Raw genomic sequence first — 68,512 nt, forward strand, 5'->3', positions numbered from 1 at the left:
TTAATCATTAATAATTACAGATTTTTCATACAATGATGTGTTTCCTTTTACTTTTTAAAATCACAGACAAAAAATAACACACTTTTCACCTTTTTCTTATTATAAATCTTCGTTGAGAAAGTTTTTTTTCTTACGTCCAGCTTATATGACCAGTAGCGAACGACTGAAGCCTTAATTGATGTTGATGGTGAGCGTCAGAATCGGAATAATGTAAAGACATCGAAGAGGAACTTGGCTCTTCATAAATCTGTTGTCTTTCTCGCGTAATCGTAGATTCAGCATCTTTAGCGTCGTGAACAATGACCGGATGTTGGGCGCTTCCGGTCGCATTTTGACACTATGTAACCATCGGTCTTAATTCGGTGTGTTGAGTTTCTTTGTGTCTTCGAAGATCAACTTTTCGTTGGAAAGCTCGTCCACATAAATCGCAAGCGAATGGTTTAAACCCGGTATGTTTTCTTGAGTGGGTTATTAAATTTGATGATTGACTGAAAGCTTTTCCACATACTGTACATTTATGTGGCTTTTCACCTATAACAAAAAAAAATTAATTATAATAATTTATTAATAATATTTGTTATTTAAATTCTGTGACGATGAAATAAGGGTACCGATTTGAAATTTATAAGGAAAAGTTTATTGCAGGTCGTAATCAGAAAATCTGTAAGAAACGAATAGCGAGGGGGTAGTTTATTTCGGGACGAGATGCTGTGCTTAATTTGTGCTCTATCTCTTTCCCTCGCAGATAGAGCTTTTCAGTATGGAGCTTTCGCGTGGTGTAACGTTTTTTATCTTTGTCTGAAACGCGCAGCTGTTCCTATAGCAACGTAAGGTGCGGGCGGAGCTAGAATACCTCTGACTGAACGAATCACAGTTTGCCTCAAACTGATAGCAATCGATAACACTTTGCCCCGTTACTACTACTACCACCTCCACCGCCGCCGCCGCCGCCACCGAACCGTGAAAAGGTTTAGGATGCTGAAAACTGAAATACGTGATGTGTATTCCCATATAGAAAGATTTTTTTATTGATCATTTTTCAAAAAGATCAAAAACAAAATTCGAATCGATTAAAGATTAAAAATTGCTAGGTTCAAAAATTGATGTGTGTCGGGTTAATATATATTAATATAATTAATCTATTTAGTAAGTATATATATTATATATATAAGTATATTTATACATACAGGGTGCCCATTATGTATGGAATATAGTATATATCTTTGTAGGTATCAACTTTATAGAAAAACATTTGTTTAATATTTTATTTGCCATAATAAGACTGCAGTCAATTGTTTTTAATTCAGAAAAAAAATGAGTAAAGAATAATACTTAATTTTTTTTAAATAGCAATGTATTCTTTCTTTAGGCTCATTTGATAGAGATTATTTTTCTCTTTACGATGGCGTAAAATTTTTGTATCCTTACATCAGAAAATTTTTGAGAAAAATGGAAAAATTGTTTATTAATAAAAATTAATCAATAACATTAATCTAGATATCCGAGATCGTCAAGTACCTCGAATTATTACTGTAAATTAAATTTACATACAAAATAAAACAAATAAACGAAAAATTAGTGTACAGGGTGGTTCAAATTCGATGTCCGAATAGGCTAACTCGAAAACTATAAGAGTTAGAAGAAAAGTAGCTGACATGTCATGATCTCGTTTTTCGAGAAACTGCTAATGCCGAAAACCTCATAGCGCTATCGTCTTTTGTTTTTCCGCTAGAGGCCAAAATTGAAAATATCGTAAAACCCGCAAATGTAATTATCTCGGTTATTATTATAGGTGGAGTATTATAACTAAGACATTATATGGACACTTTTTTACAGAGAATTTGATGACGTAGTCAAAAAAAAATTTTCTGGTTTAAATTTTGAGATATTATCACAATTTTCGTTTTTTTAAATGGAAACAACCACTGATTATTCGCTTAATAAATTCGTTATTTTTTTCTGATTACAAAAATATAAGGTTTGACAGGTCTATTTCTTATTGTTTTAGAATAAAACTAAAAATAAACTTTTCTTAGTGTCGTCCAAGAAATTAAATTTACAGTTTCCTGTAAATTACTGTTCTATAACTAAAAAAACATATTTCTGATATTTGAAACAAATATATTTGTTGAACTGTTTAATTTATCTATGTTTTACACAAAAGTTGGAATAGATTTCATTATTTCACATTTTTTATTTTATTTTATTTTGATTTAATATTATTTTTAAATGACTTAATAAATTATCGATAGATGGCATGTTTTTTTTTTAATTCAAATAAACATAGCAATATTTGTTTGTATTAAAAAATTTTCTGAAGTGTCACTTTAAAAATCCTGTTTTTAAGATCAATTACGAAAATTTTGAAAAGTTTGACATGTTAGAATGTTACATATTAAAAAATTATTTGTTTTTAAATACCAGAAGTTATCTTCGTATTTAATTGTTAACTTTTTAGATTTTACCTACCGCCCCGTAACTTACAGGAAACTGTAAATTTAATTTCCTCGACGACACTAGATGAAAATTTTATAAAAAAAGTTTATTTTTAGCTTTATTCTAAAACAATAACAAATAGACCTGTCGAACCCTATATTTTTGTAATCAGAAAAAAATAACGAATTTAATAAGCGAATAATCAGTGGTTGTTACCATTTAAAAAAACGAAAATTCTCATGATATCTCAAAATCTAAAACCGAAATTTTTTTTTTGACTACGTCATGAAATTCTCTGTAAAAAAGTGTCCATATAAGGTCGTAGTTATAATACTCCACCTATAATAATAACCAAGTTAATTGCACTTATTGGTTTTACTACATTTTCAATTTTGGCCTCTAGGGGAAAAACAAAAGATGATAGCGCTATGAGGTTTTCGGCATTAGCAGTTTCTCGAAAAACGAGATCATGACATGTAAGCTACTTTTTTCTAACTCTTATAGTTTCCGAGTTAGCCTATTTGGACATCAAATTTGAACCACCCTGTACATCTCCAATAATTCGAGGTACTTGACGACTCGGCTATCTAGATTAATGTTATTAGTTAAATTTTCTTAATAAACAATTATTACATTTGTTTCAAAAATTTTCTGATATAAGGGTACTAAAATTTTACTTCATCGTAAAGAGAAAAAAAATCTCTATCACATGAGCCTAACGAAAGGGTACATTGCCATTTAAAAAACTTCAAGTGTTATTCGTTGCTCATTTGTTTTCTGAAATAAAAACAATTGAATGCTGTCTTATTATGGCAAATAAAATATTAAACAACTTTTGTATAAAATGTTTTTTTATAAAGTTGATACCTACCAAGATATATACTATATTCCATACATAATGGGCACCCTGTATATAAAAATATATATTTATATCTACAAAAGTTGTTTGACTCACCACTTTGGAACACCCTGTATATTTTATCATATAATGAATAGCATTAAATTTCTTTATACAGCCGTATATGTTACTAACTCATAGCATTCAGTTTTTAAGATACTCAATTGTTTTTCCAAAATGTGTCCATTGCAGCATCTTTTTAAAAACGATGTAAAAACGACATTTTTTCCAATTTTGTCTTGAAACTGTGTCAGATAATAGTCAAAGCCAGTAGGTACAGCGTGTTCATAAAGCTTAGTTACTTTTGATCAAATGGCTTTTTCATAAATTTTTTAAATGGAACATCTTGTATATTGTGAGCTGGTTAAATTAGCCATCAAGTTACCTTTAATTAATGATAAGTATGTCATATATTTAACTTTAGTAGATTTCCTGATATTTAGAATTTAAAGAATAATATGTAATAAAATATGCGTTATTGTACTTAATATTATATTCTGTCTATGTTTATCAGTTTTTTTTGTTTATTATTTGATTAATATTTTATAATGTAAAATAATTTTGCTGTCATATACCAAATTTTAATGCGACTTGGTACTTTATGAGATTTTAAAAAGATGTAAGTAATAATTCTGCCATATAATTTACAACTTTAGAGAAAATAAGATGCACATGTTAAGAGATATCTCAAGATCTTTTATATAGCGCATTAATGAAGAAGAGAAAATGGGCGGCATTTTGAACAATTTCTAAATATTAATTAAATTAATAACTACTTGTTGAGCAACGTTTAGTAATTGTTTGTAGTTTGTTGTTGCATTTACTTGAAATAATTTAGTAATTAAAAAAGGGATTTATTGTTCTGTCATTTAATTGCATTTTTTGTATTTTTATCACGTTCTGAAAAGTTTTTTTAATTGTATTTTAATATAATATTACTGATTTAGAAATGACAGACAAACAAAAAAAAAGTGACAAAAAAAGGACAGAATATATTACATTCTGTCACTTTTTTAAGTACAATGACATCTTATTACACATTTTTCTTTAAATTCTAAATATCAGGAAAACTTTTAAAGTTAGATATATGACATACCTATCATTAATTAAAGGGAACTTGATGAGAAATTCAACTAGCACACAATATACAGGTTGTTCCATTTAAAAAACTTAAGAAAAAGCCGTTTGAAAAACATCAAAAGTAGCTAAGCTTTATAAACACCCTGTATGGTGTATCTAATATCTTTCAATATGTTAGTGTAAAACTAGAACTAACACTAGACCTAGAACTAAAAAGTTTTGGGTTTAGCCGTGCGTCTTAAGACGCTGTTGTTATGCAGCGTCTTAAGACGCAAGAAGACCAAGAAATAGAATCATTCGGATTTAGCAGTCTTAAGAGGAGTGCGGCTAAACCCGAATGCTTCTAGTTCTAGGTCTAGTGTTAGTTTTAGTTCAATAAAAATATGCAACATAGTGATATTTTATACTAACTAGCACTATCTGGCACCTACCAGCCGTCTTAAGAGAGGTACGGCAAACGGAATGTTACTAGTTCTATAGTTCGTTTTTTTTCTATAATACTTGTCAATGTCAATTATTTAGGGTTTCTGTTGGTATTATCTAGGACGCTTATAAAATTTATGTTGTTTTCATGATTTTTAGTAACATTTTCAGTAACTAATTAGTTGAGGTTAAAATACTAATAAATTTTTAGATAAATACGAAGTACATATTTGTTGTAAAAACGTGCTACAAAGTAATTAATAGAATAAAATACCTTTTCTAGGTAAATAAATGGCAAATAAACACCCCACAACGCTCAAACCATGGTGTGCAATCTTACTACTATAAAAATGTAGACCCAGGTTTTAGTACCCTCACAATCCACTGGATGACGTTGTAGACTGAATTTGTAGCAATCTGCATTATCTACACAAACAAAGCGCTTGTAGCCATAGAAAAATTTATATGTAACGTCAAACTCAAAGGTGAAAGCAAACGTCACATTTTTGTTTTGTCGTTTGGTGTGATAACTGGTGATAACCCCGTTGTATAAGCAAATATTCTTCTTTACTTTCCTTTGGCTAAGTGTTTTATATCCTTTAGTTAACTGTTAAATAAACTAGGGCCACTTTTATCACCTCTTCATAACTTTATCCGATAGATAAATTGGCGCTCATAGCCAATGAGAGCAATATATTTATATTATATTTAAAATTATGAATTTTGTCTTGGAAAAACCTTAAATTCATATTTTTTTGCATTTATTTGTAAAATGTACTTAACCTCTTCAACATAAATTATTGGTATAAACCGGTATAGAAATACCTATATTTAAATTTCGCGCTTTAACCTAATTAGTTCCCTCACAATCCCCTTGGGAGCGCTGAATGTACCAAAAAATAGTGGGGAGATGACCTTCTATATACATAATATATATAAATTTTTCTATGGCTCAAACGTCAATGTGACATATTTACTTCAAAACATGATAAAACAAAACTCCCGGTTAATTTTGCCAACTTTACAACAAATTGATAGGTATTATAGAAAAAAAATGAACTATAGGTCTAGTTTTATTGTAATGTCAAATATACAAAGTACAAAGTAAGTAGATATGTCCTGGTTTCTATGGAAATATATTTTTGTATATTGCATTTTAAGTGAAATCCACTGTATTTATTTAGATCGATTTTCGTCATATTAAAATAGGTTAACACATGGTGTTATTTTTTGATTACAAAATAGCTGTGTACCATATTTACAACGTGTGATGATTACGAATGTAATATGTAGAACACCTAAATGGTGTTCTTTTGTCAATACACACAACATTCCCAAACATAATAAAGAGCGATGATCTGTATAACTAATCACCAAAGTGACAATACGCTAATCCCAATACTGATTAATTGATCGAAACGGGAAAACGGATAATGACGATGATCGGTCTTGCCACTACCGAAACGGCGACGTTAATTTGTTAATTTTTGGGCGCTGGTATTAATAAATGTGGTAACCGTTCCGTTAATCCCGCGCAATATATACGGTAATAATAATAAAAAAAAACCACGTCCCCGACCAACTGTTATATTAGCATTACGTGTCCCTAACGAATATTTTTTTTATCTGTCTGGCGCGTTCGTGATCGCTATATTAGTTTTTGGGTTGACAGGTTCAAGTGGTGCCACCGTAATAAAATTAGCCTGTACATGTGTAAATTATTATCACGATTTAAGAGGCGAAACGAACAAAAACAGCGATTTCAGTAAACAATCCGACGCATTGTTTGATTTGCTGTACTAAACGTTCGCTCTGATGAACGTAGGTTTTGATGCTTTATTAGTCTGTCAATCAAAAAAAAGAAAAAAATAATAATAATAACACGAACAGAAAAAAAAAGAAAATTAAAAAAGAATAGTACAGAGGAAAGATGAAAAATCTAGATTCACAATCCCAATTTATCACATCGGCAATCCTGACGTGTACAGGGTGCGAAACTTCGACGTAAATTCTGATTATGAGAGCAGATGGCTCTGGCTCGTATTGAGGGTTACCTCCTCAATTATTTACCACTTTTCGTAGTGCTTTTTACGGATTTCAATCCCTTTTACCGTTCTGCTTCCACCAGCAATTACAACCATAAAATTTATTGAAAATTAAAACAGAAAAATTTTCTTTTGGGTTTTCTTCGACACCTAATAAATCAATACATTTCCCGTCTGCGGTATACTGGTTTGAGCGTTCTGTAAACTTTAATCCCACCGGGTTAGTAAAGAAAATATTTAGCCTGGGGCCAATCTAAATTTGCCGGCTCAAGTGGTTGGCCTGATTGGACCGTATCGAGAGCGCGGCTGGTCGAGTGTTTTCCTTGCAGGATTGCTCGTCGGCGGGATACGCGATGTGGATTTTTCATCAGACCCTTTTTCCTAACCCCTCATTTCCCCGTTCACCACCCCTGAACTGTACCCATCCTCGATTAACCAATCCACCATTTGATCGTTAAATTCGATAAACGACATCTGAAAGCTACAAATTTCGGACAAAAAGATTTATTTGATAATTTATCAACAAAATATAAATCATATTGTGTCATGTTTAAGTAGTTAAACTAACGGGTAGATTTGAAGACTTAAAACTTTCTTGGGGAGGTAATGGTGGTACGGATTAACAGCAACAGAAAGGCTTACAAGACCCTAGGAGGTCATAAACCAACGACGGGAATCATTTCCTTAAGTGCAAACCAAGTATCCACTTAAACGGAGCTAAAATCTGCCCAACCGGGGGCCGCATCCACACCAGAAGAGCGTAACGTACCCTCTCTCGGTACGCGCAATAATCGTAAATTCTATTAAAACATAACCACGGCGCGAAATCTGCCGCCATTACGACGATGCAGACCGCCCTCCCTGCCGCCCCTTTCGTCTGCTTTCTGTCGTCGAATGAGAGAGAAAGATAGAAAGGGCAGAAGGGTGAGGAGCACCCCCGAGTTTCGCCGCGACGCAGTCGTCGCGGGGGCGGCACAAACCCCTCATTCCCCCCGCGAGGCCCGCTCAATCTCTCTGAAAGCCTTCCCAAAAGCCATAACGCTCAATTATTAAGCTCTATTGCTCATATAAGTCGTTTTAAGGAATGATTGCGAAGCCGCAACCCCGAAGTGTATTTTTGATTTTTTTTCTTTTTTTCGACCATTTGAGGTTTTGTTTTCAGATTTATTGGATCGATTTGTTCGGAACAAGAAGTTGGGGGATAAATTATTGAGTGATTTACTTCGTTGTTTTTATATGATACGAAATAAATATGTTATGGTAAAATTTTCAAGAAAAAAAAAATATTGTATGGTATGCGGGGGTAAAAGTGTGGCACGCTTAGGGCGCGCGGCAATCTGAATTTATAGCCTCCTCGAGTACGCCAGGGACGTGCCCGGGCATTATTAACGGGCAGATATTGAAGCCGGGCCTCTGGAATTCCAATTTGCCTCCGAAATCCCGTACCCGGTCTCTTCTTAATGATTACTTTTGATTTATCGCGACGCCTCTAGGGTGGCTTTATTATATTCCATTGTTCAGTCTCTCTTTGGACTTTGGTCCAATTCCATATTGAAGATCCACTTCATGTATAGATATAAGCGATTATTATCTAGTTAATATCCTATCATTTCAATATATTACCCAATAAAATCTTATTGTCATTTGAATGAATCATACCGGGAATTTCATATAACTCGCAATATATGGATGCAGTAACGATAGTTACGAAACTACTATGCACTTGCACTGTCCAACATAAAATGCAACATATCTTAATAGTACAAAGAAAAAGGAAAAGGTTTGTTTGGAAAGAAGTGACGTCCTTATCATAATTCTGAGTTTCCATCTTAAGAGACGCACAATAAAAATGTCGTTCAATAAAAATATACCACAATTTAAGGCTAAATAACTAGGTCTAGGTTAGTTCTTATGACATTGCTGGGTAGCGCTAGTTAGCACTAGATATCACTATGTTGCATATTTTTGTTGAACTAAAACTAGAACTATCACTAGAACTAACACTATACCTAGATCTAGAATGTAGTTGTAGGTCTAGTGTTAGTTCTAGTTTTATACTAACACTGTCATAAGAACTAACACTATACCTAGAACTAGAATCATTCGGGTTTAGCAGTGTTGAAAGACGTGCGGCTAAACCCGAATGTTTCTAGTTCTAGGTGTAGTATTAGTTCTAATTCTACACTAGCATTGTTAATAGAACTAACACTATACCTAGAACTAGAATCATTCGGATTTAGCCGTCTTGAGAGACGTTCGGCTAAACCCGAATGTTTCTAATTGTAGGTCTAGTGTTAGTTCTAGTTTTATACTAACACTGTCATAAGAACTAACACTATACCTAGAACTAGAATCATTCGGGTTTAGCAGTCTTGAGAGACGTGCGGCTAAACCCGAATGTTTCTCGTTCTAGGTATAGTATTAGTTCTAGTTCACACTAGCACTGTTAATAGAACTAACACTATACCTAGAACTAGAATCATTCGGGTTTAGCCGTCTTGACAGACGTTCGGCTAAACCCGAATGTTTCTAGTTCTAGGTATAGTATTAGTTCTAATTCTACACTAGCATTGTTAATAGAACTAACACTATACCTAGAACTAGAATCATTCGGGTTTAGCCGTCTTGACAGACGTTCGGCTAAACCCGAATGTTTCTAGTTGTAGGTCTAGTGTTAGTTCTAGTTTTATACTAACACTGTCATAAGAACTAACACTATACCTAGAACTAGAATCATTCGGGTTTAGCCGTCTTGAGAGACGTGCGGCTAAACCCGAATGTTTCTCGTTCTAGGTATAGTATTAGTTCTAGTTCACACTAGCACTGTTAATAGAACTAACACTATACCTAGAACTAGAATCATTCGGGTTTAGCCGTCTTGACAGACGTTCGGCTAAACCCGAATGTTTCTAGTTCTAGGTATAGTATTAGTTCTAATTCTACACTAGCATTGTTAATAGAACTAACACTATACCTAGAACTAGAATCATTCGGATTTAGCCGTCTTGAGAGACGTTCGGCTAAACCCGAATGTTTCTAGTTGTAGGTCTAGTATTAGTTCTAGTTTTATACTAACACTGTCATAAGAACTAACACTATACCTAGAACTAGAATCATTCGGGTTTAGCAGTCTTGAGAGACGTGCGGCTAAACCCGAATGTTTCTCGTTCTAGGTATAGTATTAGTTCTAGTTCACACTAGCACTGTTAATAGAACTAACACTATACCTAGAACTAGAATCATTCGGGTTTAGCAGTGTTAAGAGACGTGCGGCTACACCCGACTGTTTCTAGTTCTAGGTATAGTATTAGTTCTAATTCTACACTAGCATTGTTAATAGAACTAACACTATACCTAGAACTAGAATCATTCGGATTTAGCCGCACGTCTCTCAAGACGGCTAAATCCGAATGTTTCTAGATCTAGGTCTAGTGTTAGTTTCAGTTTTAATTGTTATTTAGCCTTAAATTGTGATATATTTTTGTTGAACGACATTTTTATTGTGGGTCTCTTAAGATAAAAACTCAGAGTTATCATAAGGACGTCGCCTTTTTCCAAGCAAAACTTTTTCATTGCAAAACTACCCAAATATACAGGGTGTCTCACGTAACTGGTTCGTTAGAACTTTTTCATCTTCCACTATTCGTAGAGATTTGAAATTTTGGTAACATGGGTTGTTCATTCGGAACTTTCGATCTAAAATATTTTCAAGATGGCCGCCACTTCCGGTCTACCGGAAGTAGACCATAACTTCGCTATTTTAAATGGAATGCTATAGTTTTTATTACACACTTTAAATGTACGTAAAAAAATAGGTTGACTTTCATAAAAGTTATTGGTACCTAGCGTTTTTTGTTTTCGAGTTATTTTGGTTTTAAACTTTTTTTGATAAATTTCAACAAGCTCTTTAAAACTCTATATCTCAGCCAAAGTTCATTCAAAAAAGATCTACTTTGGCACGATTACTCTTCAGATGTTGTCAAATAGATTGCCATTTGTTGTATCGGAGTATCTTATACAGGATGGTCAAAAATTGAATTACTGTTTCTCCATATTCAATGGCAAGAAAGTCGAATATTTTAAATGGAACGCCCCATATTTTTTTAGGCTATCAGGAAGAGAATTTAATTCTCTACAAATTACCTATACACATTCCCATACCTATTTATTGTAGTTTGCCTTATATTGCGATATTTATTAAAACATGCAGAAATGCAGGTTTTTTTATTAGAAAGCTATGGAATGTTGACAGTTTTTGGTCATGTTTGTATTATTGTTGCCATTAGTTAAAAGTTAGGTAAACCAAACCAACCCAACCTAACGACCATCACGAGGAAAAATTTCAAAAAATTGATAATGAATCTATTAGTTCTGGATATATCGAGACCAAAAGAAATCGCACATTTCCGGTCACCAGTGATGAAGACAACGAAATAAATAATTTAACGTATTTTATTGCATTTCCAAATTTAATTTAATAACAAATTTATATTATGAATTTATATTTTTATTCAAATCTAATTTTTGTCATTAACTTTTTGTTTTAATAGTTTCATTTATTTGATCTTCTGTTTGTTATTTTTGATAAGTAAAAGCTAGTAAACTGAAAGATTATCAATCGTAGTTAATAGTACAAATAATAATAGAAATAAATTAAACAAAAAACTGTCAAAATGTTATGGCCTTCTAATAAAAATACAAACGGTTTCCTGCATTTTCTGCATGTTTTGATAAATTTACGAATATGAGAGAAACTACAATAAATAAGTATAGGAATGTTTATAGATAAATTGTAGAGAATTATATTCCCTTTCGTGTAGGCTAATAAAATATAGGGCGTTCCATTTAAAATTTTCGACTTTCTCCCCATTGAATATGGAGAAACGGTAATTCAATTTTTGACCACCCTGTATAAAATATTCTGACACAATATATGACAATCTATTTGAGAGTATCTGACGGGTACGTGCTAATTTAGAGCTTTTTTGAATGAACGTTGGCTGGGATATAGGATTTTAAAGTGCATGGTGAAATTTGCCAAAAAAACCTTAAAATCAAAATAACTCCAAAACGAAAAACGCTAGGTACCAATAACTTTTATGAAAGTCAACATATTTTTTTACGTACAATTAAAAGGTGCAATAAAAACTATAGCATTCCATTAAAAAAGTTCTAACGAAGCAGTTACGTGAGACACCCTGTATAGCATAGTAGTTTCGTAACTATATTTACTGCATTTATATATTGCGAGTTATATGAAATTCTTGGTATATTAAGGTATTGTTACTATTGCTTAGATAAAAACTTCAAAAGTCAACATCCGATCTTATTCGAATTTAATTAACACATATTTCGTTATTATCTCTTGACGTTTACAATAGCTGATAAGCATACACACTTAAGTCACCTTTGTCGGCGAAATTTTATAAAAAATTGCAACAATAAATTTAGAAATTCATAAGTATACACTTAAATCATAACAAACTGCTATTTCTACTTCTACTTTAGAGATGAATCTTTTAATGGACAAAAATGAAGGGCGCATGCGAAAAAATCCAACCCCCATGTGATTATTATATACGTGATACCGGAGAACGCCCAGGTCTCTTGGGGGTGACCAACAATCAGCGTGCGCTTGATTTGGGGCCCAGAGGGTTTCCGTACAGAACAGAGGGCAGCAGCTTTCATAAGTTAATTATTTTTTTCCCGCGCCCCCTTATTTTGTTATAGGACAAAACACTTTGAGCAAGTGCACAAACACCCTGTATGAGGATGTCATATGAACAAGTGCTCTAAAAATGTGTGTATCATTTAATTAATAATTTATTTTAACTCATATTTTTAAATTTAATTTAGCATTGAACGAAAAAAAATTGTAAAAAGAATACACTTACTACCATATCAATTTACTCTGACTCCAAGTAGAGTTCTTTCAGTGGGGTGCTAATAAAATTAAGGGCAGCAAATGGCCCTCTATGTTAACGCCGAACCACATGGGTCTACGATCACGGAAGGTCCCAAAAAGATTATATCATGGAGGGATGTTAGTTCGTTATACTAACTAAAATAGGCTTGTGGAAATACGATGTTTTTCGATTCGATTCGAAAAATAATACAATTACGTTAAAACGAAAGATCGGGTTTAGAATAAGGAATGTTTAAAGTGAACCATCAAGTCTTAATGGAGAGTTCGCCTTCCGGTTCTGCGCAAGTTCAATTTCTTTTTGGTAATTTGTAGCCGGTTCGCGAGAAGAATTCTAAATCGGCCGTTTCCGACGACGAGGACGGTTCGGAGCCTCAGATTTTCCGGAAATCACCGCGTAGGTTGCTCGGCGGGCTTCTTTTCGCGTGTGAGAAAGGCAACCCCGGAACTGGTTCTCTCAAAGTTTACCGTTCCTTTGCGCCAATAAACACTGTCCGTTCTTGAACGTGCACACTTTGTCTGAACTCTACCTATCCGAAAAGAACAGAAACGTACTTATCCCCAGGGAATGTGAAAAATTAATGATCAACGTACTTCCCTTCGTTTTCAGTTCGCAATTTACAACGTTTATCTCCGGAAAATTCTACATTAAGTTCTTTTCATACAATAAGTTTACTTTTTATATTGTTAGTTCTCCCAAAAGATAATCAATTCTGCCTCTATCATCAAAAGACTGATATGAGAAAAAATGACTGATAAACTCATTGAATTATAGATTGAATTATCTATAATTTGCTATTTGGTGTAATGAGGAATCAGCTGAAATAATGGCAAAACGTGGCAGAATATAGCAGAAAAGGATCAAGATCTACAAATTAGATGATATCTTTCATTTTATATACGGATTATTTCTTTATCATAATAAATAATGATTAGATAAATAAGTTTAAGTTAAGCTAAGAAATTTCAAAAAAACTGTTGTTTCTTAGACAAAATTAAAATCATAAATAATGAGGTTCGTTGGTAAAATAGAATGAAAAAAAAAAAAAAACTTGTCGGGGGGATGTGAAAGAAAAGAAAAATAATTACGACACGAATTCTTCCTTCCCGTTTTCGAATCAATTAACGTCTCTTCGTCTCACCCCTTAATTACAGTTTTTTGCAATTACGCCAAACGTCGTGACATTGCCAGAAGGAAAGGCGGGGTTGGTCCATTTTTAAAATTGCCACTCGCCGTTTCCGCTCTTCCACCCCACTTTTCTCAAGCCAAAAAGAAGATTGCATGGAGAGTGTTAGACTCTTTCTTACCGTATCCTCCCCTTTCCGTTTCAATTAGATGACTTTCATTCCAAGGTTTTTATTCGTTTCTAAGGCGGATTTTTATGTTACTAATTACTTTTCCGGTCACGTTTTTCTAATTTTCACTATTAAAAAATCGAATTAACATAAAATTATCGGAATCGAAAAGATTTTAATTGTATTAAATTTGAGAATGTTTCTGCATCCCTTAATTTGAACTGTGAACGAGTAAATATATTGGGGTGGGTTTGAAGCAACTGCTCAGTTAGCCGCAGACTCTTCAGTCCATTACGGACACACTCCCGGACAAAAGAGCATTGCCCGGAGCTCTGGTGTCGGGTTACCGGATAACCATCAACCCCTCCAATATTAGCAGTCTGGATTAGAAAAGCCAATAATGATAATTATATTAGTATTGAATTGTAATCTTTCGTAGAGGAGACAATTTCTCACGCTCTTCCCCAATATATTCTTGCATGTTTGCAAAACTCCCCCTTTAAATTATTGATTAACGTTTAAGACGGTATCTTTAGTTGGATTAAAAAATTTATCATTTTTGAAAGAAACGATTAAGTACGTTGAAAGGCTATTGTGGAAAAGGGATCTTCGCCAATGGATAAAGTATCTGTGGTAATAATTTACTGGAAAGCCACGTCGACAAATAATAAGAGCTCTAAGATATGCTTCTAATGTTAATTCTAGTGACAGTGCAATATTAAAGTAGAACTAACACTAGACCTAGAACTAGAAACATTCGGATTTAGCGGTATCGGTTTTGGCCTATTACTTACAAGGGGACCTTACGGGTTCGTCATCACCGATTTTGTTCATATTTATAGGGATTGAAGATCAGTACTCGGACATCATTTTCCTGAAGCAGTTCGATCCCATGCTGGAAAATATCCGAGAAAATCGATTTCAAAATTTTCAAAATATTTCGCAACAATAGAAATGCGGTAAATTGAATCTTCGTTCATAATGCCGATTAGCCGAGCGGCGTGGGTGGGGCTTTGGATGCCCAAGGTCGCAGGTTCCAATCCTTACTGTTCGCAATATTTTTTTTTATTTTTTCATTATTAATGATAATCATTATTTTTAATGATTATTAACAAATATTAAATAAATTCAAAAATAATATTAAAAATAATAGCACAATGTCATCTGTTCATTGTCAAACCAAATAATCCAGATTATGCATACGGATGGCATAGTGATGACAAAATAATTTATTTATTGTTAGGAGTATTATATAATATGAAATATATTAACAATACGAATAATATACGAACCGCCGTGCCGATCAAAACACGTTTCTCACGTGTACTTACCAATAGATTCGACACGGGAAGAGAAATAAACTTTTTCGGTGAATCAAAGTCGTCCGCTATTGGACAATAGCGGATGACTTTAAACAGTTCCCGTGCGGTTATTATAAACATTTCGAAAAAAATTTATTAGAAAGATCGCTTCAGAAAATGTATCCTACAACCGTATAATGCTCTGATGCGGAAGATACCGGGCACCCTGTATATAGATATAACAATAAATTATAATAACAGATTACTATTTTTAATGAATATTACATGAACTGCCCATGCCCTGCTGTTAACCGTATCAGATTCTCGATTTTTGGGTGGCAGTTTATCTCCCCAAAGGATTTGAATGACCTTTTATCGAGCAAGGTATTAATGTTCGTTAAGAGCGACTGCACGGTAAAATTTGATAACAATATCTATCGGGGTGCAATAGATCCTTAGGTATCTATACCTTGCTCCGCGAGGTTGGTTAGTCCGCTTATCCCATATGTAATCTATGTAATGTAATGTAATATATATTGTTATTATCGTATTGTTCGTATATTATTCGTATTGTTAATATATTTCATATTATATAATACTCTTAACAATAAATAAATTATTTTGTCATCACTACGCCATCCGTATGCGTGATCTGGATTATTTATTTGGTTTGACAATAAACAGATGATATTATGCTATTGTTTTTAATATTATTTTTGAATTTATTTAATATTTGTTAATAATCATTAAAAATAATGATTATCATCAATAATGAAAAAATAAAAAAAAATAAAGCGAACAGCAAGGATTGAACCTGCGACCTTAGGCATCCAAAGCCCCACTCACGCCGCTCGGCTAATCGGCATTATGAACGAAGATACAATTTATCGCATATCTATAGTTGCGAAATATTTTGAAAATTTTGAAATCGATTTTCTCGGATATTTTCCAGCATGGGATCGAACTGCTTCAGGAAAATGATGTCCGAGTACTGATCTTCAATCCCTATAAATATGAACAAAATCGGTGATGACGAACCCGTAAGGTCCCCTCGTTAGTACTCCAACATTCGCAATAATTAGTATTTCTTTTAGGTGTTGGACACTGCAATTAATAATCAAGTTCTGGGGTTAACCTTGATTATTAACAAAATTATTTTCATTGAATACAACTTTATTTATATCAGGTTTGAACAATCACTTTCAGTTCTTGTGTGAATTATTTCGAATTTTACAATTTTCGCCGATTAAGTTTTAAAAATTCGTATAAAATCCAGTTCTTGGAATATGAGTATAAAAATTTGCCAAAGTGTTAATAAAAGTGTCCTCTTTCCAATGAACCAACTCGTTTTGAAAAATAACTTTTAGTTTTTGAGAAAACAATATTTGAAGTTTTGATAAAATTTTCGATGTTGCAATTTTCATCGATAACTTGCAAAATTCGCTATAACATTAATTTCTAGAAGGAGCCTCGTGGAAGGATCACCAATTATTAATTAAAATATCCTCTTTTTAATGCAAAAAGCCGTTTTGAAAAATCACTTTCAGTTCTTGAAAAATAAATTTTTGAAAAGATCGACAATTTTTTCAAATTTTGCATATTTCGCCGATTAAGTTTTAAAAATTCGAATAAAATCCAGTTCTTGGAATATGAGTATAAAAATTTGCCAAAGTGTTAATAAAAGTGTCCTCTTTGCAATGAACCAACTCGTTTTGAAAAATAACTTTTAGTTTTTGAGAAAACAATATTTGAAGTTTTGATAAAATTTTCGATGTTGCAATTTTCATCGATAACTTGCAAAATTCGCTATAACATTAATTTCTTGAAGGATCCTCGTGGAAGTATCACCAATTATTAATTAAAGTATCATCTTTTTAATGCAACAAGCCGTTTTAAAAAATCACTTTCAGTTCTTGAGAAATACATTTTTGAAAAGATCGACAATTTTTCAAATTTTGCAATTTTCGCCGATTAAGTTTTAAAAATTCGTATAAAATCCAGTTCTTGGAATATAAGTATGAAAATGTGCCAAAGTGTTAATAAAAGTGTCCTCTTTCCAATGAACCAACTCGTTTTGAAAAATAACTTTTAGTTTTTGAGAAAACAATATTTAAAGTTTTGATAAAATTTTCGATGAATCGATAACTTGCAAAATTCGCTATAACATTAATTTCTTGAAGGATCCTCGTGGAAGTATCACCAATTATTAATTAAAATATCCTCTTTTTACTGCAAAAAGCCGTTTTGAAAAATCACTTTCAGTTCTTGAGAAATAAATGTTTGAAAAGATCGACAATTTTTTCAAATTTTGCAATTTTCGCCGATTAAGTTTTAAAAATTCGTATAAAATCCAGTTTTTGGGATATAAGTATGAAAATTTGCCAAAGTGTTAATAAAAGTGTCCTCTTTCCAATGAACCAACTCGTTTTGAAAAATAACTTTTAGTTTTTGAGAAAACAATATTTGAAGTTTTGATAAAATTTTCGATGTTGCAATTTTCATCGATAACTTGCAAAATTCGCTATAACATTAATTTCTTGAAGGATCCTCGTGGAAGTATTACCAATTATTAATTAAAGTATCCTCTTTTTAATGCAACAAGCCGTTTTGAAAAATCACTTTCAGTTGTTGAGAAATAAATTTTTGAAAAGATCGACAATTTTTTCAAATTTTGCAATTTTCGCCGATTAAGTTTTAAAAATTCGTATAAAATCCAGTTTTTGGAATATAAGTATGAAAATTTGCCAAAGTGTTAATAAAAGTGTCCTCTTTCCAATGAACCAACTCGTTTTGAAAAATAACTTTTAGTTTTTGAGGAAACAATATTTGAAATTTTGATAAAATTTCGATGTTGCAATTTTGATCGATAACTTGCAAAATTCGCTATAACATTAATTTCTTGAAGGATCCTCGTGGAAGTATTACCAATTATTAATTAAAGTATCCTCTTTTTAATGCAACAAGCCGTTTTGAAAAATCACTTTCAGTTCTTGAGAAATAAATTTTTGAAAAGATCGACAATTTTTTAAAATTTTGCAATTTTCGCCGATTAAGTTTTAAAAATTCGAATAAAATCCAGTTCTTGGAATATGAGTATGAAAATTTGCCAAAGTGTTAATAAAAGTGTCCTCTTTCCAATGAACAAACCCGTTTTGAAAAATAACTTTTAGTTTTTGAGAAAACAATATTTAAAGTTTTGATAAAATTTTCGATGTTGCAATTTTCATCGATAACTTGCAAAATTCGCTATAACATTAATTTCTTGAAGGATCCTCGTGGAAGTATTACCAATTATTAATTAAAGTATCCTCTTTTTAATGCAACAAGCCGTTTTAAAAAATCACTTTCAGTTGTTGAGAAATAAATTTTTGAAAAGATCGACAATTTTTTCAAATTTTGCAATTTTCGCCGATTAAGTTTTAAAAATTCGAATAAAATCCAGTTCTTGGAATATGAGTATAAAAATTTGCCAAAGTGTTAATAAAAGTGTCCTCTTTGCAATGAACCAACTCGTTTTGAAAAATAACTTTTAGTTTTTGAGAAAACAATATTTGAAGTTTTGATAAAATTTTCGATGTTGCAATTTTCATCGATAACTTGCAAAATTCGCTATAACATTAATTTCTTGAAGGATCCTCGTGGAAGTATTACCAATTATTAATTAAAGTATCCTCTTTTTAATGCAACAAGCCGTTTTGAAAAATCACTTTTAGTTGTTGAGAAATAAATTTTTGAAAAGATCGACAATTTTTTCAAATTTTGCAATTTTCGCCGATTAAGTTTTAAAAATTCGTATAAAATCCAGTTTTTGGAATATAAGTATGAAAATTTGCCAAAGTGTTAATAAAAGTGTCCTCTTTCCAATGAACCAACTCGTTTTGAAAAATAACTTTTAGTTTTTGAGAAAACAATATTTGAAGTTTTGATAAAATTTTCGATGTTGCAATTTTCATCGATAACTTGCAAAATTCGCTATAACATTAATTTCTTGAAGGATCCTCGTGGAAGTATTACCAATTATTAATTAAAGTATCCTCTTTTTAATGCAACAAGCCGTTTTGAAAAATCACTTTTAGTTGTTGAGAAATAAATTTTTGAAAAGATCGACAATTTTTTCAAATTTTGCAATTTTCGCCGATTAAGTTTTAAAAATTCGTATAAAATCCAGTTTTTGGAATATAAGTATGAAAATTTGCCAAAGTGTTAATAAAAGTGTCCTCTTTCCAATGAACCAACTCGTTTGGAAAAATAACTTTTAGTTTTTGAAAAAACAATATTTGAAGTTTTGATAAAATTTTCGATGTTGCAATTTTCATCGATAACTTGCAAAATTCGCTATAACATTAATTTCTTGAAGGATCCTCGTGTAAGTATTACCAATTATTAATTAAAGTATCCTCTTTTTAATGCAACAAGCCGTTTTGAAAAATCACTTTCAGTTCTTGAGAAAAAAATTTTTGAAAAGATCGACAATTTTTTCAAATTTTGCAACTTTCGCCGATTAAGTTTTAAAAATTCCTATAAAATCCAGTTTTTGGAATAGAAGTATGAAAATTTGCCACAGTGTTAATAAAAGTGTCCTCTTTCCAATGAACCAACTCGCTTTGAAAAATAACTTTTAGTTTTTGAGAAAACAATATTTGAAGTTTTGATAAAATTTTCGATGTTGCAATTTTCATCGATAACTTGCAAAATTCGCTATAACATTAATTTCTTGAAGGATCCTCGTGGAAGTATTACCAATTATTAATTAAAGTATCCTCTTTTTAATGCAACAAGCCGTTTTGAAAAATCACTTTCAGTTCTTGAGAAATAAATTTTTGAAAAGATCGACAATTTTTTCAAATTTTGCAATTTTCCCCGATTAAGTTTTAAAAATTCGTATAAAATCCAGTTTTTGGAATATAAGTATGAAAATTTTCCAAAATGTTAATAAATGTGTCCTCTTTCCAATGAAGCAACCCGTTTTGAAAAATAACTTTTAGTTTTTGAGAAAACAATATTTGAAGTTTTGATAAAATTTTCGATGAATCGATAACTTGCAAAATTCGCTATAACATTAATTTCTTGAAGGATCCTCGTGGAAGTATTGCCAATTATGAATTAAAGTATCCTCTTTTTAATGCAACAAGCCGTTTTAAAAAATCACTTTCAGTTCTTGAGAAATAAATTTTTGAAAAGATCGACAATTTTTTCAAATTTTCCAATTTTCGCCGATTAAGTTTTAAAAATTCGTATAAAATCCAGTTTTTGGAATATAAGTATGAAAATTTGCCAAAGTGTTAATAAAAGTGTCCTCTTTCTAATGAACCAACTCGTTTTGAAAAATAACTTTTAGTTTTTGAGAAAACAATATTTGAAGTTTTGATCAAAATTTCGATGTTGCAATTTTCATCGATAACTTGCAAAATTCGCTATAACATTAATTTCTTGAAGGATCCTCGTGGAAGTATCACCAATTATTAATTAAAGTATCCTCTTTTTAATGCAACAAGCCGTTTTAAAAAATCACTTTCAGTTCTTGAGAAATAAATTTTTGAAAAGATCGACAATTTTTTCAAATTTTGCAATTTTCGCCGATTAAGTTTTAAAAATTCGTATAAAATCCAGTTTTTGGAATATAAGTATGAAAATTTGCCAAAGTGTTAATAAAAGTGTCCTCTTTCCAATGAACCAACTCGTTTTGAAAAATAACTTTTAGTTTTTGAGAAAAGAATATTTGACGTTTTGATAAAATTTTCGATGTTGCAATTTTCATCGATAACTTGCAAAATTCGCTATAACATTAATTTCTTGAAGGATCCTCGTGGAAGTATTACCAATTATTAATTAAAGTATACTCTTTTTAATGCAACAAGCCGTTTTAAAAAATCACTTTCAGTTCTTGAGAAATAAATTTTTGAAAAGATCGACAATTTTTTCAAATTTTGCAACTTTCGCCGATTAAGTTTTAAAAATTCCTATAAAATCCAGTTTTTGGAATATAAGTATGAAAATTTGCCAAAGTGTTAATAAAAGTGTCCTCTTTCCAATGAACCAACTCGTTTTGAAAAATAACTTTTAGTTTTTGAGAAAAGAATATTTGACGTTTTGATAAAATTTTCGATGTTGCAATTTTCATCGATAACTTGCAAAATTCGCTATAACATTAATTTCTTGAAGGATCCTCGTGGAAGTATTACCAATTATTAATTAAAGTATCCTCTTTTTAATGCAACAAGCCGTTTTAAAAAATCACTTTCAGTTCTTGAGAAATAAATAGTTGAAAAGATCGACAATTTTTTCAAATTTTGCAATTTTCGCCGATTAAGTTTTAAAAATTTGTATAAAATACAGTTCTAGGAATATAAGTATAAAAATTTTCCAAAGTGTTAATAAATGTGTCCTCTTTCCAATGAACCAACTCGTTTTGATAAATAACTTTTAGTTTTTGAGAAAACAATATTTGAAGTTTTGATAAAATTTTCGATGTTGCAATTTTCATCGATAACTTGCAAAATTCGCTATAACATTAATTTCTTGAAGGATCCTCGTGGAAGTATTACCAATTATTAATTAAAGTATCCTCTTTTTAATACAACAAGCCGTTTTAAAAAATCACTTTCAGTTCTTGAGAAATAAATTTTTGAAAAGATCGACAATTTTTTCAAATTTTGCAATTTTCGCCGATTAAGTTTTAAAAATTCGAATAAAATCCAGTTCTTGGAATATGAGTATAAAAATTTGCCAAAGTGTTAATAAAAGTGTCCTCTGTGAACCAACTCGTTTTGAAAAATAACTTTTAGTTTTTGAGAAAACAATGTTTGAAGTTGTGATAAAATTTTCGATGTTGCAAGACGGCTAAACCCAAATGTTTCTAGTTTTAGATCTAATGTTAGTTCTAATGACAGTACCAGTGTATAACTAGAACGAACACTATACCTAGAACTAGAATTATTCGGGTTTAGCCATCTTTAGAGACATGCGGCTAAACCCAATGATTCTAATTCTAGGTATAGTGTTAGTTATAGTTTAACTTCAAAAGTCAACATCCGATCTTATTCGAATTTAATTTCGTTATTATTTCTTTACGTTTACTAAGACGGTAGCGTTAGTTAGATTAAAAAATTATTAATTTTTGAAAGAAACGATTAAGTACGTTGAAACTCTATTGTGGAAAAGGGATTTATTAAAACCGTCTGCTTCGCCAATGGATAAAGTTTCTGTGGCGCCGCCTTCAGTAATTAGTAAATAATTCACTGGTAAGCCACGTCGACAATTAATAAGAGCTCTAGAGCTCTAAGACATGCCTCTGGTAAGGGGTAAATTTTGCAGGGTGTATACACCCCTTTCATTTTCTAGATCGCGGTGAATTATTACCCGGATGTTAATTATTAAGTTAACGGGGGATGATCGAGAAAATTAATCGTTTTGTTATTAAGATGAAAATGATTTTTTATTTTAACTCACCGGTGTGAATGTAGGTGTGTTTCTTCATGTCGGATTTTTGATGGAATCTCTTTCCACAGAACTGACAAGGATACGGTCTTGTGTCAGAATGGATGAGGAGATGTGTTGATAGCGTTGACGATCTCTTGAAGGATTTTCCACACTGTTTACATTCGAATACTTTTTCTACGTTATGTACAGCTCTGAAAAAGAAAACATAAAAAATATAAAAATAAAGAACAAACATTATTATTTAATCTTGGAATTTTTTTAACTCATCTCTAAAAACGATTATGACAAATCATTTTAATGCCGTAGTAATAATATAAAGTTACGCGAAATAACTCACGTGCCACCATAAAAATTGAACAATTACGTGATAAAAATAAATTTAACATAGATTATTTATATTTATTATTTCGCTTAATATCTTTTCCTCATTGTCAAGATTATCCACCAAAGTTTATTTTTTTTTTAATTTAAGTAATCCTTCCGATTTCCACGCGGACAAAAAAAGGAATTTGATTATGCATACATCGTATCTTGACATCTTTATCAACGAAACAGATCAAAGTCTTGATTTTTATCTAAAATATTTTAAATCCAATACTTTCAGATTTAAAATCACTAATAATTACTAAAAAAAAATTTTTTTCTTACCTATGTTGACTTAAGCTGATTTCGTGCCCGAAAGTCTTATTACACAATTCACAAGCGAAAGGTCTCTTTCCATTATGAGATCGTCTTGCGTGCACTTCCAATCCGTGTGGGGTTGAGAACATTTTTTCACATTTTATACAAGAATACACGTCGCCCAGAGGCATCATGCCTGGTCTCATTAGTAAGTGATGATGATGTGGGTGCATAGCGGCCCCAAATTGATTTCTCAACCTATAAAGTTCATCTTGTTGAACTGGAGGTGGATATTGGCTAGCTGCAGCTGCTGCTTGTCCGTTTGCAAGGGCTGCTGCCATGGCTCCTATGTATATGGAGGTTGGGTTTGCTAAAAGACGATCTTCACTTTCTTTAGGAGTTGGATAAATTGGAGGAACTAATCCGGGGTGCACAAAATTTCTTGGTAAAAATTGCGAACTGTATTCTTGAACCGATTTTAAATGCGTATCTCTTAAAAAATCTACCATAATCGTTGGATACATATAAGATCGCGTCACCGAAACCGTTTCTTGCACCAGCGGTCGTCCCTTTGGAATATCCGGTCTTAAAAGAGCGCTTACAGAAAAAGTTTCAGATTTCTTCGGCGACGATGAAGAACTTTTCGGTATCTCAGTTATTGAAGGTGGTCTGGGAGATGGGGAATTTGTTCTCGAATGAACCGGAGAATCAACTTCCAATTCAGGGCTTGTACTAGGACTCGGTCTCGGACTTTGATCCAATCTGGATGGGGATCTATCCCATTGACTCTCCCTTAATCGAGGGGACATCATCATCAGTTCTTTATCGCCATTCGATTTTGACAAATTATTGTTATCGTAACCATGATCGTCTTCATCATCGGATGATTTTGATACTAATCGATTAATTCCAAATTTAATTTGATCTGAAAAAATAAAAATCGGTCAACTAAAAAAGTATTGTAGGCGAATTTGAGTTTGAATTTATGGAAAGCGTATCCAAAGCTAAACATAGAGAGCGAGATCAATGAGCCGTGTCACGTTGTGCAAAGTGTAAATTGACTGAAACCTCCAGGGGTACGTATGGAAATCCAACCCCCTCAATTACTGGCGACAATGATCCCCTTTTCGGGGTTCTGATCCGGGGTCACCGACAATTAGCTCTCTGGACGCGATAGAGAGATTCGCACTCGCCCGGAAATATTAAAAAAGTCCCATTTCCCCCGGAGATGTTGATTCGTGTATTCGACGCGGAATCCACCGCGGGCTTAACATGGAGAAGGATTGGTTCGCAGTCGAACGGAAACAAATCCACAAACAATCCCTGATTGGAAAGTAGGAAAGAATATCGGAAAATAGGCAGGTGTGTCCAACGACCAACGCTTTAATCAAAGAGTTGTAATTGCTCTGTAAATAGCATTGATTTCCACTGATTGAACAGGGCGTATTTGTGTTTACGCTTTGATCTCTGCTCGGAATAATTTCGAATCGCGAATAATAATGTTCTAGTTATCTGCTTTTCACCAGCCAAAATTTACTATTTCAACGAATTATTGATTTGTTGTAATACATTTAAATGAGGGGATTAATTTTAATTTAATGTTTCAAAATCTGTATTTGCAATTTAGCATAAAAAGTTTTATGTAAATTTTAATTTCATAGAATATTTGGACCACGTTATGCATCACTTGACTTTTCAACTTGTTTTATGTGATTTAAGTCTAACCAGCTTCGATCCTTGGCCATCTTCAGAGACTCTACAAATAGATTTCTTTTTGTTTTGTTAAAAAAGATTGTTAAAAATTAAAGTTTAAAAAGTTGTAAAATGAAATTAAGGATGAAGTGTTACAAGTGCATGTTAAAATTTAGGAACGTTCTCTTTTAACAAAAGAAAAATTAAGAAACTTGGGAAAAATTCAAGAATCATCATGTGGCTTAAAAATCGACGATTATTTTTAATCAATGTGAAATAACTCAAAAAACACGTTAAAAATAAAAAGAAAGTGCGGAAAAGTGACTAACACTAGATTAACTTCAGTTATAAAACTTCTATTATATGATAACTAACTTCAGGTTTAAAATGTCAACCTCAATTTTGACATATTTATAATCTTTGTTAAAAATCCTTTAAAATGAGTACAAACACGACATATTTATCTTCAATATTAATGAAGTTATGGTCAACTTCCGGTTAAGAATGTCAACGTCAATTTTGACATATTTGTAATCGTCGTGAAAAATCCTTTAAAATGAGTCCAAACATGATACGTTTACCTCCAATATTACTCGAGATATAAGCAACTTCCGGTTTGAAATGTCAATGTCATTTTGATATATTCATAATTTTTATAAAATATCTTAATATTTGTCACAAAAACAAAAATATAATAAAAAAAAATAAAAAATTAAGGTTGGTATTAATATTTCAAAATTAAATTAGTTGCTAACTTCGGGTTTAATGTTTTTTATTCTAACTTTTTTGTTTTTTGAGATAAGTACGTCGTCTTTGGACTCATTTTAAAGGTTTTTTAATGAAGATGACAAATATATCAAAATTGACGTTGACGTTTCAAACCGGAAGTGATTGTATTTCCGTTAATATTAAAGTTAAATATGTCGAGTTTGGACTTATTTTAAAGGATTTTTTATGAAGTTGACAAATATGTCAAAATTAAAAGTTGAAAGTTCGAACTTTTTGGTTTTTTGAGATAAATGCGTCAAGTTTGGACTTACTTTAAAGGTTATTTTATCAAGATTACGAATATAATAATAAAATTAAAGTTGACGTTGAACTAGAACTAACACTAGACCTAGAACTAGAAAGTTTCCACTTCTAGGTCTAGTGTTAGTTCTAGTTTAATACTAACACTGTCACTAGAACTAACGCTATACCTATTACTAGAATCATTCGGGTTTAGCCGTCTTGAGAGACGTGCGGCTAAATCCGAATGTTTCTAGTTCTAGGTCTAGTGTTACTTATAGTTATACACTAACACTGTCTCTAGAACTAACACTAGACCTGGAACTAGAATCATTCGGGTTTAGCCGTCTTGAGAGACGTGCGGCTAAACCCGAATGTTTCTAGTTCTAGGTCTAGTGTTACTTATAGTTATACATTAACACTGTCACTAAAACCAACACTAGACCTAGAACTAGAATCATTCGGGTTTAGCCGACTTGAGAGACGTGCGGCTAAACCCGAATGTTTCTAGTTCTAGTGTTAGTTCCAGTTTTACACTAACATTGTCACTAGAACTAACACTATACCTGGAACTAGAAACCCGAATGTTTTTAATTTGAAATCTAGTGTTAATTCTTATGACAGTGCTATTTAGCAATAGATATTACTGCGTTGCACATTTTTCTTGAACTAATTAATTTTACAAATAGTTTTAATTGTTATTCAGTGTTAGATAAATATAAAGCCAAGTCCACTAAACGCAACGAAATTTGGTGAACTACAAAATTTTGACATCTTTCTAAATTGAAATAAATAAAATAAAGAAAATATTTTTCGCACAAAAATAAATCAATTTGTTCAATATTTTGTAAATAAGTATCAATAAGTCCTGTTAAAGCAACGTTGGTGGTGGATTTTCAGATATGGATAGATTTTAATCTAAGCGCAACGATAATCCCAGCCATAAAAGATATTATTAATCAATTAATCTGTGCAATAAATTTATTATAAAGCCAAATAAAAACAGATTAAAAATGACGTGGGGTGTTCACGTAATGATCGAATTTTTATTTATTTTATATTTTTTCGGGCGAGCCGTGGTAAATAAGGAAAGCACGAACGTGGCTCGATAAAGAGAGGGTTATAGCTTAGCTTATCGTTACTTATGAGCAATAAAAAGATTTACCAACGAAACCCGATACCGAAAAAATTCAGATTTTACAAAACCCGTTTCGTTTCTTATCGTGTATATTGGCAAACGAAGATTTGGAAATTCTATTTTTGAATGTAATCTCGAAGGATTAATCAAAATGAAAAAAATCCCCCTGTTTTACATAAGATGAAAATTAGACGACGGGACGGAAGGATTAGAAATTCAATAGAAAGGGTAACACATCCTTAATGATTATCTTTAAATTATAGCCCTTTTTGTCGATTATTTGCATAACGAAAGCGAGTAAAACAGGCGTCCACTTGTTCAATGGAGGGGCAGCAATGGTAATTTGTCACGCCCACCAGACGTAATCATGTTCGCTACGATTCGCAAAAAGCAAATAGAACACGAACCCCCGGACATATTCTCTATAAATCAATTTTGTTGTCACTTGTTACAGTTTACAGAAAAAAAGGAGTATTGATTTCTGTTAGTTGTTAATGGTTTCGACTAGATTAATGAAATATAAAAAAAACTTTCTATAATTTTTTATATAGATAACAAAAAAAATAAAACAAAAAAAATACTGAATTTTTGACGATAAGCAAAAAGTTTCTAGTTCTAGGTATAGTGTTAGTAGAGCTGGGTAACGCTAGTTAGCACTAGATATCACTATGTGCATATTTTTATTGAACTAAAACTAGAACTAACACTAGATCTAGAACTAGAAAGTTTCAGGTTTATAATATTTCTAGTTCTAGGTCCAGTGATAGTTCTTATGACATTGGTGGGTAGCGCTAGTTAGCACTAAATATCACTATGTTGCATATTTATTGTATTAATAACCCATTACCAGTAATTTAGTCTTGTTTGATTATCGTATTGATCGTAGAAGAGTTTTTTTTTGAACAATTATAAAATAATGTTAGATACTATACGCTAGTGAATTTCGGTACATTTTATTGTTCTTTAATGTTCTAATCCTAAACTATCACTTGTAAAGTCGATGCGAAGTAATTTTAAAGATTCGATACCAGATAACCTCAATTTAAATTCTTCAAAATTATTTATTTAAATCTTTATCTGCCTGGATCAAACCTATTTAGAACGATAAACTTAACTTGGTTAACAAAGAAAATAATTAATATTTGTATGGAATAATGAAATATGGATGAAAATTTATAAAATTAATTTGAACATATTGGAAAATTTATAGTTGAGATCAGAAGAAAATGAATGGATATTTGAAAATTGTTTTAAAAGAGCATTAAAATTACGAAATATCACGCATAATTATAAATAATTTTAAAAATTTAAATAATAATTTGACAAATTGAATTAGAGACATTTCAAATGTCAAAGTTGGCTACATTGAAAAAATTAAGACACAAATTCCAAATCTATAAATTTAACCAATCAGGAGAGGTTATTTGGAAATTTAACATCCGAAAAACGGAATTTATCAACAAAAAGAGTGTGCTTCCTGTTGTCTAAAGAAACACACACATTTTTTTTGCTCTGCTGAAAATTAATTAAATCAACGTGTCAACGAGTTAAAAAAATTATATCCGTTCCTGTTCAACTTTGAAAAAACAATTCATCCTGTTCCTATTAAAGAAGAATATCCGTTCCTGTTCAATAATTTCGAAGAAACGATTAAATTCGCTCCTGATCAAGTAAAGCAATTGGTTCCGTTTCTGGTAGAAACCATCATCACTAGCGAAGAGAAAAATTGAAGAAAATATTATTCTGAGTTTGACCTCCAAGGTTCCCATAGAAACAAATTGGCTAAGTTATTTTTTTTTTATAATTTATTGTTTTTGTTGAAAAAAACTCTTCTTACCTTCAATAAGAGAAGTTCTTGCTAAGTTCAATATAAATTTTGAGATTACGATTACAATTTCCTAATTAATTTAATATTTGACGAGTTGTTTAAGACCATAACATATCTGAGTTGATAAATATTACTTCGAATCAACTAATTTAGAATATTTGTTTATATAATCAGTATATTTTGTTAATTTGTTAATTTTGTCGACAACATCTCAATTTGATTGCATCTTAAGTTGTGCACATGTTTGTCTTGACAGTATTACCAAAACCTGCCTTAACCCTGAGATAATTCGACAATTCTGTTTAAATATTTAAATTTTTTTCAATTTAATAAAAAAACAAATTATTATAAAATTTAGTAATGTTGTTTTCATTAAAATAATTCTTTTCAAAAGAAGAGGGACTATTTGCGGTCCATTTGGAAAAACATTACATTATATTGAACTAAAACTAGACTGCGTCTGAAGACGCACGGCTAAACCCGAAACTTTCTAGTTCTAGATCTAGTGTTAGTTCTAGTTTTACACTAACATCGTCACTAGAACTAACACTAGACCTAGAACTAGAAACATTCGGGTTTAGCCGTCTTGAGAGACGTGTGGCTAAATCCGAATGTTTCTAGTTGTAAATCTAGTGTTAGTTCTAGTTTTACACTAACACAGTCATAAGAACTAACGCTATACCTAGATCTAGAATCATTCGGGTTTAGCCGTCTTGAGAGACTTGCGGCTAAATCCGAATGTTTCTAGTTCTAGGTATAGTGTTAGTTCTAGTTTTATACTAACACTATCACTTAATAGTAGAACTAGAATCATTCGGGTTTAGCCGTCTTGAGAAACGTGCGGCTAAATCCGAATGTTTCTATTTCTAGGTCTTGTGTTAGTTCTTATGACATTGCTGGATAGCGCTAGTTAGCACTAAATATCACTATGTTGCAAACTGTTTCGAGAAGATTAATGAAATATAAAAAAACTCTCTATAATTTTCTATATAGATAACAAAAAAAAAAAACTGAATTTTTGACGATAAGCACATAATAATATTGCGTTAGTAAATTTTTTCAAAAATAAAAAATATATAGTAATGCGTGTAAATCCATTAAGATTTTTGAAATAATTCGTTTGGGTCAAGGAAACAAAACAACATTCTAAAACGACACTTATCTTTATAATTACAACCAACCCGACTTTTTGGTATTCGACTTGATGATCTCGAAAAGTTAAAAAATTTAGAGAATTGGTTACGAATCCTGTAAATCTATAGAAACTAAATAGCTCAAAGCAAAAATACACACGTTATATGAACTTATTTTATTTATATCACACAATTTTCTTGCAAAAAACCTTTTTTGTAGTACGAAGAAAACGGGGGGGGTTATAACTGTTCCCTTTGATGGCTTAGCTGGCTCATTAAGTTATGACCGGGCAGTTTAACGGGGGTAATTTTCAGTTGTGGGGTCGCGCAAGGGTAAGCACCCACGGTTCCGCGTCCCTCCCCGTTCATTTAGTACAACACGATACGCGTTACATAAAGAATGGAGGTGTAATATGTACGGGGGTTAGCTTTGAATTATTCATGATTTTTGGGGGTGACATCTGTTCCCCGGTATACACTCTCACCTCTTTTGAGTACGGTGTACCATTTCTAAGCTATTCTAAAATATATCTTATGATCTTATCTCTTTTTTAATCTAAAATTTTTTTTTAAAGATAAAAACTCGATATGTGAATATTGAAATAATGAAAAAGTCTCTTTCTGCCAAACAGAAGATTTAGATTGCAGAAATATACGATAAGAAAAAGCGCAGGAAGATACTAGATATTAGTTAAGATTCTAACCTGTGATTATTAGGTCTTGGTGTGAAATTTAAAGTGCTTATAAGGAAAAATATGTTTGCTAATTTTATAATTTTAATCTAGCATTGCCAGTTAAAAGTTCGTTATTCGTAGTAATGTTTCCATTTTGTTAAACAATGTTGTACCATTATGCCATAACTACCATAAATCAGTTAGAAGCTTCTTCTACAAAAGGTAATTCTCAAAATATTCTGGACTTAAGGTATAAGTGGTTGATTCCAATATCTAGTGGATGAAGCCAGTATCTAACAGATGATTTTATAAATAATTATAGTATCTAGTTGGTAATTTCAGTATAGAGACTAGAAGCAGAATCTAATGATTGGTTTGCAATACCTAGTTTATGATTTAAATATCTAGTTGTTGGGTTGGGTTGGGTTGGGTTGGGTTGCAGTACCTAGTTTATGATTCTAATGTGCAGTCGTTGGGTTGGCTTGGGTTGTGTTGGGTTCCAGTACCTAGTTTATGATTCTAATATGCAGTCGTAGGGTTGGCTTGGGTTGGGTTGAGTAGCAGTTCCTAGTTTATGATTCTAATATCCAGTTGTGGGGTTGCATTGGGTTGGGTTTGGTTGCAGAAGCTAGTTTAGGATTCTAATATCCAGTTATTGGGTTGGGTTGGGTTAAGTTATAAGGATAAGCAGTTATTGTTTATAATACATGGTTAAATTTCTTGAATCATTTTTAGTAAAGAACTCTCTTACAATTAGTAAAATACTCTATCGATAACCTGTTTGAATTTAATTCTTTTGTATATTTTGAAAATGATTTTAGTTTAAATAATTTTCTTTTGTACGTTTATTATAAAGATTTTTTTTTGTTGAAAATTATTATTGTTGTCTGGAAAAATGTGAAAAGTCGCAATGAATCCTCATAGTTGGAACAAAAACTATGTGAAACTAACACGTTTTGTACGACAAATGATTAATGATCTTGTGATGTTTGTGGTGCAATAATCAAAGTACGAGTGCACGTTTTCCGCAAAGTAAGGATCTTCATTGTCATTTGTCATTCGGGACGGTAAACAAACGGAAAAGTTTTTTTTTTCGGACATCGTTACATTCGAAGGACACGACGCAATTGATTATCAACATAATAGTGGTTTGATTGGTCTAATATTATTATACATTATTCTAACAATTCCAAATGAATGCCCGCATTCAAAATAAATTGCGTATATCAATTTCATATGTGTAATAGACAGTGTACAATTTTTTTTATTTCACCCGTAGGTATACTATAATTAATTAGCAATAATTTTTTAAATTTTACTACTTAATGATTTTACTTTATCATTATTATTACTTATTTGAATAAAATTTTAAATAAACAATATAATTTTTTTGTTTTCCCCTAGTAGTACTATAAAAGCAAACAAAAATTGTTTACAAGGGGCTTGCACGAATATTAGATCATGCGTTTTGCATTTATAATGGTACGAGGGGGCGAAAACCGTAATAAAACCGTGGATGTTTGCGTAAACTTCCGTGCCCAACAAAGATTACCATCACTGCCCGCGATCGCAAACATTCAAGAATTCCACGAACCATAATCGCGGACAATCGTTTTTCAGTGTCCAGTAATAGATTTTTGTCTTTCTGTTTGAAGAGTGAACCACACCGAGGACAATTTAACACGAAACCCTTTATTCATATAAATTACAGTAAATTTCACTTAAGATGCAATATACAAAAATATATTTCCATAGAATGTAACATATCAATATAATTTGACATTACAGCTGAATAACAAATAAAACTAAACTAACACTAGCATTAAAACTAATACCAGAACTAGAAACATTTCATTCAGTTAAACTTAACCCGAATGTTTCTAGTTTTAGGTCTAGTGTTAGTTCTAGTTTTACACTAACACTATCACTAGAACTTTAAAATGGAAAAAAAATCGAGAAGTTAAGCTTAATGTAAAAACGATTAAATGACATTTAAACTTAAAAATCTCCTGGAAGGGTTACTTATGAAAATGAAGAAATAATCTTTATATCACGTGGAAGATGAAGGATTCTTCTTTAAAATGGTGTATAACACATTAGGTTAGATTACAAAAATTACTTAGAAAAAAATCGAGAAGTTAAGCTTAATGTAAAAACGATAAATGACATCTAAACTTAAAAATCTCCTGGAAGGGTTACTTATGAAAATGAAGAAATAATCTTTATATCACGTGGAAGATGAAGGATTCTTCTTTAAAATGGTGTATAACACACATTAGGTTAGATTAAAAAAATTACTTAGAAAAAAATCGAGAAGTTAAGCTTAATGTAAAAACGATTAAATGACATCTAAACTTAAAAATTTCCTGGAAGGGTTATTTATGAAAATGAAGAAATAATCTTTATACCACGTAGAAGATGAAGAATTCTTCTTTAAAATGGTGTATAACACACATTAGGTTAGATTATAAAAATGAATTATAAAAAAATTGAGAAGTTAAGCTTAATGTAAAAACGATGAAATGACATTTAAACTTAAAAATCTCCTGGAAGGGTTACTTATGAAAATGAAGAAATAATCTTTATATCACGTGGAAGATGAAGGATTCTTCTTTAAAATGGTGTATAACACACATTAGGTTAGATTACAAAAATTACTTAGAAAAAAATCGAGAAGTTAAGCTTAATGTAAAAACGATTAAATGACAACTAAACTTCAAAATGTCCTGGAAGGGTTATTTATGAAAATGAAGAAATAATGTGTATACCACGTGGAAGATGAAGGATTCTTCTTTAAAATGGTGTATAACACACATTAGGTTAGATCATAAAAATTACTTAGAAAAAAATCGAGAAGTTAAGCTTAATGTAAAAACGATGAAATGACATTTAAACTTAAAAATCTCCTGGAAGGGTTATTTATGAAAATGAAGAAATAATCTGTATACCACGTAGAAGATGAAGGATTCTTCTTTAAAATGGTGTATAACACACATTAGGTTAGATTACAAAAATTACTTAGAAAAAAATCGAGAAGTTAAGCTTAATGTAAAAACGATTAAATGACATCTAAACTTAAAAATCTCCTGGAAGGGTTATTTATGAAAATGAAGAAATAATCTGTATACCACGTAGAAGATGAAGGATTCCTCTTTAAAATGGTGTATAACACACATTAGGTTAGATTACAAAAATTACTTAGAAAAAAATCGAGAAGTTAAGCTTAATGTAAAAACGATTAAATGACATCTAAACTTAAAAATCTCATGGAAGGGTTATTTATGAAAATGAAGAAATAATCTTTATACCACGTAGAAGATGAAGGATTCCTCTTTAAAATGGTGTATAACACACATTAGGTGAGATTATAAAAATTACTTAGAAAAAAATCGAGAAGTTAAGCTTAATGTAAAAACGATTAAATGATATCTAAACCCGAAACTTTCTAGTTCTAGGTCTAGTGTTAGTTCTAGTTTTGCACTAGCATTATCACTAGAACTAACTCAAGACCTACAACTAGAATCATTCGGGTTTAGCCGTCTTGAGAGACGTGCGGCTAAATCCGAATGTTTCTAGATCTAGGTCTAGTGTTGGTTCTAGTTTTGCACTAACACTGTCACTAGAACTAATACAAGAATCATTCGGGTTTAGCCATCTTGAGTTTAGCCTTAGTTTTGTAACTACGGTTATTGCATACGAGTTATATGAAATTTCTGATTTATGTAGAAGAGAAATAACGAAGATATAATTAAAAGTAACATTAATAATCAGTACGAGTACACGATTTAAACTTTTATTTTGTAAAACAGGACAAAATAGATAGAAAATAGTTTAAATGTATCAACGATTAACAGAACATGGTACAGGATGTACTGGTGGAAAAGTCCATTAGAAAAAAACTAACGTTATTCCTCTGATGGACTTAACGCTATTTTGAAACGATAACCAAATCAGTTTGCAGGTACTTTATGTTTATTTAAATGAGGTAAAAAAACGGTTGCAAAAATCCTAAATATATATGTATATACATTCGAAGTCAACTTGATTTATTGGAAAAATAATCGTTATATATATTTTTTTCAACAATAAAGAATTTTCGATGTGTTATATCAGCTGTAAACTTCGTTTTAATAAGAACGTTAAAACCGCGTGTGTAAGAGAGAGAGCGAGATAACTGGTTTAATGTGTAACATGGGATTAGTTACCAGACGTTCTGGCAGATAGCGGCTATGATAAAAGCGGCTGATAATGCAGGGATTTGTGGTATCGACATTGGAATGATGAATTACCACACACGGATTGTAAATCACTTGCGACTGCACACACATTTCGATTGTTGATTTTTAACAGAAAAATCCTCAGAGTCGTTTTGAAAAACAAATTTTCGGTAATCAAAAAGTTGGTGTGCATTTCTTCTACGAAAGTCTCTTATCTTGGACCCGGGATTAAGATAACCGCCCGGACTCGATCAATTCGTTTATTACACCTATGATTGAACAAATCAGGGCCACGTGTTGTTGTAATAAAGATTCGAAACGAAAGCGTCGAGATTAGGAGGTGAATTTTTATTGATTTACGATTTGATTTAATAATTAATTTTTTTTTAAGTCGTCATTGACCTCATATCAAAAGCGAAATGAAAGCGGGCTGGATAAAGCTAAAGCAATTTCTTTTTACGATTTTATTGGCACTGCGGTAACATCTAGAATTATTATCGAAGAATGTCAATATTTAGTGAATATGGTCTTTTATGGTACCCGATAAATCACAAAATCACATCATGTGCCAGTGCAATAAAGATTCGTGATTGCTCAACTCGATTAAGTTATATATTTTATATTTTCTGATAGAGATAACTTTATTAAATTAACGTCAACAACACGTTTTTATTTGTATCAAATTTTATATTAAAAACGTTCGGAAGTGACGTCAATTTAACAAGACCATCTCTTCATGTGTGGTCCCTTTTGAAACACTACCGCTGCGGTAATCGAAAATAATTATTCACTTGAGCAACCACGGTGCATCTTCCCCACATCCCATATAACGTTGATTTAATTGTATTTCTTAATAGATTAAGCTTAGTAAGTTACTTAATACTTCTGATTGCGATTACTCACCGACGGCGGAATTTTCACTTAATTCTTGACTATGATGAACTAAAGATGTTAAATATCGTGGACCACCTGGTAATAAAGGTGGGCTCCATAAAAATCTTGCTGCTTGAAATGGATGAGGCGATGAACGATCATTTCCATTACCTATAAAAAATTATAAAAAAACTAATATAAAAAAATGTTAATCTTATTACCATTAATTGGATTATTCCGTTTCCAAAAATAATACGATTTATAATATTTAGCCATAACAAAACTTTTTAAATGCTACACCCGCAAGGTCTCTAAAAAAACTAACGAATAATTGAAAGAATTTCTTCTCTTATTCCGTTTCCTGTTGGCCACCTACAGGAAGAAGTGTTACTAACCGCGTTTCGGTGGCTTTTCCAAGTTGCAAAATGAGGTAATCTTTGATAACATCGCGGTCGCTAATAAGTAGTGTTGGTTTGCGGTCTCCTTTCAGATAATAAATCATTTTTTATGAATGAACTTGGTTAGCAAATTTTCCAACTAGCAAAAACGTTTGTTGGAAAACGTATAATTTAAATATTCTGCCCCTATACGCCCACATCGATACAAAAATACAAGCAGAAAAGGGTGTTTTTATACTAGTGTAATATGATAATAATATTCAAATATAAGAAAAAAACTCTAAAATTGCTGTAATAAAAGTTGAGGTATATCTCAATATTAATATAGATGCAAACTACCCATATCGTTTTTTTTTTAAGTTTTATTATAACCAATAAAATGCATGATTTTTTTATATTAAATGTTTAATTTAAATTTGAGTTAATAACAATTAAAATTTAATGGATTTTCAATTGACAGCGTTTTGTATTTCATTAAAAGCTTTCTTTGAGGTTTCGTCAAAAAGATTTTTGCCAAGAATGTAAATTTTATGGAATTAAGATTACAATATAAAAATAATTTCAATGTGTCATAATGATAACATTTTATATACTCGGAAACGCACCATCTCCGGAAGCAAAGGAGTTTCTTTGAATATTGTCTTATCTCATCTTTCAGCAATAACATATTGTCAACTTCATTTTTCATTTGAATATAATCGTAATCATCAAATTCATCTTGTTGCTGATCATGATGAGAAGAATTTTCAAGCAATTTAGGAAAGGTTTAATAAACATATCTTTTCATTAGAAAGTTTTGGTCAGAAATAAGTTTAATGTCAAATTTCAAACATCAAACCACTTAAAAAATTTTATTTATGTATATCAAAATTTGAAGATGTTGTCATAAACTTTGTTGAATCTTTTCCTCTTGAGCAGGATTGCAGTTATATTCTAATCATTATCGATCAGAAACTTTTCCAATCGCCCACACTTTAATATCAACATTTTGAAATCCAAATTGCCAAAACATCTCTCTTTGATTAATATTATATTTTGAAAGTCCATATCATTAGGCACGATCAAAACAAGCAATTTGAAGTATTAGGACGTCAACAAATTTTTTCGATAACAGAATAAAATAATTTTCAAGGAGTTCTAAAGAATTCTAGCATAAAAAAACTATATGCTATTCCAACTTTCCATCAATATTATTGGATCTCAGGTCTTCTATTAAATTAAGGTTGGTTAAGAAAGATTAAGATTGGGTTGGGTTGGGTTATTACGCAGACGATCTCGCGATTCTTGTACAGGAATCGACCAAACAAAGAATCATGGATAAAGCAGAACTCTGTTTAAATGAAATTGCAGAGACTCTTTGTCAGATGGGTTTAGCGTTGGCAACCGAAAAGACAGAAATAGTAGTGTTAGAAGGCAGAAGAACTATGCCAGAGATAGAATTGCGGGTGGACAACAAAATAATAAAAAGTAGCGGTTCTGTGAAGTATCTTGGTGTATATATGGATAAAGATTTACGAATGACAACCCATATTAAAAAAATAGTAGAAAAGGCGTCAAGAATTCAAAATACGCTCTCCAGGATTATGCCACGAGTTAGGGGACCAGGTGAGGCAAAGAGATCTGTAGAAAGAAAAATATCTATAAGTATAACGGCAGCATACAGAACAGTGTCGACTGAAGCAGTGGGAGCGCTGGCGGGAAACCCCCCTTTGGATCTTCTTGTCCAGGAAAGATCTAGGAACTGGCGAAATAAGGATAAGCCGATTGAAGAAAGTCGAGAGGAGACGATGAATACAAACAGAGAAGAGATGTATCGACGATGGCAGGAGAGGTGGGATAAGTACCAAGGATGGGCGAAGCATTTCATCAAGGACGTGAAAAGATGGCAAAAGCAGGGACTTAATACAAATTATTATGCAACCCAAGCAATTTTGGGCCATGGTATTTTCGGGAAGTACCTAACAGAAATAAAGAAAAAAACAACAAGTGAATGCTGGTACGGATGCGGTGTAGAAGATACTTCCTAGACATACGGTATTTGAGTGTGCACGATTCGAACTTTTAAGAAAGAGTGCAGAAATAAGAATACGAAGAGCAATTAAAATAGAAAGTATACACGAGTTGTTGATAGAAACGAGAGAAGTAGCGGAGGAAGTAATGGACCTTCTAACCAGAATAATGAAAGAGAAGGAGGTAGAGGAAAAGAGAAGAGAGGGAGAGGAAGAAGACTCCAGCCAATAAAAGAAAGAGCGTAGGTAGAAACGACAAAGAAGAGGACCAACTACGAGGGGGCAACCGCTCCCTCGTCTCAAGTATGCAATAAAAACAAATAAAGTTAAAAATTAATAGGATCCTATGTGCTATGCAATGAGCGAACATGGAAAAGAAAGAGAAATAGAAATAGGCGAGCCATCGGAGAAGAGTAGAAGAAGTTGAACAACTGAGAGGGCTTTCACCCTCTCATCCAGGCCGGAGAATGAAAGACGACTTCATCGAGCTGAGAATGAAGGAGGAAGAAGAGGAACAAATGAGAGGGCTTCTGCCCTCTCATTCAGGTACGAATTTATAAATTATTAATTCAAAAGTAAGTAGTCTCAGACTGTCCGATGTAATGCGCGAGCGATTCCGGACAGCCAAGGTCCATGCGAGCAAAAAGAGGGGGAGTTTTTAGTGCGGTAGGCCTGGCAAACAACACCTATGCCAGGAGAGTCCCACACTCCCGATCGGATAATTTTCCAGGCGCTATATCCGGTCGGGGCTCAGTCATAAAGATTTTCCCCTCCTCTGCGCCAAAAAAAAAAAAAAAAGGTTTGGGTTGGGTTGGGTTGGGTTGGGTTAGGTTGGGTTGGGTTGGGTTGGGTTAGGTTGGGTTTAGTTTTTGTTGTGTTGGGTTGGGTTGGGTTGGGTTGGTTTTTTTCCACAGAATTAGTTGGCTCTACACTAATTTAGTGGAAAAAACCCAATCCAACCCAACACAACAAAAACCAAACTCAACCCAACCCAAATTAGTTTTTGTATGTTGTTAAGAAAATTATTCATGGAGCTTAGTTTCAAAACATTTTCGGATTGTAAATCTTCAGAAATCCTAATCTATTATTAATTAAAAGAAGAGGTACAAAATTTATGGCAAACACTTAACAACTTAAATAACCATGATCTGTCAACAACGGCTAAATCGGAATGTTTTTTGTTCTAGGTGTAGTGTTATCTCATGTGACAGTGCTAGGTAGCGCTAGTTAACACTAGATATCACTATGTCGCATACTTTTATTGAACTAAAACTAGAACTAACACTAGACCTAGGACTAGTGTTAGATAGTCTGAAGACGCACGGCTAAACCCGAATGTTTCTAGTTCTAGGTCTAGTGTTAGTTCTAGTTTTACACTGACACTATCACTAGCACTAATGCTATACGTAGAACTAGAATCATTCGGGTTTAACCGTGTTGAGAGACGTGCGGCTAAATCGGAATGTTTGTAGTTCTAGATCTAGTGTTAGTTCTAGTTTTACACTAACACTATCACTAGAACTAACACTATACCTAGAACTAGAATCATTCGGGTTTAGCCGTCTTGAGAGACGTGCGGCTAAATCCGAATGTTTCTAGTTCTAGGTCTAGTGTTAGTTCTAGTTTTACACTGACACTATCACTAGCACTAATGCTATACGTAGAACTAGAATCATTCGGGTTTAACCGTGTTGAGAGACGTGCGGCTAAATCGGAATGTTTGTAGTTCTAGATCTAGTGTTAGTTCTAGTTTTACACTAACACTATCACTAGAACTAACACTATACCTAGAACTAGAATCATTCGGGTTTAGTCGTCTTGAGAGACGTGCGGCTAAATCCGAATGTTTCTAGTTCTAGGTTTAGTGTTAGTTCTTATAACAGTGCTAGGTAGCGCTAGTTAGCACTAGATATCACTATGTGGCATAGTTTTATTAAACTAAAACTAGAACTAGAAAGTTTCGGGTTTCGACCTAGAACACGAATGATTCTAGAACTAGAATCATTCGGGTGATTCTAGTTCTAGGTATAGTGTTAGTTCTAGTGATAGTGTTAGTGTAAAACTAGAACTAACACTAGACCTAGAACTAGAATCATTCGGGTTTAGCCGTCTTGAGAGACGTGTGGCTAAATCCGAATGTTTCTAGTTCTAGGTATAGTGTTAGTTCTTATGACAGTGCTAGTTAGCACTAGATATCACTATGTTGTATAGTTTTATTAAACTAAAACTAGAACTAGAAAGTTTCGGGTTTAGCCGTGCGTCTACAAACAACATTTACAAATTAGAAAATTTACAATATTTGAATTTAAATCTATTTTCTTAAATGTCAAATAAATTTTGCACATTTTAAAAACAAATTAATTCAAAATCAGATAATAACCAGATTTATATACCTCACGATGCAAAACATCATAATCTATCTCAATACTATTTACTCTGATAAGAGTGTTAGCTCAACCATGTTTCCACTCTTATTGGATAGTATGAAACAGCACCGTTTAAATCATAATGCTCGCATTATCTAAAGCTTTTTAAACACATTTGTTTCCTTTCTCTTCTCGAACAAATAAAAATAAAAAATATAAAAATCTTTGTGCGTCATCCATGAAGAAGGAAAAAAGAAATGAAAAAAGACAATATAGTAATTAACAATTAAAAATAAATCTGAGTGTTTGCCACATGTTTACCAAACACTATTTCTCGTTTTTTACTTTTTTTCAACTGTACTTTATGACGCTCTTCCTATAATATTCATTTCTTCCAAGCGCTGCTGGGTCAACGAATTAACATCTGCTCGGTGTACGTTACAATTATTAATGATGATGGAAGCGTACATAAGAAACCGTACTACTGGATGCAAAGAGCCCCCACACATGTTGATTTCTTGTTCTTCCAAAACATATTGTCCTCATCCGATGAAAACGTACTTATCGTTACTTTATTTTATTTTATTTATTGTTTTTTTTGAGTGGATTCAGATTTAAATTAAAAATTAAATAAAATAAAGTTTTAAAACATTTTTCAATTGATGTTTTATAAAAGTTATGTTTAAATCTCATGATATTGCAAGTTGGTAAAATCTCCCAAGTTATAAATCCAATATCGACTCTAGTTTCGAAGGTTTTCCGAGACCGTTCCCAATGGATTCACTCGGAATTACCAGATACGAAATCATAATTACCGGAAGCTTGGGAGTTTGCTGAAAAAGTATTACTACGAGAAAAGTAAGCTTTTGTAGTTGTGGTGCTCGATGAGTTGAAAATTATTTATGTGCATTGATTCTTTTGGACGAACGTTAAGTGGTTCTTTTCTTCGTCGTGGGGCACTAAGAGGATTATACACCCTGTAAACGTCAACTACGTCCCCCTAAGACTATTAACGGTATCACAACAGATACGATTCATGTAATATTTAAGTTGACCAACCGTCGGTAAAACAAGATCAAAGAAAACAATTACATTTTAGGTTGTGAATCTTTTAGGGTTTTATGAATTTTTTAAATTATTATTACTGGTTTTTTTTGAATCAAAGAAGAAAATGAAGTCATTAAAAAAGTGTAAAAAAAAACAAACCAGTTTCACTCAAAAAAGAGGGGTTTTCCCGTATAGGGACAATAATTCGATTTCTATATTGAATTCCGTTTGAAGTCGGCAACTAGATTGCGTTTAGTTGGCACTAATTGAAATTGACGAAAAAATAATTAATTTTCCCTCTTCGTTTCTGGTCGCCCTCCCCGGTTGCGTTCAACGTTCAAACTCTGTGTGAAAATTTATTACATTTCGCTTCACTCTGCCTGGCGTAATCCACAGCGATTAGCAAATCCCATAAAATCGTTCGCGGAAAAATTCGCGTGCAGTTCACAAAATACCGTTGATAATTTCAAACGCGTTTTACGGAAAATCCTGGCTGGTTATTTTTCGAAATATATTGCATGCCATCATTCATTTGTGAGAAGTAATTGTTTTATTTTGTTTGATGAAGAATTATTGTCTTTGGCGAAAATCTTTTTTATTAAAAAGTTTTTTTTCCCTTATTATTTAAAGTTTTTTTTTAGATAACTTAAAACCACGCGCTCCACCCAGTACTTTAATTAATATAATGACTAAGCATTTAAACAATTTAGTATGTCTACGTTTTGTGCCTTAATTGTTCCGAAAGTTAACCAGCCCAGATAAATCCTTTGAAGTCAGACCGAAGCTTAACTGGGCAGTAATTGTGGCAATCCTTTTTCCAAAAAGGGAGGTGCCGCTTTCATTTATTTCAATTTTTTTGAAGTCAACTATAAAAAAATTTTTAATTTAAAAAAAAATTCCATTTTCATACCGTAATTTGATCGATTTCTAATAAAATAAATCAGAACACATAAAATACAATTCATCACTTTGTAGATATTTCGCTAAGCCAAAATATAAATAATAAAATGTAATATTTACACGAAAAAGTATTTGATTGATATGATTTATTTTTCGATAAGATTAAATCTAGGGAAAAAATTAAATCTTAGTTAAAATAATTAAAAAATCAGAGTCGCTTTTTATTAATCGTTTCGCAAAAAAAGTTGGCTTTTAATTCTCGATCTTATACACAATACATATATGATTCACTATTATTTACGTTTCACTATAAATTTATCATGGATTAAAAACTTAAAATTTTCTTATCACACATCATCAAGACAAAAAAGTAATGGATTTATATCTTTCATCATTTTGATCAACAAACTTTTTTAGGAAAAAAATCAACATCTAACTCTTTACACTTGTCCTGCATATTTTTCATTAGAAGTGTCCATCTTTGACTAAATGTTCACATTTCTGTTTTATTAGTGGCAATTTAATGTGTTCAGGGTGGTTCAAATTCGATATCCGAATAGGCTATCTCGGAAACTATACGAGTTAAAAAAAAAGTAGCTTACATGCCTCGATCTTTTTTTTTTTAATAAATTCCAATGTCGAAAACCTTGACATTGTTTTTCTATTTCTTATTGTTTTAGAATAAAGCTAAAAATAAACTTTTATTTTAGTGTCGTCGAAGAAATTAAATTTACAGTTTCCTGTAAATTACGGTACTATAACTAAAAATTAAAAAAACATATTTCTCCAATCCAAAACAATGCAATCCATTAAATATTTCCGTGTTAACAGTTGGTGTAATAAACATAATTATTTGTATTTAAATACCAGAAAAATAATACCCCGTAATTTAAATACCGCCGCGTAATTTACAGGAAACTGTAAATTTCATTTCTTCGACGACACTAGATTTCGGCGGCGTTTAGAAATTTTATAAAAAAAGTTTATTTTTAGATTTATTCTAAAACAATAAGAAATAGACCTATCGAACCCTACATTTTTGTAATCAGAAAAAAATAACGAATAAACATAATTATTTGTTTTTAAATACCAGAAAAATAATACCCCGTAATTTAAATACCGCCCGGTAATTTACAGGAAACTGTAAATTTCATTTCTTCGACGACACTAGATTTCGGCGGCGTTTAGAAATTTTATAAAAAAAGTTTATTTTTAGATTTATTCTAAAACAATAAGAAATAGACCTATCGAACCCTACATTTTTGTAATCAGAAAAAAATAACGAATTTAATAAGCGAATAATCAGTGGTTGTTTCCATTTAAAAACCGAAAATTGTCATAATATCTCAAAATCTAAAACCGAAAAAATTTTTTTGACTACGTCATCTAATTCTCTGTAAAAAAGTGTCCATATAACGTCTTAGTTATAATACTCCACCTATAATAATAACCAAGATAATTACACTTGCTGATTTTACGATATTTTCAATTTTGGCATTTAGGGGAAAAACAAAAGACGATAGCGCTTTGAGGTTTTCAACATTGGAATTTATTTAAAAAAAGGTATCGAGACATGTAAGCTACTTTTTTTCTAACTCTTATTGTTTCCCAGATAGCCTATTCGGACATTGAATTTGAACCACCCTGTATAGGTGACAGTAGAAATTTTTGCCAATCCACGATGTTATTGCCTAGGATGGATCTTCTCTTAGTTTTTTCTGGCTTAATCTTGTTTCCTTGAACTACTATTACATTAATATGACAAAGATATACAAAGAATTTAATAGAGTCTCTTTGTTGACCAAGTAGATGTAAACCACTACAGGGTGCAGATAAGCAGTTTAAAATCATTTGGTTCAATTTTAGTAAACAAGCTAAATTTTCTTTCTTTTTCTGATAAACTTTCTGTATATTGAAAGCTTAATGGCAGAATGGAAAATGAAAAATTAAGTTATAACCAGTAATATCTATAGTAGTATAAAGCATTTTTCTTAGTTCTAGCCTCCACTTGACACAATGAATATGCTGCATAATTTTTCTCTTTTTGCGTTCTTCTGTCATGATCCTCAACCGCATATGTGTATCAATTTTAACTATTTTCTTCAATTTTTTAGCAAATTATTAAGATATTAATGATGATGTACCAACAAAACCGGATACTGGAGTCACTAGATTGTTATGTTTCTAAATCACTGTTGAAATATCCGTACGAGCTGGTTTTTAACAACGTATCCAGAAGAATTACATAATTCTATCTTTTCTATAACACACTTTAGAATAGTTACTTCCAATTGTGAAGTCAGTGTCTAAAGAATGAAATTGAGAGATGTATATCCAAAATGTATAGCATAAAATTTTTTAGTGTCATTTCATAGGCAAACACTGTTTTAGGCAATTCCGCCTTGATTCTAGCTTTTCAAATAATTTTTTTGAGTTATAAAGTAACTAAGATAATTGCACTTGCTGGTTTTACGATATTTTCAATTTTGACATCTAGGGGAAAAACAAAAGACGATAGCGCTTTGAGGTTTTCGACATTGGAATTTATTTAAAAAAAGAGATCGAGACATGTAAACTACTTTTTTCTAACTCTTATAGTTTTTGAAATACCCTATGCAGACATCGAATTTGAACCACCCTGTACAGGTGACAGCAGAAATTTTTGCCAATCCACGATGTTATTGCCTAGGATGGATCTTCTCTTAGTTTTTTCTGGCCTAATCTTGTTTCCTTGAACTACTATTACATTAATATGACAAACATATACAAAGAATTTAATAGAGTCTCTTTGTTGGCCAAGCAGATGTAAACCATTACAGGGTGCAGATAAGCAGTTTAAAATCATTTGGTTCAACTTTAGTAAACAAGCTAAATTTTCTTTCTTTTTCTGATAAACTTTCTGTATATTGAAAGCTTAATGGCAGAATGGAAAATGAAGAATTAAGTTATAACCAGTAATATCTATAGTAGTATAAAGCATTTTTCTTAGTTCTAGCCTCCACTTGACACAATGAATATGCTGTATAATTTTTCTCTTTTTGCGTTCTTCTGTCATGATCCTCAACCGCATATGTGTATCAATTTTAACTATTTTCTTCAATTTTTTAGTAAATTATTGAGATATTAATGATGATGTACCAACAAAACCGGATACTGGAGTCACTAGATTGTTATGTTTCTAAATCACTGTTGAAATATCCGTACGAGCTGGTTTTTAACAACATATCCAGAAGAATTACATAATTCTATCTTTTCTATAACACACTTTAGAATAGTTACTTCCAATTGTGTCTAAAGAATGAAATTGAGAGATGTATATCCAAAATGTATAGCACAAAATTTTTAGTGTCATTTCATAGGCTAACACTGTTTTAGGCAATTCCGCCTTGATTCTAGCTTTTCAAATAATTTTTTTGAGTTATAAAATAACTAAGATAATTGCACTTGCTGGTTTTACGATATTTTCAATTTTGACGTCTAGGGGAAAAACAAAAGACGATAGCGCTTTGAGGTTTTCGACATTGGAATTTATTTAAAAAAAGAGATCGAGACATGTAAGCTACTTTTTTCTAACGCTTATAGTTCTTGAAATACCCTATGCAGACATCGAATTTGAACCACCCTGTACAGGTGACAGTAGAAATTTTTGCCAATCCACGATGTTATTGCCTAGGATGGATCTTCTCTTAGTTTTTTCTGGCCTAATCTTGTTTTCTTGAACTACTATTACATTAATATGACAAACATATACAAAGAATTTAATAGAGTCTCTTTGTTGACCAAGTAGATGTAAACCACTACAGGGTGCAGATAAGCAGTTTAAAATCATTTGGTTCAACTTTAGTAAACAAGCTAAATTTTCTTTCTTTTTGTGATAAACTTTATGTATATTGAAAGCTTAATGGCAGAATGGAAAATGAAAAATTAAGTTATAACCAGTAATATCTATAGTAGTATAAATCATTTTTCTTAGTTCTAGCCTCCACTTGACACAATGAATATGCTGTATAATTTTTCTCTTTTTGCGTTCTTCTGGCATGATCCTCAACCATATATGTGTATCAATTTTAACTATCTTCTTAATTTTTTTAGCAAATTATTGAGATATTAATGATGATGTACCAACAAAACCGGATACTGGAGTCACTAGATTGTTATGTTTCTAAATCACTGTTGAAATATCCGTACGAGCTGGTTTTTAACAACATATCCAGAAGAATTACATAATTCTATCTTTTCTATAACACACTTTAGAATAGTTACTTCCAATTGTGAAGTCAGTGTCTAAAGAATGAAATTGAGAGATGTATATCCAAAATGTATAGCACAAAATTTTTTAGTGTCATTTCATAGGCAAACACTGTTTTAGGCAATTCCGCCTTGATTCTAGCTTTTCAAATAATTTTTTTGAGTTATAAAATAACTAAGATAATTGCACTTGCTGGTTTTACGATATTTTCAATTTTGACATCTAGGGGAAAAACAAAAGACGATAGCGCTTTGAGGTTTTCGACATTGGAATTTATTTAAAAAAAGAGATCGAGACATGTAAGCTACTTTTTTCTAACTCTTATAGTTCTTGAAATACCCTATGCAGACATCGAATTTGAACCACCCTGTACAGGTGACAGTAGAAATTTTTGCCAATCCACCATGTTATTGCCTAGGATGGATCTTCTGTTAGTTTTTTCTGACCTAATCTTGTTTCCTTGAACTACTATTACATTAATATGACAAACATATACAAAGAATTTAATAGAGTCTCTTTGTTGGCCAAGCAGATGTAAACCACTACAGGGTGCAGATAAGCAGTTTAAAATCATTTGGTTCAACTTTAGTAAACAAGCTAAATTTTCTTTCTTTTTCTGATAAACTTTCTGTGTATTGAAAGCTTAATGGCAGAATGGAAAATTAAAATTAAGTTATAACCAGTAATATCTATAGTAGTATAAAGCATTTTTCTTAGTTCTAGCCTCCACTTGACACAATGAATATGCTGTATAATTTTTCTTTTTTTGTGTTCTTCTGTCATGTTCCTCAACCACATATGTGTATCAATTTTAACTATTTTCTTCAATTTTTTAGCAAATTATTGAGATATTAATGATGATGTACCAACAAAACCGGATACTGGAGTCACTAGATTGTTATGTTTCTAAATCACTGTTGAAATATCCGTACGAGCTGGTTTTTAACAACATATCCAGAAGAATTACATAATTCTATCTTTTCTATAACACACTTTAGAATAGTTACTTCCAATTGTGTCTAAAGAATGAAATTGAGAGATGTATATCCAAAATATATAGCACAACATTTTTTAGTGTCATTTCATAGGCAAACACTGTTTTAGGCAATTCCGCCTTGGTTCTAGTTTTTCAAATAATTTTTTTGAGTTATAAAATAATATTAACATTATTTTTTTCACCACAAATATTCGACCTTTAACAACAACTTTTGAAAACAATGTTTCATCAAAGAAATACCTAAATGACTGGGATGAAGTCTCAAGTTCTTACATATAGATTGGTAAAGATGAATCGCCTCTGAATAATAAAGTATCATTTATTACTACGTTTGTGTCTAAAGTGTCTAAAGTTTTATAAAATATTAATTGGACTAACTTGTGGATGTCAAATGTTGTCACTTTTTTTATTAACTAGATTTTAAGAAATAAATGTTTAAATTGAAGTGTAATTTTTTTATCTTACCTCGTATAATTCTGAGAAGATGTTCGATATAAAAATACTTGAAAGTTGAATCGAAACCAGTTCTAACTTAATTTGGCTTTTTGTTTTTAAAATTTTATTTTAAAAATATCGAGTTCTTAAAAACCCAACCTAAACTGCTTTTTTCCAGAACAAATTCAACACCATCCCACACAGAAATACAGACAATAACCGTCATTTTAAGGGAAATGATAAACAACTTTTTAACATAACTATTTTCGTATGTATAACACGAACATACAAGACATACAAGTATCTTAATGAATCTCATCGTTTTCTGATTGGTTCATTTTTTCAAACACTTTCTTTTCCAAGTCAATAATAAATTTAACCAAGAAAAGTTATCTATAGCTTTATATATTTTAGAAGAAATTTTTATGAAATCATGATCATACAAGAAAAATTTAATTAATTTAAATAAATCTTACCGTCTCTTCCTTTAGGTGTAACAACTTTGAAAGCGCTATGTCCCGGCGGGCTAACTGGACCATCAGAAATGTTGACAGGACTTCTTGAAGATTCCCGAATACCACTGCTATAGTCTAATGGCATTGCCGGATGCGCACTCAGTTCCAAAGTCATTTTTATAACCGATTCAAAAAATAACGAAAAATAACTTCCCAAGAAAGAAATAACCCGTTTTAACTTTAACTAAAAAAACTTATTATTTTCATCGAGCTCACGAAAAGTTTTCCATCAAAAAAATAGCACTCAAATAACTTGTAAAATCCATTTTACTTGTTTAAAAAAAAAACTTTTTTTTGTTCGATGATTATTTTAATGCGCGTTTTAACGAAATTTGAAGAAAAATGATGTCCTTTAGGATTGAAATTCTTTTTTAAAATAGGATTTGTGTGATTATCAAATGTCGTTCCTGATGTAGGGATGCACGTCCAAAGCAGGATTTCACCAGGAACAGACTGGCAGACCGTTGAATCGGAGCCCTATTGCCTCCGGGCGCTTTTATCAGTTCGGCCCACGTTTCGTTCGAATTTCGTCTTTATAAACGTCAGGAATAAAGTGCAAGAGGCGTTTCTACCGGATTCTAAGCTCCGCCCTGCCTTTCAAGTATGCGAATGTAATGCGAACAGAATAGTTTTCATATTTTCAAGAGACCCTTTTACTCTCTATATAATACTTACTACATATTACGGTGTTTTTTTTTATAATATGTGTTATAAACGTCAACTTTTTTCCTATTCTTAATTAAAAGAACTTTAGGAATTTTAATTTTTTTAAATTCTTTGCTGTTAAAGTTTTTTTTCTGATGTCCTTTTTATTACATACAGAAAGAATTATCATGATTAACTTTTTCCAAGTTTTATATTTCAAAATTAAAATTTTTATTATATTAAATACTTATTTTATATTAATTAAATTTTTTTTTCTTGTAATGTGTTGGGATATAATTAAAGCGAAAATGTGTTAGTTAGGTGAGTAATTTTAAGAAGGAGAGGGATCGTTCTTGATAGTGATTGGTGGATTTATAAGCTTTTATCCCTTCCAAAACCAAAGTAACCTATTCGTTGGGACTCCCTCTCGATTAGGATATGTTAAAATTTACGTTCAATTTTTTCTTAAAAATAAAGGAACTAAATAATGAGTCATATTGGAAGAGAAGCTCGAGTAAACCGCAAACTATGGTCGCTAAAACCACTCAATAATCTGTTTAAACAAAATTTATGTTAATTATATTTGATATTTATGAACATTTTAAAAGATGTACACCATACATGGAGGGTTAAGAAAATAACAATATTTTCCAAATAATTAGAACTTTCGTTGATGATTTTAGGAAAACAATTTATACAACCCATCAAAAATGATAATTGCAAGAAAAGAGTGGAAGATATATATTTATCTGTAATGCCATAACTGTTTGGTTTTAATTTTAAAAAAATATCTTGACTCTTCTACTGGATCAAGCTATTTAACCCATGTAAATCAGGCTTTAGTTTTGGAGATCCGTTACAATTGGTATTTTTAGCATACCTTCAAGAATGAAAACATCTTCATGTCATACAGAGTTGCAGAAAGTTTTATACGAGATAATTGGTATTTGTGTTGTGTTAAAAGAACAATACCATACCATGAGATCATTTCTCCTACCGTTACTTCTGCCTCTCAAATATTACAAGGAGGACAAACTTAAAAAAAAAATACGAAAATATGAAGATTTGATGAATTTCGTTGTTTTACTAGTTGTTAATGGTAACATTCGGGAATCTGAGCATATTATAAAAAAAATTTTAGAACAAAAGTTGTAGCAAATTTTGTTCTTAACAATATTGCTCTCTTGCACTTTTGCTCTCAGACGCATAAATATTAAGAAAAATACGAAAATATGAAGATTTTATGGTTTTCGTTGTTTTAGCAGTTATTAATGGTAACATTCGGGAATCTGAGCATATTATAAAAAAATTTTTAGAACAAAAGATGTAGCAAATTTTGTTCTTTACAATATTGCACTTTTGCACTTTTCTTCTCAGACGGATAAATATTAAGAAAAATACGAAAATATGAATATTTGATGATTTTTGTTGTTTTACCAGTTGTTAATGGTAACATTCGGGAATCTGAGCATATTATAAAAAAATTCTTAGAACAAAAGTTGTAGCAATTTTTGTTCTTAACAATATTGCTCTCTTGCACTTTTGCTCTCAGATGCATAAATATTATGAAAAATACGAAAATATAATGATTTAATGAATTTCGTTTTTTTACTAGTTGTTAATGGTAACATTCGGGAATCTGAGCATAGCATAAAAAAATTTTTAGAACAAAAGTTGTAGCAAATTTTGTTCTTTACAATATTGCAATTTTACACTTTTCTTCTCAGACGGATAAATATTAAGAAAAATACGAAAATATGAATATTTGATGATTTTTGTTGTTTTACCAGTTGTTAATGATAACATTCGGGAAGCTGAGCATATTATAAAGAAATTTTTAGAACAAAAGTTGTAGCAAATTTTGTTTTTAAGAATATTGCTATTTTGCACTATTGCTGTTAGAAGCGTCAATATTAAGAAAAATACGAAAATATGAAGACTTGATGAATTTCGTTATTTTACTAGTTGCTAATGGTAACATTCGGGAATCTGAGCATATTATAAAAAAGTTTTTAGAACAAAAGTTGTAGCAAATTTTGTTCTTAACAATATTGCTCTCTTGCACTTTTGCTCTTAGACGCATAAATATTAAGAAAAATACGAAAATATGAATATTTGATGATTTTTGTTGTTTTACCAGTTGTTAATGGTAACATTCGGGAATCTGAGCATATTATAAAAAAATTTTTAGAACAAAAGATGTAGCAAATTTTGTTCTTTACAATATTGCACTTTTGCACTTTTGCTCTCAGACGCATAAATATTAAGAAAAATACGAAAATATGAAGATTTTATGGTTTTCGTTGTTTTACCAGTTGTTAATGGTAACATTCGGGAATCTGAGCATATTATAAAAAAGTTTTTAGAACAAAAGTTGTAGCAAACTTTGTTCTTAACAATATTTCTCTCTTGCACTTTTGCTCTCAGACGCATAAATATTAAGAAAAATACGAAAATATGAAGATTTGATGGTTTTCGTTGTTTTAGCAGTTGTTAATGGTAACATTCGGGAATCTGAGCATATTATAAAAAAATTCTTAGAACAAAAGTTGTAACAAATTTTGTTTTTAACAATATTGCTATTTTGCACTATTGCTGTTAGAAGCGTCAATATTCAGCAAAATAAGAAAATATGAAGACTTGATGAATTTCGTTATTTTACTAGTTGTTAATGGTAACATTCAGGAATCTGAGCATATTATAAAAAAGTTTTTAGAACAAAAGTTGTAGCAAATTTTGTTCTTAACAATATTGCTCTCTTGCATTTTTGCTCTCAGACGCATAAATATTAAGAAAAATACGAAAATATGAAGATTTTATGGTTTTCGTTGTTTTACCAGTTGTTAATGGTAACATTCGGGAATCTGAGCATATTATAAAAAAATTCTTAGAACAAAAGTTGTAGCAAATTTTGTTTTTAACAATATTACTATTTTGCACTATAGCTGTTAGAAGCGTCAATATTAAGAAAAATACGAAAATATGAAGACTTGATGAATTTCGTTGTTTTACTAGTTGTTAATGGTAGCATTCGGGAATCTGAGCATATTATAAAAAAGTTTTTAGAACAAAAGTTGTAGCAAATTTTGTTCTTAACAATATTGCTCTCTTGCACTTTTGCTCTCAGACGCATAAATATTAAGAAAAATACGAAAATATGAATATTTGATGATTTTTGTTGTTTTACCAGTTGTTAATGGTAACATTCGGGAATCTGAGCATATTATAAAAAAATTCTTAGAACAAAAGTTGTAGCAAATTTTGTTTTTAACAATATTGCTATTTTGCACTATTGCTGTTAGACGCGTCAATATTAAGAAAAATACGAAAATATGAAGACTTGATGAATTTCGTTATTTTACTAGTTGTTAATGGTAACATTCGGGAATCTGAACATATTATAAAAAAGTTTTTAGAACAAAAGTTGTAGCAAATTTTGTTCTTAACAATATTGCTCTCTTGCACTTTTGCTCTCAGACGCATAAATATTAAGAAAAATACGAAAATATGAAGATTTTATGGTTTTCGTTGTTTTAGCAGTTGTTAATGGTAACATTCGGGAATCTGAACATATTACAAAAAAGTTTTTAGAACAAAAGTTGTAGAAAATTTTGTTCTTAACAATATTGTTTTGTTTTATTATTGCCCTCAGATGCGTAAATATAAAACCAGTTAGTGATTGGATAATATTTCAGCTTTTAAGTTGAATTTAGCTAGTTGAATACTGTCTCAACCTTTACATGACGTATATAACGTAATTTTTAGTGAAATAATATAAAACGTCAAAAAAAAACCAATACTCATTTCATACACATACATTATTATAAAAAAAGTTTTTTAATTGAAACTGTTTTGAGTCACATTTCTTAAAATTATCAAATCAGCTTATTTAAATTTTATAGTAATATTTAATGATTTAGTTCGGTTTAAAGCGGTTTATTAGGAAAATAGTGAATCATATTCAAATTGAATATTAAGTTGGTTAACCACAAAACGGAACGAAATCAACAAAACCAACGTAAAAATGATAAGCATAGGAAATGTAAATTTATTTAATAAAACTTCAAGTTGTGTATGTAACGTTCCTAAATTTACTTAAGTTTCTTAAAATTAAATTTAGTAGAAAATTAATAATAATATTCTGCACAATAAAAAATATTCCTTAAAAGACGTCAATAATTCAACAACGACTCATGTCATAGAACAACATATTTTCGAAATTAATTACAAATTCTTTTAATTCGTACGAATAACATAGTTATTATTATCTAGTATTTAAATTTACTGCGCAGTTTAAAACCAAACATTAAAATTTAAAATGTAAATCAATGCAATAACAACAATTGTTGAAGTTTTTTTTCTTCTTTTATTCCATACTTGAGTACATTTGTGAAATAAAAAATTGAATATATCGAGGATTATTTACGTTACAATGAAAAGTTGCAATAATAGTAAAACAATGCATAAATATCTGGGTTTATTGTGTAATAATCCGTTTTCGGTGATGGTTGTGGCGTTATGCTGCGGTAGCAAAACGTGAATCACCAACCTAATCCTGTGGGAAAACGACACCAGTTTCCTTTGTCTCTACTTGCTTGCCTCCTGTCTAATTGTGCCCTTTAATCCCCATTATTGTACTCGGGGCGCGACGTCGTCGAGTTCTCCACGTCAAAACCGTCATCGTACAATGTAAATTGTAACAACCACATTTTTAAACTGTCATAATAAACTTGTGTGTAATTCGCCTACGAAATATGTGCTTAGAGATGAGATGAAAATTTCATTTTTAAAGGAGGGGTTTAAGTTATTTATTATGTGATTTATGTGACCATAAAAAATATAAAATCTACTAATTCTTAATAAATTTATTTTGATCGATCGTGGATTTATTTATTTTTTTTTTAATCAAGATATTCAAGTTTTATTTCTCATTCTTTAAGTAATCACTTTTTGAAAAGTTTTCTTTGCTTTTCTTTTAAGTAGCCCCCTCTTGATTTCCACTTTTCAGTTAATGGACATGGCACGGCTTTGTAATTTTCAGTTTTATTTAATTCGGATGAACGAACATTTCAACAAACGTTCAAAGAACGGCTTCTCTCGGAAAATCTTTGATGTTTGCAGGAGTTTAATTAACGCCCGGTGTTCTTAAATTTCCTTTAAAACTCGACTCGTTTCACTACAAAAGCCGGATTTTATTTTTATGTTATTTTGTTTACGATTTTACGATACACGGTTAATCTTAGACGAAACTCTTTTTAAATTATACCCCGGGTTTATCGTCTACTTACGATCGAGTATTGATTTATTATACGAGATTTTAAAAACAATGAAGATTATAATTTACAATAAAAATAGGTTTTGAACAAAAAATAATAAAATAATTTCCGCAATTGTTACATTTTAAATTAGAACAGCTGTTCCTTGGTTCAATTCAACTTTGTATGTTATAAGATTACTTCTTAGGAGGGCATAAATATATCTATAATTAGATTCTGAATATTACAGGTGTTTAAAAACCCACTTAATAATTTACATAAATATACACTTTCATTGATAGAAAAATTTAATATAGGTTTATTAACTTTTAATGTAATTACAGTAAAACCTCGATGTAATGAACCTAGTTAGAACAGATTATTCGCCGCGGTATTTATTACGATTGTTATATTATAGATCATTTTAAAGAGGAAACTTTAAGCTTTAATTTAATACAAACCTCGTTTCTTTCTTTAAATAAATAACGATTCCACGAATTTTTCAATTTTGACTTCTTTTGACATTTACAGATTAAGCAAAAATGTTGAGTCTAACTCATTACTTTTTATCTCCATATTTTTATAATCTAACCCAACGATTATGATACATCGTTTTAAAGAGGAAACTTTATGCTTTAATTTAATACAAACCTAGAATCTTTTTTTCCATAAATAACGATTTCACAAATTTTTAAATTATGACCTTTTTTGACATTTATAGATTAAGCAAAAATGTTGGTTCTAACTCCTTACTTTTTTTTTCTCCATATTTTTATAATCTCACCCAACAATTATTATACATCATTTTAAAGCGGAAACTTTAAGCTTTAATTTAATACATACCTCGAATCTTTATTTCCATAAATAACGATTGCACGAATTTTTAAATTGTCACCTTTTTTTACATTTATAGATTAAGCAAAAAAGTTCGTTCTAACTCATTACTCTTTTTCTCCATATTTTCATAATCTAACCTAACGATTATTATACATCATTTTAAAGACGATACTTTAAGCTTTAATTTAATACAAACCTCATTTCTTTATTTCCATAAATAACGATTCCATAAATTTTTAAATTTTGACCTTTTTGACGTTTAAGCAAAAAAGATGGTTCTAACTCATTACTATTTTTCTCCATATTTTTATAATCTCACCCAACAATTATTATACATCATTTTAAAGCGGAAACTTTAAGCTTTAATTTAATACAAACCTCGAATCTTTATTTCCATAAATAACGATTGCACGAATTTTTAAATTGTCACCTTTTTTTACATTTATATATTAAGCAAAAAAGTTGGTTCTAACTCATTACTTTTTTTGTCCATATTTTTAAAGTCTAACCCAACGATTATTACACATCATTTTAAAGAGGAAACTTTAAGCTTTAATTTAATACAAACCTCGTTTCTTTATTTCCATAAATAACGATGTCACGAATTTTTAAATTTTGACATTTACAGATTAAGCAAAAAAGTTGGTTCTAACTCATTACTATCTTTCTCCATATTTTTATAATCTCACCCAACAATTATTATACATCATTTTAAAGCGGAAACTTTAAGCTTTAATTTAATACAAACCTCGAATCTTTATTTCCATAAATAACGATTGCACGAATTTTTAAATTGTCACCTTTTTTTACATTTATAGATTAAGCAAAAAAGTTCGTTCTAACTCATTACTCTTTTTCTCCATATTTTCATAATCTAACCTAACGATTATTATACATCATTTTAAAGACGATACTTTAAGCTTTAATTTAATACAAACCTCATTTCTTTATTTCCATAAATAACGATTCCATAAATTTTTAAATTTTGACCTTTTTGACGTTTAAGCAAAAAAGTTGGTTCTAACTCATTACTATTTTTCTCCATATTTTTATAATCTAACCCAACGATTATTATACATCATTTTAAAGCGAAAACTTTAAGCTTTAATTTAATACAAACCTCGAATCTTTATTTCCATAAATAACGATTGCACGAATTTTTAAATTGTCACCTTTTTTTACATTTATAGATTAAGCAAAAAAGTTGGTTCTAACTCATTACTCTTTTTCTCCATATTTTCATAATCTAACCTAACCATTATTATACATCATATTAAAGACGATACTTTAAGCTTTAATTTAATACAAACCTCATTTCTTTATTTCCATAAATAACGATTACATAAATTTTTAAATTTTGACCTTTTTGATGTTTAAGCAAAAAAGTTGGTTCTAACTCATTACTATTTTTCTCCATATTTTTATAATCTCACCCAACAATTATTATACATCATTTTAAAGCGGAAACTTTAAGCTTTAATTTAATACAAACCTCGAATCTTTATTTCCATAAATAACGATTGTACGAATTTTTAAATTGTCACCTTTTTTTACATTTATAGATTAAGCAAAAAAGTTCGTTCTAACTCATTACTCTTTTTCTCCATATTTTTATAATCTCACCCAACAATTATTATACATCATTTTAAAGCGGAAACTTTAAGCTTTAATTTAATATAAACCTCGAATCTTTATTTCCATAAATAACGATTGCACGAATTTTTAAATTGTCACCTTTATTTACATTTATAGATTAAGCAAAAAGTTCGTTCTAACTCATTACTCTTTTTCTCCATATTTTCATAATCTAACCTAACGATTATTATACATCATTTTAAAGACGATACTTTAAGCTTTAATTTAATACAAATCTCATTTCTTTATTTCCATAAATAACGATTCCATAAATTTTTAAATTTTGACCTTTTTGACGTTTAAGCAAAAAAGTTGGTTCTAACTCATTACTATTTTTCTCCATATTTTTATAATCTCACCCAACAATTATTATACATCATTTTAAAGCGGAAACTTTAAGCTTTAATTTAATACAAACCTCGAATCTTTATTTCCATAAATAACGATTGCACGAATTTTTAAATTGTCACCTTTTTTTACATTTATAGATTAAGCAAAAAAGTTCGTTCTAACTCATTACTCTTTTTCTCCATATTTTCATAATCTAACCTAACGATTATTATACATCATTTTAAAGACGATACTTTAAGCTTTAATTTAATACAAACCTCATTTCTTTATTTCCATAAATAACGATTCCATAAATTTTTTAATTTTGACCTTTTTGACGTTTAAGCAAAAAAGTTGGTTCTAACTCATTACTATTTTTCTCCATATTTTTATAATCTCACCCAACAATTATTATACATCATTTTAAAGCGGAAACTTTAAGCTTTAATTTAATACATACCTCGAATCTTTATTTCCATAAATAACGATTGCACGAATTTTTAAATTGTCACCTTTTTTTACATTTATAGATTAAGCAAAAAAGTTCGTTCTAACTCATTACTCTTTTTCTCCATATTTTCATAATCTAACCTAACGATTATTATACATTATTTTAAAGACGATACTTTAAGCTTTAATTTAATACAAACCTCATTTCTTTATTTCCATAAATAACGATTCCATAAATTTTTAAATTTTGACCTTTTTGACGTTTAAGCAAAAAAGTTGGTTCGAACTCATTACTATTTTTCTCCATATTTTTATAATCTCACCCAACGTTTATTATACATCATATTAAAGAGGTAACTTTAGTCTTTAATTTAATACAAATCTCGTTTCTTTATTTCCATAAATAACGATTCCACGAATTTTTAAATTTTGACATTTACAGATTAAGCAAAAATGTTGGTTCTAACTCATTAAACTTTTTCTCCATATTTTTATAATCTAACCCAACGATTATTATACATCATTTTAAAGAGGAATCTTTAAGCTTTAATTTAATACAAACCTCGAATCTTTATTTCCATAAATAACGATTGCACGAATTTTTAAATTGTGACCTTTTTTACATTTATATATTAAGCAAAAAAGTTCGTTCTAACTCATTACTCTTTTTCTCCATATTTTCATAATCTAACCTAACGATTATTATACATCATTTTAAAGACGATACTTTAAGCTTTAATTTAATACAAACCTCATTTCTTTATTTCCATAAATAACGATTCCACGAATTTTTAAATTTTAACCTTTTCTGACATTTAAGCAAAAAAGTTTGTTCTAACCCATTACTTTTTTTCTCCATATTTTTATAGTCTAACCCAACGATTATTATACACCATTTTAAAGAGGAAACTTTAAGCTTTAATTTAATACAAACCTCGTTTCTTTATTTGTATAAATAACGATTCCACGAATTATTAAATTTTGACATTTACAGATTAAGCAAAAATGTTGGTTCCAACTCATTAAACTTTTTCTCCATATTTTTATAATCTAACCCAACGATTATTATACATCATTTTAAAGCGGAAACTTTAAGCTTTAATTTGAGACAAACCTCGTTGCTTTAATTAGTCTAGTTTAGTTCTAGTTTTAGTTGTTATTCAGTGCTAGATTGTTGAACTAAAAGTAGCAACAAATTAATAATTTAAAGAATAAAGTTATTGATTTTTTTGTGCATAATCATAAATTAAAATAAAATTACTTCTGGTTTATCTGTTTGTTATCTAAAAAAAATGTAGGGTAATGAACAAAGGGGGTAAATAAATACTGCATTATTCCTATTTGACCTCACCCACCTTATCAGTTTATTTATTATGCACGCAATTGTGGAACCTTTTTTGCAATTTTATTACCTAATGTACACAGCCAATCCACCCATTAACTGCGTAACCTACATAAAAATTATTAACGGGCATATTTTAAAAAAATGCAAAAAAATAACTATGTAATTACACGGTTTTACTTATTTTTTTCTATTTTTACTGATTTTATCTATTTAACTTTTCCAGATTTAACCGGAACTTAACAATTATATCAATATTACAAAAAAACAGGAAGCTCATCAAAACTACATCAATACATAACATAAAAAATCAGTTATTTCTGAAATTTCAAACAATGAATTTGTCGAAAACGTTTTTATTTTCCTTAGTTTTAATTTTAAACGTATTTTATTGTACATCAAGTGTTTTCGATGAAGCTAAACTTCGACAAAAAGCAATAAAAATGATTTTCGATTGTAAATCGCAATCAAAAGCAACCGAAGAAGATATAAAAATGATAAGAAATAAAAAATTGCCTACGACCCGTGAAGGTTTATGTTTGATTGAGTGTCTTTTAGATGGTTTAAATGTAATGGAAAATGGAAAACTAAATAAACAAGGTGCTATCAACGTTTTTACATCAACAATAAAAGGAGATTCAAATAAAATCAAAATAATAACGAGAATTGTGAATACGTGTGAGAAAAAAGTAGGAAATGATCGTTGTTATAACGCGGGGAAAATTGTTAATTGTTTAATGAGTAGAGAGAAAGCATAAAAATAATGTTGTTATAAATTGTTTTATTAAAAATCATGAAAATAAACATTATTTTCAAAGCTGAAGGTAATTTATTGGATGAGTTTATGAAACCGGTGGTAGAGGTGCCGACTGGAAGCTAGAATCTTATCATAATCCGCAATAATAAATTTTGTTGGATTACACCAAAACCTGTACAGAAATATAAACATCGAAAAATCTTTGTGTTTAGCCGGCAATTTAATCAACCCTTTTATTATAAAAAAATCATTTGGAGTCAAAACTAAATAGGTATATTTAGTACTTAAGTAAGATTTAAAACTTGGTTTCAATTTAGTTCTAAATACAGTAAAGCCGATATGTTATGTTGCAGGTTTTAAGCAAAAAAAATTGAGAATTTTAATGATTTCAAAAATATGGTAAATAGGTGCAGTTTCCTCTTGGGCATCGCATGAATTTCGCTCATCATCAGCGCTTGAACGGGGTAAACCCCGATTTAATCAGTCTCGTATTAATGAAATGATCCGCTAATTGTCACATATACGCCCCTGTATAACCTTCTATTTACGTTCCAACCTCACAACCAACGTTTCTAATTTTCCTTGCATGAATAAAAGTACTAAGAAAGAATAATTACTGGGTTAGTTTACATTTTCATTGAGTTGCATAATGAAATTTTCTCTGATTTTCTAAATGGATTTAAAAAGAACCGGAACTATAACAATTTCGTTTTTCCTCTTCGTTTACTGTTGAATTGTTACCATATACGGTTGAGATGAGAATTACCCTTAATTCAGACATGTACACCCTTTGACCAAAAGAAATAATGCCCTTTCCCGACGGTAGGGTTCTTCCTTTTCCCTTTCCCTCTCTCTTTCTCTGGATGGGTTTTAATTAAAGGCCGCCCTCTCGGACAAAATGAACATATTTATCTTGCATCACATGAACGAATTGGTTTTACACCTCGTTTGGTACGTTTTCGCTCTTGCAACAACGAAAACTGGAAAGTTCAAAAGGAATCAACACAACAAGGAAGAGTTGTTATGTATGAAAAGAAATAAGTTTCTTGGAAAATTTAACCGCTGACATTTATAGAATTCCATTGCATTCACTTCCTTTTTGGTTACATAAATTTGCATAAGGATATGAGTTGTTTATATTGTAATCTATATTGTGGTATTAAATCCGGCATGATAATTAATATTTATCGACTTTTTAGTTCAAAATTTATTAAGACATCCTGGATTGGTTACCATTTTATTCTTTGGCGGTCCATTATAGTAAAGTTCTTGTAATCGAGTGAGAGCCGACCAGATTCCGACATCTGCGTCGAGCTTTGGCGTTGCGTCCGGAAGCTCAGGTGGCCTTAGAACCGAGAGCTTTTACGCGAAGTGGCCGCGCCGTTGCATTCCCCCGATCCTCCAAGCTTTTCAGGTTCGAGCATCATCGCTAAATCACCGGCTCTAATCTTTTCTCTGTTCCGGTCTCAGTAATTTGATTTTTCTTTGCGATCTTTCGAAGACCTTTAGACCGAAGCAGCTTTCTCTTAAAATGTTCGACGTAAAGCATTTTCTTTCTGGTAATCCGAGAGGAAGCGAAAAATAAATAAGTGTGACCTCAGCGTGTGAAACCCATTACGGCAATTAAACTACTACTCTAAAGTCGGAGTGTTTAATTGGTGATTAAGTGGAAAACGGCGAGGGCGTGCGAATTTCGCCTCAGCGCGAGCTTTTGCCCGTTAAAATGTGGAAAAATAAACCAATGAGCTGTTCCGGTTTTTATTGTTGTCATTTTGATGTATGTCTCATAATAACATGTTTATTAAAGACTTTTGTATAAAGATTCAGGATATACACAAAAAGAATTCTAAGAATTTTTGACAACCATTTTTAGATATCTAAGAAATGTTGTCTTAATTAAAACTTATCGTTATCTTGTATGATAATTTCAGGAGTTTCCTACTAAATTTTGATAATAAAATAGAAATGCCATTTAAAAATGTGGTTAGGAAATAGAAAACCCAGAAATTTATTTATAACCATATAAAAAGGATGTAATCGTTTTATAATCGAAACACGAATTCCAATTTATTTTATTCCACAAAATTGGTATCGCTTTTATACTTTTTCAATTGCGCTAATCCGGTTAATGAGTTAATGACTCGGGGGCTCCAGTTTCCTCTTCGTTTTATCAATGGAGAAGCGAGCGGTCGTCGTAATTTCTTTGAGTGGCCTGTAATTTACCCGTCAGCGGAATTGACAATTAAACCAATATGTTTTATGAAATCTTCAACAGATTCGCACGATCTTTTGCCCTTTCCTGCTTAACGCTCCCAGAAGTGACATCATTCTACTCGAACATATTGTGTGATTCATCCGAATTTATTTTTTCGGTTGTTTCCTCCTTATTATTATGATGTGTTTCACAATTTTACACCTAATTTTTTATTAAAAGAAATTTTAAATATCCTATTTTACCTTATTAAACATTTTAAGATTTATAAGTTGTCAATCAATGACAGTTTAAATGACAACTAATCAAAAATAAAAGTGAAGTTCGCTTTTAAGTTTTTTATATATTTTTTTAAGATTTTGACATTAATTTTTTTATTAACTAGAACAATTAATTTAAACAAAGCATTTTAATTGTAATGGAACGAATTTAAACAATTTTTATATAAAATCAACCAAAAATAATAAAATCATTGCGTCTAACTTCATTGTGTATTTATGTTTTATTATAAAATCGATTTTTTTTATAATTAATTTTTAAGTTTTGAATAATTTATTAAACACCTTTATTTTTACCATCATTGAATTAATTTCACTTGACTTTATCAATAAACTTATAAGATTTCTAATAAATTAAAAATCTTAGTAAAAAGTTAGGTTAAGTTAAATGTCAAATATGACAAATACTCTAAATCTTCTGTAAACTTATTATTTTTAGAATAATAAGTTAGAATTTTAGATAACTTTTTTTACTTTCATTTTAGTAGATTGAAATCAAATTTGACACGCGGTGGAATGTGCGTCGAAAGGGGGATGTTTTAATAGAATCATTGTGTCTAACTTCATTGTGTATTTAAGTTTTATTTTAAAATCGATTTTGTTCATAATGCATTTTTTAATTTTGAATTATTTATTAAAAACCTTTATTTTTACCATCATTGAATCAATTTCACTTGATTTTATCAATAAACTTATAAGATTTCTAATAAATTAAAAATCTTAGTAAAAAGTTAGGTTAAGTTAAATGTCAAATATGACAAATACTCTAAATCTTCTGTAAACTTATTATTTTTAGAATAATAAGTTAGAATTTTAGATAACTTTTTTTACTTTCATTTTAGTAGATTGAAATCAAATTTGACGCGCGGTGGAATGTGCGTCGAAAGGGGGATGTTTTAATAGAATCATTGTGTCTAACTTCATTGTGTATTTAAGTTTTATTTTAAAATCGATTTTGTTCATAATGCATTTTTTAATTTTGAATTATTTATTAAAAACCTTTATTTTTACCATCATTGAATCAATTTCACTTGACTTTATCAATAAACTTATAAGATTTCTAATAAATTAAAAATCTTAGTAAAAAGTTAGGTTAAGTTAAATGTCAAATATGACAAATACTCTAAATCTTCTGTAAACTTATTATTTTTAGAATAATAAGTTAGAATTTTAGATAACTTTTTTTACTTTCATTTTAGTAGATTGAAATCAAATTTGACGCGCGGTGGAATGTGCGTCGAAAGGGGGATGTTTTAATAGAATCATTGTGTCTAACTTCATTGTGTATTTAAGTTTTATTTTAAAATCGATTTTGTTCATAATGCATTTTTTAATTTTGAATTATTTATTAAAAACCTTTATTTTTACCATCATTGAATCAATTTCACTTGACTTTATCAATAAACTTATAAGATTTCTAATAAATTAAAAATCTTAGTAAAAAGTTAGGTTAAGTTAAATGTCAAATATGACAAATACTCTAAATCTTCTGTAAACTTATTATTTTTAGAATAATAAGTTAGAATTTTAGATAACTTTTTTTACTTTCATTTTAGTAGATTGAAATCAAATTTGACGCGCGGTGGAATGTGCGTCGAAAGGGGGATGTTTTAATAGAATCATTGTGTCTAACTTCATTGTGTATTTAAGTTTTATTTTAAAATCGATTTTGTTCATAATGCATTTTTTAATTTTGAATTATTTATTAAAAACCTTTATTTTTACCATCATTGCATCAATTTCACTTGATTTTATCAATAAACTTATAAGATTTCTAATAAATTAAAAATCTTAGTAAAAAGTTAGGTTAAGTTAAATGTCAAATATGACAAATACTCTAAATCTTCTGTAAACTTATTATTTTTAGAATAATAAGTTAGAATTTTAGATAACTTTTTTTACTTTCATTTTAGTAGATTGAAATCAAATTTGACGCGCGGTGGAATGTGCGTCGAAAGGGGGATGTTTTAATAGAATCATTGTGTCTAACTTCATTGTGTATTTAAGTTTTATTTTAAAATCGATTTTGTTCATAATGCATTTTTTAATTTTGAATTATTTATTAAAAACCTTTATTTTTACCATCATTGAATCAATTTCACTTGACTTTATCAATAAACTTATAAGATTTCTAATAAATTAAAAATCTTAGTAAAAAGTTAGGTTAAGTTAAATGTCAAATATGACAAATACTCTAAATCTTCTGTAAACTTTTCGATAAAGAATTATTTTTAGATAACTTTTTTTGCTTTCATTTTAGTAGATTGAAATCAAATTTGACGCGCGGTGGAATGTGCGTCGAAAGGGGGATGTTTTCGTTTTGGGGAACACATAATCTTGTGTCAGAAGCAGGATAGATGACCGAACCACCTGCGCCCGCATCGATTCTTCGCACGCGTACGACGCGTCCTTCCACGGTGTGAGATAAATACTTTGTAGCAGACGTGTGCACCACACAAGTAATTAGGCCCCAATAAAGTCATTTTTGACGTCTGCTCAACTTTTTCATCAGATTTGTCCAATTATAGTTGTGCGCCAAAGGAACGGACCCCCTTAAACCCATATAAAGCAATCAAAACTATTTTAATAAGATACTCTTCTGTTATCCTTAATAGAACTAGTTTATGTTAACTTTAAAATAATTCTACCTTTATAGGGGTTTTTAAATGAGTCGTCTAATAAAGAAGTAGGTCGAAGTCGGTGCAGTCTGTAGAGGAAATAGAAAAACAGCTTTCATCGATGAAGAGAACCTGCCTCCTAATTCATTTACATTTTAAAAAGATGTCCATGGCGTTGCATTCATTCAAGGTTACTATTTGTGTCACTAGTGCAGAAAAAGTAAAACAAATCTTGATCGTAAAATTACCCGGAGTAGAATTCTAACAACGCCTAATTGATTAATTATTTTTTATGCAACCTCCATTATTATCAGTATTATTTTCTAATTAACTAAGATGATACGAAAAGTTACCCTCATCATGTTATTGATTCAAAAATAGTCACTAACTCAACCACAATTATTTACAATCTTCATTTAATTGCTAATATTCTTGATGCAGGTTTGTAATCTTTTGTGATAATAATTTCTATTTGCATACACAGGATGTCCCCAAAATCCTCATAATATTCTAAATGGTATTTCAACAAACACTTTAGACATTTTATGTGAAAACGAATTCATATAGTAGTCAATTAATAGTAGCAATTTATTATAAACGTCGACCATTCATAATAGAACACTCGATTCGAACGGAAATTACACGGTAACGACTTTAATTTCGTGCTCTTTCTGTTTACCATCGAGCCATTAATCGTCTCGAGTAATTGATTTATTACACGCGGGATACAATTAAGGGTAAATTGATACCAAACTCTTATGGGCTTTTAATTTCTTCATTTTCGACCTCTTCAACGAAACCAATTCAATTTTTTGTTCCGGCTATTACCGTGAAATATTAATTTTTTTTGTTTGAAAATATCTTTAAGAGTACTAAATTGTATCCTCCTTTCTTGCGGACATCCACAATCGTGATTTGTTCCACTTAAACCATTGATGATGATGATGATATCATCAAGTAACAGTAACGGACGCAGCACGCATTTAAATCGCGCATTACGCAATCACGTGGCCTTTTGATCTTGTGACCACTTTGCCAGAGCACCAGAGAGCATCACAGTTGTCCGGGTGACCCTACAGGTCCGGTGCATCCGATTCTATATACAGACAGAAGCGGACATCTGTTTCTAGCTTAATTAAAGCCAACAACAACAGCGATACTGACTCCTGCTTTTGATGTGTGTGTCTGTGTAAATGTGGAAGCCTATTCGTGCAAATTTTCTGAATTTGCGTTAATTTAGACGAGTTAACGAGGAATCGTGGGCGACCGAGCGTGAGAAAAACCTGAACTGAAATTATCCCTACTCCAAAGCATGAAAGTTTAAAGCTCAAAATTTAAGTTCATCCGCCGTAAATCACGTAAATGCTACTGTAATTACGCATTTCAACAGTGTGCGCATTTTAGTTGATTTATTTTATAAAGAATATTTTTTTATTTACTTTGAAAGCGAAATTTTATTTATTTTTGCCAATATAATCGGAAATAATTTTATATTCCTGCAAATGAACGATCAATAAATTTAAAATTACTTATGCATCGTAAAATGATAGCAATTGAAGTATGCAGGTGCACATAATTGTTGGTTTATTCAAAGTAATCGATTTATGAATAATCAACAAAAATTAATTTTGAAAAAAGTCGTAACGTTTCTAGTTGTAGGTTTTAATTTTACACTAATACTGTCATTAGAACTCGTGATGGAACTAGAATCATTCAGGTTTAGCCGTCTTGAGAGATGTGCGACTGAGCCCGAATGTTTCTAGTTCTAGGTCTAGTGTTAGTTCTAGTTTTACGCTACTGTCATTAAAACTAACACTAGACTTGGAACTAGAAACGTTCGGGTTTAGCTGTTCGTCTCTTCAGACGGCTAAACAAGAATGTTTTTCATTTGAGGTCTAGTGTTAGTTCCTATGACAGTACCTAGCACTATTTAACACTAGATATTACCATGTTGCATACTTTTATTGAACTAAAACTAGAACTAACACTAGACCTAGAATTAGAAAGTTTCGGGTTTAGCCGTGCGTCTTCAGACTGTTTGAGAATGTTTCTAGTTTTACACTAACACTATCACTAGAACTAACACTAGACCTGGAACTAGAATCATTCGGGTTTAGCCGTCTTGAGAGACGTGCGGCTAAACCCGAATGTTTCTAGTTCTAGGTCTAGTGTTACTTATAGTTATACACTAACACTGTCTCTAGAACTAACCCTAGAGCTGGAACTAGAATCATTCGGGTTTAGCCGTCTTGAGAGACGTGCGGCTAAACCCGAATGTTTCTAGTTCTAAGTCTAGTGTTACTTATAGTTATACACTAACACTGTCTCTAGAACTAACACTAGACCTGGAACTAGAATCATTCGGGTTTAGCCGTCTTGAGAGACGTGCGGCTAAACCCGAATGTTTCTAGTTCTAGGTCTAGTGTTACTTATAGTTATACACTAACACTGTCTCTAGAACTAACACTAGACCTGGAACTAGAATCATTCGGGTTTAGCCGTCTTGAGAGACGTGCGGCTAAACCCGAATGTTTCTAGTTCTAGGTCTAGTGTTACTTATAGTTATACACTAACACTGTCTCTAGAACTAACACTAGACCTGGAACTAGATTCATTCCGGTTTAGCCGTCTTGAGAGACGTGCGACTAAGCCCGAATGTTTCTAGTTCTAGGTCTAGTGTTACTTCTAGTTATACACTAACACTGTCACTAAAACCAACAATAGACCTAGAACTAGAATCATTCGGGTTTAGCCGTCTTGAGAGACGTGCGGCTAAACCCGAATGTTTCTAGTTCTAGGTCTAGTGTTACTTATAGTTATACACTAACACTGTCTCTAGAACTAACACTAGACCTGGAACTAGATTTATTCCGGTTTAGCCGTCTTGATAGACGTGCGGCTAAACCCGAATGTTTCTAGTTCTAGGTCTAGTGTTACTTATAGTTATACACTAACACTGTCTCTAGAACTAACACTAGACCTGGAACTAGAATCATTCGGGTTTAGCCGTCTTGAGAGACGTGCGGCTAAACCCGAATGTTTCTAGTTCTAAGTCTAGTGTTACTTATAGTTATACACTAACACTGTCTCTAGAACTAACACTAGACCTGGAACTAGAATCATTCGGGTTTAGCCGTCTTGAGAGACGTGCGGCTAAACCCGAATGTTTCTAGTTCTAGGTCTAGTGTTACTTATAGTTATACACTAACAC

At 31.0% G+C, this 68,512-nt stretch overlaps 1 protein-coding gene across 1 annotated transcript; it reads right to left on the minus strand.

Moving 5' to 3' along the window:
* Window positions 1-200: 200 nt before the first annotated feature.
* LOC111421726 (zinc finger protein Gfi-1b-like) lies at window positions 201-49,392 on the minus strand. The gene is made up of 5 exons (XM_023054908.2): window positions 48,904-49,392; window positions 36,057-36,197; window positions 23,491-24,388; window positions 22,852-23,033; window positions 201-531 (listed from the first exon to the last, which is right to left on the minus strand). The coding sequence occupies exons 1-5, from the start codon at window positions 49,055-49,057 to the stop codon at window positions 338-340; spliced, it is 1,569 nt and encodes a 522-aa protein (XP_022910676.2). The 5' UTR covers window positions 49,058-49,392; the 3' UTR covers window positions 201-337.
* Window positions 49,393-68,512: the final 19,120 nt, after the last annotated feature.

The sequence above is a fragment of the Onthophagus taurus genome, chromosome 6, assembly GCF_036711975.1.
Source record: "Onthophagus taurus isolate NC chromosome 6, IU_Otau_3.0, whole genome shotgun sequence".
NCBI classification, from domain to species: domain Eukaryota; kingdom Metazoa; phylum Arthropoda; class Insecta; order Coleoptera; family Scarabaeidae; genus Onthophagus; species Onthophagus taurus.

Coding starts and splice junctions, on each gene's coding strand:
- LOC111421726 (XM_023054908.2), bottom strand. CDS start 49,057: ATGACTTTGGAACTGAGTGCGCATCCGGCAATGCCATTAGACTATAGC. Junction 36,198..48,903: donor TACACCTAAAGGAAGAGACG/GTAAGATTTATT, acceptor AATTTTTTATAG/GTAATGGAAATGATCGTTCA. Junction 24,389..36,056: donor AAGTGAAAATTCCGCCGTCG/GTGAGTAATCGC, acceptor TTATTTTTTCAG/ATCAAATTAAATTTGGAATT.